At 38.3% G+C, this 60,948-nt stretch overlaps 3 protein-coding genes across 6 annotated transcripts; 2 read left to right on the top strand and 1 right to left on the bottom strand.

The window, feature by feature from the left end:
- The first annotated feature begins 2,276 nt into the window (after positions 1-2,276).
- Positions 2,277-5,327, top strand: LOC120309045 (vomeronasal type-2 receptor 26-like). Its single transcript, XM_039345841.1, has one exon. The coding sequence runs from the start codon at positions 2,428-2,430 to the stop codon at positions 3,322-3,324; it is 897 nt and encodes a 298-aa protein (XP_039201775.1). The 5' UTR covers positions 2,277-2,427; the 3' UTR covers positions 3,325-5,327.
- Positions 5,328-16,957: 11,630 nt separating this feature from the next.
- On the top strand, positions 16,958-27,808 carry LOC120309042 (serine protease 27-like). Its single transcript, XM_039345836.1, has 6 exons — positions 16,958-19,183; positions 21,564-21,590; positions 22,321-22,483; positions 23,836-24,107; positions 24,544-24,713; positions 25,991-27,808. The coding sequence occupies exons 1-6, from the start codon at positions 19,072-19,074 to the stop codon at positions 26,288-26,290; spliced, it is 1,044 nt and encodes a 347-aa protein (XP_039201770.1). The 5' UTR covers positions 16,958-19,071; the 3' UTR covers positions 26,291-27,808.
- Positions 27,809-31,837: 4,029 nt separating this feature from the next.
- LOC120309043 (serine protease 27-like) lies at positions 31,838-53,256 on the bottom strand. 4 transcript variants are annotated; one of them, XM_039345838.1, is made up of 7 exons: positions 52,971-53,256; positions 40,979-41,033; positions 37,914-37,940; positions 36,330-36,492; positions 35,538-35,809; positions 33,896-34,065; positions 31,838-33,386 (listed from the first exon to the last, which is right to left on the bottom strand). In XM_039345838.1, exons 2-7 carry the CDS (start codon positions 41,031-41,033, stop codon positions 33,105-33,107), a joined length of 969 nt encoding a protein of 322 aa, XP_039201772.1. In that variant the 5' UTR covers positions 52,971-53,256; the 3' UTR covers positions 31,838-33,104. The 4 variants fall into 4 exon arrangements, with proteins under 4 accessions (XP_039201772.1, XP_039201771.1, XP_039201774.1 ...); XM_039345837.1 differs by having other exon boundaries at positions 40,979-41,005; positions 52,971-53,254; XM_039345840.1 differs by lacking the exon at positions 52,971-53,256 and adding an exon at positions 52,541-52,959 and having other exon boundaries at positions 40,979-41,005.
- Positions 53,257-60,948: the final 7,692 nt, after the last annotated feature.

Here is a 60,948-nt window from a genome sequence, read left to right as displayed (position 1 = left end):
CTTCTCTTTTATTTCAGACTCGACCTTTATCCCTATGTAGTGAACACTGCTATCCTGGCTCTAGCAAAAAAGTGAGGGAAGGGGAGCAATTTTGCTGTTATGACTGTATCCGGTGTCCTGAAGGGAAGATTTCAGACAAGGAAGGTAAAAAACAACAACAGTAGTTTACAGATAGAAGAAAGGTGACTTCATTTTGAGAGCCAAGTTCGATTGCATGAAATGGTCAGATCTGCTCCAAGCTTACCTTGGACTATTTGAACTTAACAGATAGTTCTCAACATATCACTTAGCAACTGTTGAGAATTATGCTGGACTTCCCTGAGGGTACTTACAACCCAGTTACAAAATTTTGAAAAACCTCCCTGTGGTACTTATGACTCAGTTTTGAAGTTCCAATAAACAGCTTTCCCCACCACCATCCCATGGTCACATGACTGCATTTGAGGTGCTCAGCAACTGGCCAAAATTTATGGCTGTTCACATGACCATGTTTTACAATGTTTTTTTTTTTTGCTGAAAACTGGCATTTACTTCTAGTTATCCACAAAAATGTCCCATTGGTTTGCTTAACAACTGAAATATTCACTTAATGACCACTGCAAAAAAAGTAATTGAAATGGATCTGGTCATGTGATGATCCATTTTAAAACCACCATGACCATTATGGGCAGGCTCCATTATTGTAGAAACTTGAGGACTAGATCTGGGATTAATAGTTATGTGCCAACAAGTCAATTTTAGAACATAGAATAACAGAGTTGGAAGGGATCTTGGATGCCTTCTAGTCCAACCCCCTGCTCAAGCAGGAGACCCTATACCATTTCAGACAAGTGGCTGTCCAGTGTCTTCTTAAAAGCTTCCAGCGATGGAGCACTTATGGCAAGGCATTCCATTGTTTAATTGTTCTCACCATTTCAAAATTTCTTATTCCTAATCCTATAAAAAAAATTGCTTTGGAAAATAGGTTGACCCCCTCATCTTTGTGGTAGCCTCTCAAGTATTGTGTTCTGTGTTGACCCTTAGCAATCTCATAGGTACATTTTCTCCAAGATTTTCTGTCCATGCAGTTTTCTTGGAGTGGTTTACCATTTCCTTCTCCAGTGCAGTATGAAATGATCGGTTTGCCACCTCCAGCATTTTCCTTTATTGCTGTTGCCCAATGTAGGTCCCTGAATATTTTGTCTGAGCAGCTGGGATGACCTTCACACCTTGGGTGACCCTTCTGGGAGTATATACATTTGACATGTACTCCCAGCTTTCTTCACTCATCCCTTCCAGAAACATCTGTCTTTCCCTCCCTTGTCATGATGAGGCAGCGCAGCAGGACTTCATGGAGAGATCTGAGATATGATTCATAAAAAAAGAGTTGGTCTCTTATGGAAAAAAAAATCCAAACTGCTGTAACATTTATATTTTCAGCTCAAATGAATGAAGTTTGCAAGGTATGCTATAGCTTTCTAAGGACATAAAGGCCACTGTCACAGAATTGCTTCCAGCCTTGCTTCAGAAAACAGAAAGCTTTTCTTATTTCTTAAAAAGTATGGTCACTTTTTCAAGTAGATCTAATGAAATAGTCAGTGCAATTTATACTGCTGCCAAATGTCAAAGGAATTTGCAGAGAAAGATTTCTGCAAAAGGATAATTAAATGCCTCTTTCAGAAATATATTAGCAGACTGATGAAACTATGGTGGAAGTATATGTGTGGTATAGTATATATGCTATATTCAACCAAAGTAACTAGGTAATATGCTAATCCAAAATCAAAGGAAATGCATCAAGACTTAGTGGGGTTAATAATCTTAGCTGCCTGAAAGGAATACAATAATTCTTGACACAACAGTTCACTTAGTGACCATTCAAAGTTACAACAGCGCTGAAAAAAGTGACTTATGACCGTTTCTCACAGTTACAACCTTTGCAGCATCCCCATGGTCAGATGATCAAAATTCAGATGCTTAGCAATTGGTTCATATTTATGACCGTTGCAGCGTCCCAGGGTCATGTGATCACCTTTTGTAAACTTCTGACAAGCAAAGTCAGTGGGGAAGCCAGATTCACTTGACAATCGTGTTACTCAGTGGTGGGATTCAGCCGGTTCACACTACTTCGGCAGAACCGGTAGCTAATTTTTTGTTGCCCAGGCCAGAACGGACTTCCGAAAGCAGCATCCACACAGAGAACCAGTTGTTCACATATTTGAATCCCACTACTGGTGTTACTAACTTAGCAAGTGCAATGATTCTCTTAACAACTGTGGGAAGAAAGGTCCTAAAATGGGGCAAAACTCACTTAACAAATGTTTCATTTAACAACATAAATTTTAGTCTCATTGTGGTCGTAACTGGAGGAGTACCTGTAATTAAGGCAGAGAATTATGACAACTGCAAGAGTTAAAAGCTGTCTTTTCTTTTTCTTTTTTTTCAGATATGAATGAGTGTAAGAAATGTTCAGACAAAGATTATGCAAATGAGAATCAAGATTTCTGTTACCCTAAGATTATAACTTTTTTATCTTACAAAGAACCTTTGGGAATTACTTTTACCTTCCTGGCTTTTCTCTTTTTTTCAATGACAGCTCTAGTGCTTGGCATATTTATGACACATCACCATACTCCCATTGTCAGAGCCAACAATCAGAGTCTTACCTACACTCTCCTCATCTCCCTCCTGCTCAGCTTCCTTTGCACATTGCTATTCATTGGGAAACCAGGAAAAGTGGTCTGTCTTCTCCAACAAACAGCCTTGGGAATCATCTTTTCAGTGGCTGTTTCTTGTGTACTGGCCAAAACCATCACAGTGGTTCTGGCTTTCATGGCCACCAAACCAGGATCCAGGATGAGGAAATGGCTGGGGAAAAGACTGGCCAGCTCCATTGTTCTTTCCTGCTTCCTTATTCAAGCAGGCCTCTGCATTGGATGGTTGACAATTTCTCCCCCATTTCCAGATATGGATATGCATTCAGTGGCTGAAGAAATTGTACTGCATTGCAGTACAGGTTCTATGATTATGTTTTACTCTGTGTTGGGCTATCTGGGTTTCCTGGCCATTATCAGTTTTGCTGTGGCTTTTTTTGCCAGGAAGTTACCAGATACTTTTAATGAAGCCAAGTTCATCACTTTCAGTATGTTGGTCTTTTGTAGTGTTTGGCTTTCTTTTATTCCAACCTACCTGAGTTCCAAGGGAAAATATACAGTTGCTGTGGAGATCTTTTCTATCTTAGCCTCCAGTGCTGGACTGCTAGGTTGTATCTTTTTTCCAAAATGTTATATCATTGTGTTAAGGCCTAAATTGAACAAGGTGCAAATAATGAGAAAAAAATATTGAAGAATTTAATCCTATTCCTTATCAGAAGCTACCCTTCTTTTTAATCTTGAACTGTCTCAATAGTTTCTTAAGATATTCTCAAGTAGACTTTCTGGAAATCTCAATATCTTCCCTAGTCAAAAAACTGAATAAAGATTTGCCAAAATAAAAACAAGAAAGGATTTTTCCCCTGCTTATTTTCAGAATCTCTTAATAAATCTCATATGCTACTGTTCTTTTAATTTTGGGCATTGAATTCTTCAAGTTGCATTACTGTTGACAAAGAAAGATTAATTATTTGAACATGTATGTGATAGCACAATCTCATCTAAAGACAAGCAGCAGCAATAAACTGTCTTTATTCAGAACAAACATGGATATAACAAGTTCATTGTATGCTACTCTCTATCCACATAATAAAGAGAATGACTTCTTGAACTATTAATTTAAAGTCATGACATTTCTTTCAAACAGCACCTGTCCCAAATCTAGGTCACAAAACAATTGGCCAAAGTAACAGACATATTCTGTAGCTGATAATAGACATAAACCTACATCTCCCTGATTTTAGACATATGTGTTTATCATTAAGGTTCTGATCAGTTTCAATGGGTGATCTAGTTTGACAAAGTTTCAGCCTCTTTCTGTCTCTCTCTCTCACACACGCATGCGCGATAGAAATATAGAGATATAAAATATAGACATGTAGAAATATAGAGCTATAGAGATGTATATCAGTTCCATATATAAAGAAAACTGGAGGGACCTGAGTGATGGGCATTCTAACATTGACATGAGCAGTCCACCAGTGAGAGTTCTCATCTTGTTAAACTTTCCTAACAGACTTGTTTGGGTCAAGCAAGACTAAGATAAATTTGGGTTTTATTTATTGTTATTTCTAAAAAGTGTAAATGTGGCCAACTATGAGCTTACCTTTGCTTTCTCTTATATGACAATTCTACATTGGAGTAGCCTACACAGCCGTGAGAACAACTTAGCTCTTAACATTCTATATATCTAGTCAACATCAAATGACTATTTCCTAGAACATCATAACTTTAGGATATTGCAAAGACATATAATTTAACACAGTGTTACTTTGGTTGCATATCCAACAACACAATGATTTACTCATTCCTTTTCTTTATAAACAACTTCGCAAAAGTACTCTGCTAAAAGTATTAGTGAAGCAAAACTTTTCACAGCCGTAGTTCACCTAATTTGAGGATCCTTTCACTGCAATGCCTTTGGGCCACTCAGTAGAATAATTCTGGGGTTCTACCAGCCTAAATTGAAACTAATGTGCACTTAGGGGAAAGAATACATTTGTTCTTTATTATTGTTGCAATATGAACTATCCAGAACTAAAAATGTTATTTATTTCCCAGACCATATTAAAGGGGGAAGGGGAGAAAAGAATACAGTCCTATCTGATGACCTTCAGTGACATCAATCAACTAAAATAGTGCTTATAAGTTACTGAGAAGCAATGCAAGACTTGTGGAACTTCAGTTTTACACATTTTTTAAAAACTGCATTTAAACAACATGCTTGGCTTTACAGTGCAACATGATTATTCTTCTAAAATAAATTTTTCCTTCTTAGTTCCAAATACTTATGGTAAATTTTTATAGATAGCCTCTTTTTACTGACATTAATTTGGAATTTCTTCCAACTCATGAATTTACAGACAGGCCATAACACGTTGGTTTTATGTCTGCATGATTTACAGAGTATTGCTATAATGACAGGGTGCAACTGCATGTGTAATGGTATACAGTGGTACCTCTTTACACATTAATTGGTTCCAGGAAGTGCGATGAATATTTAAAAGGACAAGTCCCAAACAAACTATGTGAATTACCATGTGACCCTTTGTTTTGGCTGGAAATAACTTCTGTCTCTCCCTTTTTTTATATCAGCAACCTTCCCAGCATGGCCAACTTCCTGTCCACCCTCTGAGGCTGTTCCCGGCCTTTTGTAGCAACCTCACAGCTGCCCCTGCCCTCTTCCTATTACAACATGTCAAGTACTAGACCAGTGTTTCTCAACCTTAAAAATTTTAAGGCATGTGGACTTCAACTCACAGAATTCTGGGAGTTGAAGTCCACATGCCTTAAAATTGTCAAGGTTGAGGAACACTGTACTAGACAAATGCTGAGTACTGAGATGATATTTTCATGTCAAAATGGGTCAGTGAAAACTAGTTTTGAAGCAGTGGAGTACTGAGGCATCACTGTACAGGAATAATTTTGGGAGACAGGTTAAAACAGCCACAGCCAGAGGAATGGTGAGATAAGAGGCAGCTTAGCCCAAAGCAGGGATTCTCCCTAGCTTCTTGGGCTGTAAAAGTAACAGAGGAGAAATGTACTTTCAGACTTGCAAGATTCTGTTAATGTAACCTTACAATAAAGTAGAATTAATTCATCTGGGTATGCTTCCTCACTGGACTGCCTCACAGACTGAAAACATGGGACTAAATGATATTAATTTTCTTTAACACGCTCAGAGGATTAGCCTGGCATTGGAAAACCAGGGCAAAGGAGGATGGATAATCATTCTAAAAAAATTTGTGCTCTTCTGTGCGTAGCATATTTTCTGCAGTTTTCTTTGCCACTGATGAATTTGATCTTTGTATTAAAAATGTCACTAACAAAAAATTGTGAGTTACATTCCTCCATGACCTTTGCTAATGGCACGATTGTTTGTGCCACAATTCAGGCAGAAAAAGTCACTCAATGTTTCTTAGCAATTTGTGTCACATTTTTTTTATCCATATGACTTGCCTAACTGTAAGCAATTCAACTGCTAGAAGGCAATGTTTATTTAAAAGTCTGAAGAGAATGCAGTGTTTAATCTAGATAAATACTCAAGATTAAATAAAGAACACATTTTGAATCCCCATTGCCTAATTCAGCAAGGAAAAGCCTGCAGTTCCAAATATAAAAGGAAAATGTAAGATTTCTTCAAAATGTTTACAGTTTTAAAAGTTGGGAAGAAAATCAGATTCTTGAGTTCACACCCTTCACCTTAAATAACCTCCAATTTACATTATTGGCAATAAAAGTGCAACAGTTGCAGTGTGCAGCTATTGGCACACAAATACACCCAGATTCTACTTTCAGGCAGAGTTGTAAAACACAAGTTATTGTTTATTTTTTAAAAAAATGTTTATAAGTCTATTAGCATAGCAAAAGAAATTGTTCATACAGTACATACCTATAGAATAAAATATTCAGTCATGAGGCCATCACACTAGATTAGATTAGATTAGATTAGATTAGATTAGATTAGATAGATAGATAGATAGATAGATAGATAGACACACAAACACATATATATATATACACATACACAAATACACTCACATACAAGCAGAATATAAAGTGTGATGGCCTCATGATTTTGTGTGTGTGTATGTGTGTGCGTGTGTGTGTGTGTGTGTGCATGTGTGTGTGTACTGTAGTGTTGGACAAATCAGTATCACACACTCTGTCCTCTACACTTCCACTGTACACTGCTAGTGTCTAGGTGTGGTGTGCAAGATGAAGGAGTTAAACAAATGCCTGAAGCAAAACCTTCAAATTACCAAGGGCCATCGATTCAGGTAGCCTCCTTAATAGTTTGCCTATGCATTTGAAAATGCTGGCTCATAAGTTATCTTAAACCAGCACCTGTATTTTAAATGGGAACTAGGAAGGGAGAACCACAAAAACCTTCAGTGAAACTTCCTCTTCAGTGGGCAGAACTTTGTGGTCTGTCCCAAGGGCTGTTAAGATAAACTTGTGTGGTTTCCACTAGTAGATTGGTTCACCTTTAAGTCAGATAATAAATCATTCCATAAATGTAATAAATAAAATCCAATTGTCCCAATCATAGAATGGTTCCTTTCATGATGTGGCATGAAGAGATAGCATTTTCGCATGTGCCATGTACAGTTTCTCCTTATTCTACCTGCACAGACAGTACCCATTAACTATTCATTTTCCAGTCATATCCAGGTGATGTGGAAAGCTCAAAAAATCTTTGAAAATGACATTTCCCAGGATTCAACAAAACTTGCTCTGAACATAATAAAACAGAAGACAAAGCAACAAAAGTGCTAGAGAAAATTCAGTTTGGGTGTGGCTGCTTTGTACAAAAAGTCCCTGGTCCAACCCATGTCATTTCTTATTAAATCTAGGTTATTTCCCTGAATAACCAAGAAGCACTGCCAATTCATGCCAAACTAGGTGAGTCACTCTCTAAAAGGCAAGTTTTAGCAATTTTCCTGAACCTGACCTCTCTAAATGCAACAAGTTATAGTGGCAATGTCTAGCCAGTGAATTTTGAGAAGACTGACATTGTCAGTTTAAAGAAGTCTCCATCCAACTCCTTTTTCCCCCACTCTCTATCACTTTCATACAATCCAAAGCTTGCCTTCCTTCCTTCTTTCTTTCCTTTCTTTCCTTCTTTCTTTCTTTCTTTCTTTCTTCCTTCCTTCCTTCCTTCCTTCCTTCCTTCCTTCCTTCCTTTCTTTCTTTTTTTCTTTCTTTCTTTCTTCCTTTCTTTCCTGCCTGTCCTTGTCTTTCTTCCTTTCTTTCTTTTTCTCTTGCTCTTCCACCCATTAATAGATGGAAGCACTGAAGCCTGGCAGCATGGATACTTATTTCAATATTCATGAACTTTTTTCAATAGACAGCAAATGCTTCCCCATCGGTGTTGCTTTGCTGCCTCCCAATGGCCAGGTCATTAAACAACAAGCCTATTTAAGATGCTTTCAGCTGAAAACCCACACTCAAGCTTAGCAAGCAATCATAATTAGGATGCCAATCTGCTGATGTTCAAAGACACCAGCTGAGTTGCAGTATGACCTCAGTGTGATTTGTTGCCACTTCCTTGCCATTTGGCTGCAATTGTCACACAGTATAATTCTGAATAATACTGCAAAATACTTTTTGGTAGTGTAGGAACTCAGCCTCCCCACCCCGAGAATGAAATATTTTGGGGAATATTAAAAGAGGCAGGATAGAATATTTCCTCTGAAGGAGAAAAGGGGAAAAAATCTTAACAAAAGCAGAAAGTAGCCCCAGTTTTCCTGCTATAGACAAAAAGCCTCAAGCAAAAAGGCCATTTGGAGATTTTGAATGGATATTCAGAAAGACTGAACCAATCTATTCATAAACCAAACACCTTTAGCCCCCACGGCTGATGGGATTAAGAATTTACATTTCCCCACCCAGCTCCAATTGCAGGACAGGACATCCCAGCCATAATGGGAGTCAGGCAACAATAATTGTAATACCAAAAGGGCACATTCTTACACAGGTCAAAGTATATTTCACAACAGGCATCTCCAACACAAAATCCTAAAGAATAAAAACCCACCCATTCTCAAATCCATTTTGTCAGCTGTCCCAGAACTACATGCTGTTGTTGGTTCTGTTCATCATTAAACCTTCTTTCCAAACAGCTAGCCTCCATTTTATTTCCAGCGTCTTAGTCTCTATTTTATTTACTCCTGGCTTGGAACTGTACCTGATGATTTTTCTTTCAACAGTAGAATTCACTGGTTGGGTTCAAACAACAAAATAGACAACCCTAACATAAGGTTTGCTGTGTATAATTTAGATGGACTCTATGGTTTCAAAAGGGGAATGTTAGTTTTATTACTACCTATGGTGTACTGTTTCTTAAATCATAGGCAATATTTGTTAAATAATTGCTGCTTGAAAGCAACAGTTGTTACAGTCAATCATCTTCCTGGTTATTCTTTGTAAACTTCCTGAAAACATTTAGTGGCCCATTGTGTGGAACTAAATGAAGGATTAGATGAGCTGTTGACCTGATCCAGCAAGCCTTGCTTATGTTGTTTTTTCTACACAAGACTAAAGGCTATATTCTGCCTGACTGATGTCACCAATTGCAACAAAAAGAACAAAAATTGACCCAAAACATTGACATTGTGGTGATCGTGAATTCATGTAGCTTTGATAATGTTATCTAGTAGATATTGAGACACCAGCAAGACGCAAAACCAGGTCTGAGAACTCCAATAATGCAATTTTGACATCTTTCAAGATAGTTCACCCTATTGCTTACCAGACAGGAAAGTGAGGATTTAGAACAAATAAGGGTGAACAGAACAGTAACAGGAGGGTTTTTCTCGACCTTCTGAAATACAACAAAGTTTAGATAGGGAGCTACATTTGGATTAGGAAACCAAGCTAGAGTGGTGTGGTGGTTAAAGTGTTATAGGATGGCACTGAGGGACCCAGGTTCAAATCTACCATTAACCATGAAAACTCACTGGGTGATCTGGGGTCAATCACTCTGTCTCAGCTCAACCTACCTCACAGGAATGTTGTTATGGGCAAAAAATGGAGCATAGAATGCTATGTATCCTACCTTAGAGGCAGGAAGTATATCTAACAAAGGGGGTCTAGCCACAAAATTATTCAGTATTTGAAAGGTCAATGTTTTTCATTTAAGGAAGTAAACTAATATCTTTCAGTGTAATAGCAAGAGGGGGGAAGAATTCAATATTATGAATTTCCCCACATAGTTCTCTTTTTTAGCTAATTGATTTCAATGAATGAAAGAAACAGAAGAAAAAGAAACATTGGCACACAAAGCAGTAAAAAAATGTACTCTTAGCTCAAAGCCTTTATGAGTTTTGGGGGGCACATAGAGCAGAGGTTCCCAACCCCCAGTCCATGGACTACCATCAGGCTGCAGCATGCCAGAAACCGGTCCGTGCAAAGAAGCAAAGACTCATCTGCGGGATGCAGGCAGTACATGAAACCACACCCCCTCCAGTCCGCAGAAAACCTCTCCAGGGAACCAGTCCCTGGTGCTCAAAAGGTTGGGGACGTCTGACATTGAGGATGTAGAAAGTAAGGAAGATGACCATGAAGAAAAGATACAGAAATAGTTGCTAGGCCAACGGGCAAAAGCATTTTTAAGCCACTCAGGCAGATGCCTTCCTGGTTCAATGGAGTCTGTTCTGAGGGGGAAGGGTCTAGGAGCTGCATAATAATTCTAGTGGGCTACTAGTCCTTTTAGTACTGCCAAAGATATGTAGGATGAGAACCAATGGATCTTCTCATCTCTGGGTTGAGTCTTGAGACATTTTTAAAATTGGACATCTTCTGAAAAAAAAAATCCCAAAATGGGATTCCTCTCCTACAAGAATGTACAGAAATCCCATGTTCATCAGGAGCCTATATTGGGACCTGGAGGGATTTTTCTAACCCCAAAGTCAAAAAACTGTACATGAAGATGGAAGTGAACATTAATCACAAATTGTTTTCTATCACTCAGCAAGTATCTATTTCTGTATTTGTCATTCAGCCAAGACAAGGAAATCCAGGTTAGGAAATCAAGACAGAGAAAATAACAATAAATGACACAATTGGCACACCACAGGAAATGAAAGCAATGAAATGACTAGCCAAATACAATTGTCAGAGATGGAAAATGGATGTGCATGCTCCCACATATCATATATGAACATATGATTTGGAAAAATCTGAAAAAAAGTATTATATTTTATGAATTCTTTGTCTGTGTTACACACAAAGAAATAATGTATTATTCTTTATTGTTTCATTCTGGAAATTACATCCTATCTTTATACAATAAATGGCAGGATTTTGCTAACAGGAATCAGAAACTGTGTTCTTGAGTTCTTCCTTTTCTAATCTAGTTTTACTCTGATCAAGTTATATACAGTAGATGTTTATATGTGTTTCTCCAAGTACATCCTATTTCTAATATATACATTGACTATGAGTAATTTATCTTCAATGTATATTCACTACATTTATTTGCATCAACATTCAGAGATTTTTATACAGTATATACCCAGCAAATAAAAACATGTTTATTGTAATCATGAGGAATACATTGGCTGAGATATAGATTTGAAAATATAAATGAGATAGATCTGAATTAAAAATTCTTCACAAGCAGTAATGTTAACATCATATCAAGAATTAGATGTAGACAGTGTTCTTTAAAACTATAACTTGGTGTTTTTCTTGATAACTGTGAATATAATTACAAATTGGAAAGGACAGAAATATATATTTATTTATGAGAGATATTATCATATAGCAACAGATAACTATTTTAATGTACTATTTTAACTATGTGTCATACTAACTTTTAAGTTTCTTTTAAGAAACCACCCAAAAGCAAATACTGTAAAGGGAAGCCCTGATTTGATGGCATATGAAAAATGCTAGTTTTTTAATTAAAAAATAATTTTTAAGTTTAATTTTCAATTTCAGTGTAGATCAACACAACAGGGAGAATTCCTAAAAATCATTGTATTATTTTTCTCTTCTCAGTAATGCTAGAGTTGAATGGGTTTTTTTCTTCTGAATGCACAACAGAGAAATGAAGCAAGTTGCTTGTGTGTCATCTCTGTTAGTGTAATATAGGTTTTTGACTTCAGTTGCTATGGGTTTTTTCTTTTTTTTTTAAACTATGACAGCATGGTGGCCTACTGGTGAAGACTCTCACCTACCACTCGCAAGGTTGAGAGTTGAATCCTAGGTAGCAGTAGATGATTCTCTCTCAGGATGCAAAGAGAAAATATATCCTGTAAACTCCATATCGGCATCAAGAAGGGCATCCAGTGTGTAAATGCTCAACTCCATTCAGTTACAGTGACACTACCCTGAATTAAGGGATTATAGGGTTGTAAAAAGGGAGTAATTACATAATCAGAACTGACAGTAATATGTTGTGGGGGGGAGGAGAGTGGTTCACAAAATAGTTTTACATTTTACCTTTATTCCAGTTATGTACAAGTAGCTGTATTGTAGTGACAGATGTTTCTTTCTTTGAATCATCCACTATTGCTTACTGGAGGAGAGTCATAAAAATAACATTCTTAATACAGTTCCACACCCAAAGATTCTTGTACACTCATTTCTGTCCATGTACCGTTTCCCAGCTAAGCAGATTAAAATAACCAAAATATGAATGAGTAATCCAAAACTGAGTAATCTGGCTGGCATTATTGTTATTTTAAATTTTTCTTTCTGATAGAAAAACAAAAACTCAAACAAGGTACTGAAAATTTCCTTCAGGTGTTTTTCTTATTATTTTTATCATGTATTGCACAATCTTATGCATGTTTACTTTGAAATGCCCCGTGAAATCTTCCCTAAATTACTGTATTTAGAATGATTGACTGAATGAATGTTAAATGTTAAAACAGCTTCTGCCGTAGCAAAATTCTTAACAATATTATAACAGCTACTATGAGGTAAGAGACATTTCATTGGTCAGTGGAGTTGTTGAATGCCTTTATACAGAGAGATACTGGACTTTTCTATAAAAAATATCTTCCATCCTCTGGAATAGAAGACCCTTAATAGCAGAATAGATGAGCCTTACATATTAATAATGGGCACCGCTTTTTCCAGTTCAAACATCTGAATAACAGAATATGTGTCTGTTACATCTAGATTTTGAATTACATCCTGCCCCTTCCTCCCTATTGTTTTAAATACTTAACTTGTTAGTTGGTTTATTAAAAGCCAGTATGCCCTGCCCTTTCAAATAAATGTTAAGGCTGAGAGTTAAAATTACATGTAGTTGGAAAATCAGGAGTCTCTTTTAAAACCCAATTGCAGGAAATCTGAATAAAGACACATACCTGTACTAAGTCAATCATAAAAAAAAATTAAGGACAAAATCTCACCCTTGTGGCTTCCAACAATAACATTATCTATCACCAAAAGTACAACAATTAAATATTATTATATAGGGGTCTGCATGCTTTAAGAATGATTTGAAAAATGGGCTTTGGATCTTGCAAGAACACAGCCCCTCTCTGCTATTTATTAAAGTAGCTCAGTGTTTTCCAGGCTTCTATACAAGCTTGGAATCCTGAAAGAAAGATAGTGCTGCTGCTTTAAGGAATCCACTCACTAAACCTGATTCTATTGATCTTCCTCCATCTCTCCCTCACAGAACTGCCAATTGCCCTTCCTCTTTCTGATCTATGTAATTCTCATCTAAATCATGGTCTTCCCTCTTTGCTCCACTGCAAAGCATTCTAAACTCCGTCTGGCACTAGCTTTGGAAGCAATGTTCAAAGATGCACTGAACAGGACAATTGTGTTGTTTTAATGATAGACAATTGTTCAATATAGAAGGAAGATGCATTAGATTGTGATCTACTTACTGCATGAAAGACTAGTATAGTTAAATGTTGGATCCACAATTCATATTGTCCATGACTACTATAAAAACATAAAGGCTCTCCTGGATCTATCATCAGCTCATCTACTTCTAACTTTACTGCCACAAAATGGCCAACTTGATTCATCTTGGAAGCTCATAACTGGAAGATAATAGTCTCATTCTATTGCTGCCTCAGAGGAACCACTATTTAAGGCATACCACTGTGGTATGTCTTGGTGGTATGTAATAAAGTAATAAACTGCCATCAATATTAGCAGCAATTGATAACCTGATCCTCCATGACCTAATTGGTCCACTTTTCAAAACTTCTATATCAGTTGCCTTTAGCAGAAGTGCTGGCAGCAATTTCATGGTTTAACTAATTACTGTGTGAAAACCTATTTACTTCTCATCATCTGAATTTCCTTACATTTATTTTATTTGTTATTAAATTTTGCCCCATCCAAGCTGCTTTCAATAAGTGCAAAAAAATAAAATCCATACTATAAAGAAATAAAGGAATAAAATCAGTGTCTTTTAGAATCAAACTCTGATTCAAGGAATAACATAAATTTATTGCATTATTTCTGCCATGCACGTGGGTGTCCTTGGGAGAGGCAAGAGGAACTAATGACAAAGTGTACATCACGGCATCAAGCGCAAACTTCACTCCTTTCATTCTTGTGTCACAATGTTGCAAACAAGTGTATAAGGGAGGAATTTATAGCATGACATCATGTTATATGTTTCCTCATTTTAACATCTAAACTTACCACAGATGCCTCTAATTGTGCATAATTCCTATAATTCCATCATATTTCCCTTCTCCTGTTTCCTATTAACCTACCCTCTAACCTAAACAACATTATTGTAAGAAATTACAAATTATTATTATTACGGATCATCATACAGTCAGCCAGAAGTTCACTGGATTTGGCATTTATATCCTTATTATTATAATATATTCACAACAATATGAAATTACAGCTGCCAATTGTTTACCTGCATATGCCTCAAGTTCTTCTCAAGAACCTAGATTGTTGTAATGTATTGGTGGAGTATTGGTGCAGATCCAAACAGTGTAGTCTTTTGTATTAACAGATGGAAATTTTCTAAATGTGCAGATTTTTAAAGTACTATCCAAGATTTTTTCATCTGGCATCCATGTGCCAGTAACTACTGGGACCAGCATGCCAGTTTATGCCATAATCTTTCAACTTGAATTTTCAAATCTTGATACTTTCTAAACTTTATCTTTTACTATCCCCTGATATTACTATATCAATTATCCACACATTCTTTTTTTCAACTACAATTTAAATCTGATACATGCCAAGATTTTATCAGTTTTTATTCAGAAATCCCACATTATTTTAATCTGTTCATCTTCATCTAGTTTTTCAACTAAATGTTGTCTTGTGCTGTGTTCCTACCAATTTTTTTTTATGTGGCACATCATAATTTTTACAGATATTCCAGTGAATTATTTTGGCAACTGTGTAATATCATTGTGATCTTCTTGCATTAGCCAAGTATATGATCTATTGTTTCTTCTGCTTCTTTGAACAAACTGCACTTTGAATCATTTGGTGATTTTTTAAAATCTGTCCTTAATTCCATTCATTTGAATAGCTTGCTCTTGAGCACCCAAAATCAAGCCTTTCATTTCTTTTTAATGTTCCATTTGTAGGCCATTGTCAGATTTTATCCTTATTCATTTTTCCCTCAATTTTTTGTAGAAATTGAACATATAATGTTTTCCTTGCCAGCATTCTATTTTTCTGATGTTTGTGTTTTGTTTCCTGTACATTCAGTAAATTCTAATTTTTAAACAACATCAATGCTTGTTCTTAACTGCCTTTTATGTAATCAACTAATGCCTGCTTTTCTTCTTTGGCAGTTTGTTTGACAGACGTAAGCCTCTGCCACCATTTCTCTGCGGCAGGTATAATCTATCAATGTCACTATGGAGATGTAATGCATAGTAAACAGTCATAGGTTTTCTTGTTCTTCAACCAAACTCTCCATTTAATAATTCCAGCAGTGTATAATATCACAGGCATATCCCAGATATTGATGGCCTTGATGGTGTCTCCACTGTTCAATTTTGTCTTCTGTAATGTTCCCACTTTTTGGATACCTTCTCTACTAATATTTTTAACTTGTCCTTGCTTGATGTTATCAAACTCTAAAATTCACAGATACTTGTAGGCTTCTTCCTGGTGGCTCCTGATAGTATGGCCATCATTGTATAGGTAATCTACTTTTAGATTCACAGTCTGAGACTGCTACAAATTTAGTAATTCAGGTCCTAACCAAGAAACTAAGAATTATTAAGGCAGTGTTAAAAATATAAGCAATTCCAAGCAGGTGGCTATTTTTTAAAAAAGTAGGGTGTTCTCGTCTGATAAATTCAATATTTCCAAATTCCTTTAGAATTGCTCCAAGAGTTCCAATTATGATTGGTATCACCACTGATTTCTTTTTCTATTCAATTTAATAGAACTGAATAACAGAGTTGGAAGGGACCTTGGAAGAGGAGGAATAATAATAATAATAATAATAATAATAATAATAATAATAATAATAATAATAATAATAATAATAATAATAATGACCTTGGAGGTCATCTAATCCAACCACTTGCTCAGGCAGGAAATCCTATACCATTTCAGACAAATGGCTTTCCAGTCTCTTCTTAAAAAGTTCCAGTGTTGGAGCATTCATAGCTTCTGGAGGCAGGTTGTTCCACTGTTAATTGTTCTAACTGTCAGAAAATTTCTCCTTAATTCTAGGTTGCTTCTCTCTTTGGTTAGTTTCCATCTGTTGCTTCTTGTCCTGCCTTTGGGTGCTTTGGAGAATAGTTTGACTCCCTCTTCTTTGTGGCAGTCTTTTAGTCCAACCCCCTTCTCAAGCAGGAAACACTGTACCATTTCAGACAAATGGTTGTCCAATTTCTTCTTAAAAACCTTCAGTGTTGGAACTTCTGGAGAAAAGCTGTTCCACTGATTAATATTAAGAAATGGTGGATGACCATAAACAAACAAGGAATTTTTATCTGCAAGCCCAGTATTTTGAAATTTCTTTTCAATTATTTTTCCTTAGGACTACCATTATCCAGTATGGCAACATCAATGAAGCAGACATCCTCCTTTTCAATTACTGTTATATCAGGCATGTTATAGACAAGGTGCCTGGCTATATCTTAGTCCCATAAATCCTTAACCTGCTCATTTTCCAAAACCTTCTCAGCTAAACTACCCTTCCGATAGGTTTTACTATATTTGAATGCAAACCTCCAATAGTTTCCAACAAATAATTTTGGCAATTTGATCATGATGCTGCTTATAGTCAGTTTGTGAGATTTTGCTGCAGCTACTGATCATTCTTTTCACTACAAATATGACATTTGCAATTGTTTGCTACATGTTCACCTTCATGCAGGTAGTTGGCAAAGCTTCTTTTTGACCCACTAAAATAAAGCCTTCAGTTTCTTTCTTTAACACTCCATGTGGGATTTATCAGTTTTCCCTTGTACATTGTTCAAGTATTGACCATGCACTGGATTATTCTTCCAATTAAGAAATCAGTTTTGAATTGTTTCTTTTTTATAGTCAGCCTTCAGCCTCTTGTTTTCAAGAGCTTTTCTGGGCTGATTTTTAGCTTTTTTAATGTAGCCATTCAAGTCATGCTTTTCTCCCACCACAGGATTTAAAATCTTTTCCTCCAGAAACTTAGGAGAATGTTGGAGAGAATGCCCATTTTTCATTAGCATATTTGTCACAATCCCTCCTACTCTACTTCTAAACATATCAATTCAGACTTCTTTTCCATGTGAAAAAAGAGAGAGAGAGAAAGCATTCATTCAATATACACCTTTAATACTTTTATTATCTTATCATTCATCAACTCAACTGTTTCTCTAGCTGGCTTCCCAATAATGATATTCAATAATTATTAATTATGTAGACACACATGCACATAAGAATATTACTAATTATGAGTATGCAAAATTGAATAGTAGATATATTTGTATTGTATTTGGGTTGCAAAATATCAGATGACCAACTAAATAACTGTTTTCTAGTGGCTGTTAGGATTTTTTTTTTACATGTATAAAAACCCTAGGAAATGAAATGTGTTTTTCCCAAAAATATTACAACAACTTTTCTCTGAATTCCTAACCAACATAGCTACTAGCCATCTCCATGTGAGTTTTAGCTGCAACACATCTGGGAAGACCAACTTGGGGAACATTATTTTAAAACAGTAGCTAAGTAGGACTAATCCATTTTTTTCTTCCTTCATAATCTACCTCAGTAAAAATATTCTCTCCTTTCCCCAAATTGTAGATCTCAGTCTCTGCATTACAAAAACATAAGCAGTGGGAAAGTCAAGCCACTAAAAGTTTGCTGTAATGCTTATTGTAATTTAAATAAAGATTTGCTTCAAAAACATTTGGAATGCTGACTATTGTTTTATTTTTCAGCCATAGTCCTGGAAAAGATGTTAAATACTTATAGATATTGAGGTGTGTAAACAAAGTAAACTCTTGTTCAAATCATTAATTTGGTTTAGAAAATCAGACCAATACAGATGTTCAGATGAAATCTTCCAAATAGATTTGCTGAAAGACACTAATATTGGGTAAGCACTTATTCCATCTTCAAGGGCTGAGATTGAAAGGGTTCCTTATTCACTAAAGCTCAAGAGAATAGCCACAGATGATACAGTATTGATTAGAGGTGGAACCTGTAAACAAGTAGTCGCTATTTTGTTTTTAAACTACTTTTCCCATCATTTATTCCACATATTGAAAGCAGCTTATAAAGATTTAGTTAACAGGATATTCCTATATATGCTTAGAGTTTTTCTTTGAAGCAAAGTCTACTGAATTGAGTGGGACCTTCTCCAAGATACCTTGATACAAGATTACAAATAATAGTAAAGTCATTATTAAGGCCACAGAATTGTTAAAGAATAGATTTTTCTGTATTGTTTGATTATAGATTGTGTTTATCAATTTCTTAACAAAAAATTGACCACCAAGAACCCATCTCAGCTACTTTTCAAATGACTTGACTTCTACAGGTAATACATGAAAATTTTGGAAGAAAAGGAAGGTTGGACAAGCTGAAAGAATGCCAACTGACTGAGTTAATTATCCTGTAGAAATCAGAAAAAATAGAGGAACTCCTAACTGCAGGCAGGGGAAAAACATACACATACAGGTTGAATATTGATCAGACTTGGGTTTATGAAGGGTCATGTTATGAGTCATGTGGAAGATGATTGGCAAAGAAAAAAATCCCAGTAGTTGGACTGACTTGATGGAACAATAGGCTTAGAATTAGGGAAAGGGGTAGCTTAAAAGGAAGGAAGCAGTCGTCAAGTTAATTTACTCAGCAGGTTTCGTAACTATCCTAGCAGGCAAATACCAAAAAACTGGCAGGATTCCTAGGATGAATACGCCCCTTTGGGGCGTGTGTGTATGTGTGTGTGTGTGCATATATAAGCATCCAAAGTCTGAGTAGCCTAAATTATACTCTTCATTTTGTAAGACTACCACATCTTACCTTTTTGTGTATGAGGAAAACGAAGGAAGGAAACAAAGAAATCAGCCGTGGTGTTATGGGCCACCACCAGCAAAGACTAGGGAGAAGATTGTTGCTACTGATGCTCATGCAAATGATGACAAGTAAGTATTAATGGTCTTCCTGCACTTTCTCACTAATGAAAGATGGGACAGACACAGCAATATCCAATATCCTAGATTAAATGCCAAAATTCCATCAGGGTTCAATATTTGTAGTGGATCTTCTCTTCTTTTCTTTCCTCTCCCCTCCCCTCCCTTTCCTTCCCAGCAAAATGCAGTGCTTCTGAAAGGATTTACTAAATTTTCAACGGCACTAGTATGAAACATGTTTAAAAATTAGGTGCACAATTTCTTTTCTCTGTTTTGGGAAGGTGAGGGAGAAATTTGGCTGGCAGGCTTGGGCAAATGAGGTGAGCTAAATTTGATTTCATTGCAGTTACATTTGTACTCAATGAAAAGGTCGTGTGGAACATATGATTACTCTATGGGCATGTTTTAATCATTTTCTTAATTCATCACAGTCAACACATTAATTAGAATTGACCTCAGGAGCCCCACTTTATAGGGCAATTAGGGTGACTCAGAACTTCCTACTGTCACCATCAAGACTAAATAAGGAGGGAACCTTATTTAGGAAATAGCCATCAGACAGCTGATTATAAGAAGAAGCTCAATGATATCTTAGAAGAAACTTTGTCTGGGAGGAACTGATTTTGGGTCATGCAAAGACAGGCCTAGGGCATGAGTGAGGTATCACTGGGTTATGTTGTCTGTTGGGTTATGTCAATGTTCTAATGTCTGCTGTCCAAAAAGAGAGAACTTTAAAAAGAAGGTGTTTCACCCAGTGAGTCAGCCTGGCTCTCAGTTAATGAGTTTGTGACAGTATGTAACATTTGTGGACCTTCTTATTGTTCTGAACTATTTTATCTTCATTATCATTGAATCCTAAATCTTAAACCTAAACTTCTTGGTAGCTCTGATTTAAGCTTCTGTGTGAAATCATCTATCACTGTGGGATGAAATATGATTTGTATGCTGATGATATCTAATTATACATATCTGCACCTGGAGAACTAAACAATGCTTTTTATATCCTCTCTTAATGCCTGGAATTTATGAGAGTCTGGATAGAGAACAGCAATCTTCAGTTCAACCCTGGCAAGACTGAATAGCTTGTGTTTGGAGGCCTTCCAAATCTGGAATTTTACCATATTTTTTACTGGATGGATTTGCACTGCCCCAAACAAACTCTGAGCAATTGGGGGATATTTCTGGGCTCACGGCTCTTGTTTAAAGAGCAGGTGGCAGGCATGACTTAGAGGGCCTTTGCACAACTTTGTGTTGGTCATCAGTTGTGCCTGTTCCTGGATAGGCTCTACAGGTAGTCCTTGACTAGTCACTTAGCAACTATTTAAAGTTATAATGGACTTCTCCAAGACTACTGTATGTAAGACCCAGATTGAAATTTCCAATGGTTAGAGCCCTCCTCTGATCACATGATTGCATTTTGGGCATTTAGCAATCAACCCACATTAATGACTATTTGTGATTTGCAACATCTTTTGCTGGAAACTGGTGTTTATTTCCGGTTTCCAACAAAAAGCCTGCTTGCAGACAATGGATCCGCTTAATGATCGTGACATTTGCTTAACAAGCAAAAAAGATTGTAATATTGGACATGGTCATGTGGTGTCCCATTGATGACCAGAAAGACTTACAATAATAATTCTAGGCTCAGTTATGATCCTAAGTCAAGGACTACCTGTAATCTCAGTTATTCATGCCCTGGTCACAATACAGGCACCTTACATCTCTGTTCCATGGGCTGCATCAGTTGCTAGTTTGCTTCTGGGTTCAATTCAAGATACTGAGATTGATCTTCAAATCACTGTGTGGCCTGGTTATTTGAGGGATTACTCTCCATAGTTACATATACCCACTGCATCAGTTCCAGAATTATGTTATATATGGTATATTATTATATATTAATATATTATATTATTTATATAATATTATGTTATATTATATTATTTATATAATATTATGTTAAGACCCAAAAGATGAGTCTTTTCTGCCATAGCACTCACTCTCTGGACTCTCTTTGCGCCCCTGGTAGAATTGGCCCTGACCCATTGACTTTCTGGAAATCCCTTAAAACCTGGGGATTTTGTGGAATGGCTATATTGTATCTAAGGCCTTGAATGTATTCTCCCATGGTATTGTTTATATTTATGTTTTAATAAGTTCTTTAAATGGTTTTAATGAGTTCTTTAAACTCTGCTTCTTTGTTTTACTTGTACATCACCAAAATTACATCTGTGAGATGGTCAGCTAGATAAATGTGATAAATAAATGAAATAAATAAAATAAGCAGCTTAAATATAAGTAATACCTATACTGCAGCTTCCAAATTATTTGTATTGTATTAAAATAGTAATCTAAGCTGTAATTCTCATGATTTTATATATTTTTTTCTTTTTAGATGTTGAACCAATCTATGCTACCAGAGGTGAGCATCAGTTATTTCTGCTTGTATATTGACTTGTTAGCATGCTATTGATTAGAAAGTTTATCCTACTAAATACTAAAATATAGGGGATGTGAACAAATACTATTTTCACTCTAATGTTCTGTGAAGTGTAGCAATCTACAAACTATATAATAGAAATTGTGGCAGTGCTGTATCTTATCTCAACTAAAGCTGAAAAAATATTGAATATTGCCTTTACTAGCATCAAAGTCATTTACAGAATATTATTAGTCACATGGTCCATATGCACCCCAGTAGGTCATCACCAGGCTCAAGAGGTACACAAAATGTTTCCAAAAATGCATTAAAAAATTGGAGGAACCTAAAGGATTCTTTGAGAAATGTGAAGGAGGCTGGATCTTTAGAAAGGGAACAAGATTGGAAGAGGACACTTGGTTCTTGGCAACGTGGAATATGAAAAAAGTGGGTGGGTGGACAAATAAAAAACAGACTTGGGATAATGGTCTTGGGCTAATCACAGCCAGAGGAGAGGGGAAATGCAGTCCAAAAGGGAAATAAAAACTAAAAGAGAAAAAATGGAGGCATGGAATAAGGAGAAACAGAGCTTATAGTCAAGAAGAGATTGGCTAACTTAAGAGTTTATAGATTCATATCCTTTAGATTTCAGCTCTTTTTCGAATCTAAATCCAGGTTACCAGAAAATACCCTGTGACCCTACAGGTACAATAAACCTTTCCTTTTTGCTCAGTCTGTGGAAAACAGGGATATCTAGACCGGATTGTAGGGGGTAAAGATTCCCGGGATGGAGAGTGGCCTTGGCAAGTGAGCATCAAATTGAATGGGGAACATCACTGTGGTGGTTCTCTTGTCACAGATCGATGGATCATCACAGCCTCACATTGTTTTAGTCTGTAAGTATGCACTCTACAACCTGACATCTTTCAGTCCTGTTTCTTGGGAAAACAAAATTCTTGGTAGAGTTTCAAAACAGACTTCCAAAGTCTCCCAGTGCCTTCCCAGCCAATGGGGGAATTCACAGACAATCTTCTAAACCAGATTCCTTATTTAATAATGGTTGTCAGCCATATATGGTAGAATAGAAAAGACACCATGTAGACCTGAAGCTATTATTAAAACAACTAAACCTATTATTATTAGAACAATCTAAAGCTATTACTAGAACAATTATTCTAACAGAATATTATGAGTTCTGATTGTGCTCCCCTTCCTGCCTCTTTTACCTTCAGGTAAATTATGGGGGCTATTTGAACCATTTTCATAAAGCACTTTTTTGCCTGGGCTCAAGCCTTGTTTATCTGATCATTTGCTTTGGTAATGGAACTTTTCTCTGTCCTTCAAGACCATCCTTCTTTATATTCACTACGATCACATCTATTAAAGAAAACAAGACTGCATGTCTTCCTATACTTTGCATAGAGGGGGCTTTAAGTCAATCTTCACACTTAGTGATTGCCTGGCCAAGTACTTGCACTTTTCATATTAACTATAAAGATAAAAATGCCCTCAAACTGAACTTGACTCCTGTAGGTTTGCCATTGTTGTCTTCTGATTTTTTTTAGCTTCTCAGAATAACCTGAGATTTCATCTTTCATCCAAGAACCATCAACCAAGCTTCATCCTGCTTAGCTTCAAAGCCCAGAAAAATTCAACCACATGGTGAACTTGCAAAAATAAATGAATTGATTTCAACCTGCATTTGAATCAGTTTGAGATGAAACTGAAAATTTGGTCATGACTAATTTAAATTTCATAGCTGAAGAAACAATAAAGTTTTTTACTTCTTATTTTTGTATTCTTTTGCTTACCTTTCAAAGTTTTTTTTTCATTTCCCCATTGATTTTATTTTAATTATTTTTTCTATAAAACTAGGATTTTTAAAAAATTAAGAAACAAATATTAATTATAAAAACACAAATCCAGTTGATCAATAGTAGAAACTTTCTTTAGGATATTTGAAAGGATATTAAATGTATACTTCAGACAAGAACAGTATTTTTGTTTTGATGGTAGCATGTATTTTCAGGTTTGTGTATTTTTTAACATATAAATTTAATTTTATCTAGATATAATTTTATATGTTCATATGTGCTGAGAGAGAGAGAGAGAGAATGATGTACATTAAAAAAAAGGATTTATTTTGGACTTTGATTCAGCGCTACAGCTCATCTTGTTTGGCACCAAAATTAATTCCATTTGTCATATAAAGACTTTTTTCTCTCTTTCTCATCTGTGTGCCTCTCAGGATCAACAATCCTTCTAATTTTACTGTACTAGTTGGAACACTGAAGCTTTCAGACCCAGGGCCTCATTCAATCATAGCCTCTGTGAAGCGCATTATTCTCAATCCCACCTATGAAGGGGATTCAAGGATTGGAGACATTGCCCTCATCCAGCTGGAGCAGCGACTGCCTCTGGCCCAACATATCAGCCCCATCTGTATCCCCAATGCCAACATCAACTTCCTCCCAGGACAGAAGTGTTGGGTCACTGGCTGGGGGAATATTCGAAGTAAAGGTAGGTGTGGAAAATGAAGTGAACTTATGGAACTTCTACTATATATAATATTCAGATTTGGTCTGTTTGGGCAATTTTTTGATATATGATATGATTTCATCACTTGTAGTCTCCCCAGTGTCCATGGTTCAGAAGTGGTTAAGTCTAACACATTTGGAGGACATCAAAAGAGACTTTTTATCATGATTAACTAGTGGCCTACAACCTTTTGGGCACCAGGGACTGGTTCCATGGAGACAGGTTTTTCTGCAGACTGGAAGGGGCATTATTTTCATGTGCTGCCTACATCCTGCAGATGGGGCTTTGCTTGTTTGTGTGGCCTGGTTTCTGGTATGCCGTGGATGGGCACTGGGTCACAGACTGGGGGTTGGGGCCCCCTGTTTTAGATTTTATTGTGTTCCTTTAAATTAAACCTCTTAATTTACTCTCCTTGCAGAAGGACGACAGAACTCTGATATACTACAAAAGCTAGAAGTTCCTATAATCAGCACAAAAAAATGCAACACTCTCTACCGCCAGGACTCTAGACAGCCCAGGGCCGTAAGAGAAATTAAAGAAGATATGATATGTGCTGGCTTTGCAGCTGGACAACGGGATGCTTGCCAGGTAAGATTTTGCTGGGTTTTACTCAATAAATTAATTAGACTATACATGTACAGTTCATGAGGTTTGGGCACCTTCGTTATTTGTTATTGAGATTTAATTGCAAAACTCTGTATAATAGCCAAGAGTTAGCATTATTTTTGCTGCCTTCAGGTAATTATCCTGATTTTTGAAGCCCAAATATGGTATCTTCACTCCTAGTTAACTGAAAGGCACGTACACATACACAAATATATAAAAAAAATTCTTCTCACTCTTTTGTGTCTTTTTAGTATGATAGTGAAGATGAAAACTGGATTAAGTCTTGGTCCATATCCCTGTCCATATTCCATGCTAATGATCCATGATGGTCCATATTCCATGATAATGATAAGGCATGGACCAATATGGATTGGTATGCATAGTTTGGGCATATAATAGAAATACACAACCAGCAATCACAGATAACACCTCACTTTTCTCCAAGTGCCATGACCTAATAGTTGGGTCACCCTTGGTTTTGATGTACCAAAGCTGCTTTTTCAAAAGGCAACTGGATTTTGTTTTTCTTGAAGATATTTTGCTTCTTCAGTTCTGACTGAATGGTGGAGGATAGAAGGATTTATATTTCTTGCAGTCATCTGGTCATTAGCACTCTTTCTGAGATTTGTTGAGGCCACTAGGAGGTTTATTCATGCCAAAAGGACTGTGTTGTTGAACTATTCAGGTGACCCCAAGGTCACAGATAAACTTCCAAAACTCTCAGAAAGAGTGCTAATGACCCGATGCCTGCAAGAAATATTAATCCTTCCATTCTCAACCATTCAGTCAGAACTGAAGAAGCTTCTTGGATGAGAAGTGAAACATCCTCAAGGAAAAACAAAGTCCAGTTGCCTTCTGAAAAAGCACCTTTGGGACAACCATGACCTGGATGACTGAGAATCTCCATAGAACCTTGATTGAGATGTTTCTGTAGCATGCTTTTGAAGTTGGCATCATGCTTTTTCAGTAGCTACTAGGGCCATTAAAATGGAATTTCTGATTTATTGCCTTTGGGGAAATAGAAATAGGGCCAAATTTGAATTCTTATAGATAAATTGATTTTCTATGGACTTCTTCAACTTCAGGTAACCTATCTCACAGTGCACCTTTCAAAATAACAGAAAACATTTATCTCTGCTATTATTCAGTAACATATCCATCTATATTCTTTATCCTTTGTAACACATGCAGAATTAATAATAAGCATTTGATTCCATCATTGTCCTTGTTTATCCTTAAGATCTGGTCTTTCTGCGCAGGGTGATTCAGGTGGCCCACTGGCCTGCCGGATGGAAGACTTTTGGTTTATTGCAGGAGTAGTGAGCTGGGGAGATGGATGTGCCCAGAAGAATCGTCCTGGAGTTTATGCAAGAGTGTCGTACTATCAGCAATGGATCCAGAGTCAAATACCAGAGCTCGTAGACATGAATAGTAAAGACCATTGGTCAAGGGTGAATTACAATAGTACCAGTAACAGTGCCTCTACTGGAAGTTTCAATTTCATCTTCCTCTCTGCTGCCACCATTGTTTTGCTGCTATTATCTCAGCAGACTCTTTAAAAAAGAGAAGCAGTTATTTCTCCTGGGAAGATGTTTGTGTTGATCTTTTCTACTCTGTTTTGGAAGAAAACAGAACTTATCAGAAATGTCAATAGGGAAACAAAGGATTTCAATTTTTTCCCTTCCTTGCTGTGATGAAGAATTCACTCCAGCATACCATCTTTGGTGCTGATACTCATGAAAGTGATGGATATCCAAAAGCTGAGAGTATTCTCCATTCCAGAAATACTATTTGAACTAGAGGATTGGAATAGAGGAACCCACCATTGGAAACTTTTCCAATTCCTGGAACAGATTCAGTAATAGATATGGCAGCCATTCTATTAGCCTCTAGTTATATTATGGCTCATTTGTTTGATTTATATCCGTCCAAGAACTGCATTTCAAGCTTAGGCAACTTAATAAATGGTGTTGTTATCATCATTGTTGTAATTGCTAGAGGGAAGAAGATCCAGTCTACACCCCCTACTATATGGGTGCTTCAGGGTTGGGTTCTCTCTCCCCTTCTAGTTAATATTTATATGAGGCCACTGGGTGAGGTGGTCCATTGGCATAGGGGGCAGATATCATCATTATACAGATGACATCCAGCTTTATATCTCTACCTCAAGCTCTTTGAGTGATGTATGGGCATCCTATCTCAGTGTCTGGAAGTTTTGGGGAAATAGATGAGGGTTGCCATAGCCCAGACAGATCTGAAACATAGTGCTCTTCCTAAACTCAAGGCTCCTGTTCAAAGAGCAGGTGGTAGCCATGGTTAGAAGAGCTTTTGCACACCTTCAGGTTGTGTACCAGTTGCACCCATTCCTAAACCCTGCTCACAATTACTCATGTCTTTGTAACCTTTTGTTTAGACTACTCCAATGCACTCTACATGGGGTTGTCCCAAAGATCATTTAGAAACTTCAACTGATGCAGAATATGTTTGTGCAAGAACTAAATGGTACCAGGTATAAAGCATACATAACATAACATCATTACTGTATGAGCTGCATTGGTTACCAGTATTTTTCTCGGTGCAATTGAAGGTGCTAGTTGTCACCTTTAAAGCCCTATATGGCTTGGAACCAGGTTATCTGAGGGACCGCCTTTTTCAAAGGGTCTCTACCCATCCAATTCGATCTAGTAGATTGGGCATGCTGCATATCCTGTCAATCAGAAAATGTCAGCTCATGGGATTAGAAGATGGGCCTTTTCTGCAGTAGTGTCTGCCCTTGGAAGTTAGAATTGTCCCAACCCTGTTATTCTTTTGTAAGGCTTTAAAAACCTGGTTATTTTCCCAAGCCTGAATGGGAAAGGCACTGAATGTGTTAAGGACCCCATTTCTTGGCTTAATTGTTAACTGGCCAAGTATCTTAGCTGCTGCACATATTTATTTTGGGTGTTTTTTATTGTTTTTATTGTTTTAGAATGCTTTTATTGTTTCAACTGTAGTAATTTTTTTAATTGTAAACCACCCAGAGTCATTGACTGAGATGGACAACTAAATAAATTGAATAAATAAATAAATGAATTAATTAATGAATGAATGAATATTACTAGGCAGACTGATCAATGGGGTATCACAGTTAAAAACAGATGACAAAATGCATGCGTATATATTGCAACTCAAGAGGATCTGATAGCTGAAGCAAGAAAAGTAATCATCTCTTCCTCCATTGTTCTTTGCACACCTTTTTCCTTATGTCAAGAGTTCTACCTGGTTACCCTTCAACAGGTTAGATGACCAGATGACCAGTCAAACTATGAGCATCACATTAATTGTGGACCTTCTTGTGAGAGGCCCATAGCAGGTGCCTATGCAGCAGTGTACCTAACATGTAATAAAGGAACTAATAAAGGAGAATATTTGTTGCTCAGGATTGAAATGAGGAATCTTTGATGCTCTCTGAGCTTGGTTGTTTTCTTGCAGACATTTCATTAACCAAACTAGGTAACATCATCAGTGCTAGTGATAGCACTGGTTAGGAGGTTAGGAGAGCCTTTGCACACCTTCAGGTGGTGTGCCAATTGCGCAATTCCTGGACCAGGAGGCCCTGCTTACAGTAACTTGTGGCCTTGTAACCTCTTGTTTGTTTAGACAACTGTAATGCACTCTACATGTCCAAAGAGCATTCAAGAGGAGCAACTTCATTTCTCCTACTGGTAGAGCTGGTTTTACTTAGCACTTGTGGCAGTGAAATCTTATTGCTAAAGACCACTAGGATGCGATGCTGCAGTACTTTTGCTTTCCTGTGAGGGTCACCCAACATTTTGGGGAGGAAATTTAGATCAGAAAGTCAGTGTAGAAGAAAAGGACAATTCCAAGCAACTTTGAGAAAAGGAGAAATCCAACAGAAAATTCCATTCAGAAATTTCTCAACATTGTTAGTGATTTAAAACCATAGTCGGTAGAAGATTGATCAGCATCTACTAGTAGCACATTGGTCGTTTCCCTTTTTTTAAAAAATATATTAATTTATGCTAAATTATATTGCTGGAATCAAGAAAGTTCAGAGTGAAACGGAAGCAGAATTTAATGTGGAAAAGGTTGATGTAAATGTGCTCAGGAAATTTTTATTCCAGCAGTTATGCCAGGTATGGCCATTCATTGTCCACCTAGCTTATGTTTGCATTTCCCAGAATGCCTAGGATTTTTCCATTAAAATGTGTTATTAAAAAAATACTGGATTCTAAATTTTCTGAAGGCGTGTTTTTTGTGGTGTTTCTTGGAGCCATGGTGGCACAGTGGTTAGAATGCAATACTGCAGGCTAACTCACTGCTCACTCCAGGAGTTTGATTCTGAACACTCAAGGTTGACTCGGCCTTCCATCCTTCCAAGGTTACTAAAATGAGGACCCAGATTTTTGGGTGCAATATTCTGACTCTATAAACCTCTTAGTGAGGGCTGTAAGGCACTGTGAAGTGGCATATAACTCTTACGTGCTATTGCTATTGTGTATTAAATTAGAGGAAAAAAGCAAGAAGTGCTTAGACAATGTTTCTCAACCTAGAAGATGTGTGGATTTCAACTCCCAGAATTCCAAACACTCAGCAAGGAAGGTTGTGGAATTCTGGGAGTTGAGGTCTTCATGTATTCAAGCTGCCGAGGTTGAGAAATACTGCCTTAGAACATAAAAACAGAAAGAGCATCTTGCTGGATCGAACTCCTGGTCCATTCAATCCAGCAGTCTGTTCTTACAGAGGCTATGCAATTGCATAAAGAAGCTCAGTAGTCTTCCAGCAGATAATCTTCAAAGCAGTTCCACTGCCATCAAGGCTAATAGCCACTGATCCCCATGACTCTCATGAATTCATGAAACCCTTTTTGAAGCAGCCAAGTTCATAGTCAGCATCACATCTTACTCTTGCTTACTACAGGACAAGATAAATTGGGAATGGAGTTTGGGTGGCTAGACAAAAAAAAATAAAAAATAATATTCTGAACAACTCCATCCCTTATCTTGAACCTCCAAGCTACAGCTAAGCATTACAATTTACACTTTGCTTGAATGACAGTTTACTTAGTCCTCCTTTAAATATGTATTTACTGTTCTCTTCTCTGCCTTTGAAAATTGAGAGGGAACAGATGCTTCTTCCAAAGCTAAATTGCTGCTGGCACAAACATTCTTAGCAGGGTTGTTTTATGAAATGACTTGAAGGTTTACTGAATCCACAGCATGGTGCTACATATTTAAGACTTATGCATTGTTTGCAGTATAGCGAGTACATGGTTTTTCTAAGATGTATGTTATTTCTCAGCCATGTTTTTCCATGTTTAATAGCACTGCTTCTGAAATGCAACTCCCATACATCTTTCAATGGTCTCCCTCCCTCCTTTCCTTCCTTCCTTCCTTCCTTCCTTCCTTCCTTCCTTCCTTCCTTCCTCCCTTCCTTCCCCATAAACTCCTTGAACTTGGACACCCAGATGGCACATAATTTCTCTCTGATTTGAGACAGCTCTCCCTTGGGGTGAACCAAAGATGTTGGAATGGGAATAATGCCACTTTGTTAGCTGTTATTACCTAATAGCTTCAAATGGTGAGAGTTGAAAACAGACTTGTGACAACCTCCTGGAAAATATTGTGTTTTTTATTCTGTGTTTGAATACACAGAAAGTTAAGCTCATCACCCATCCACATTGCTTCAATACCCGCCCCTTTTCACTTCCTCACTCTTTCTTTCTTTCAATCCAACCAATGTACTTTACAGTCTTAAAATAGGAGTCATTAATCTTCAGATTTGGGTCTGATGGCAGCTTCTGGGTGTAAAATTGAAACTCGTCTAACAGGATGAAACTCAATCACTGTGCATGACTTTTCTGTCGTTTTCAAGACAAAACTACTCATCTGAAGCTAGACTGACTTATGAATAATATCTATCACTCTGCCATAAGTTGTGGTCCTTGGGAAATGGCACAAAATTTAAATCACCAATCTTTTCTCTTAACGACAGGCAATATTTCAGCTAGGGTTATTTCTTTCAGTCTCTGAGTGGTGGAAAGATGATAATGATGGTATCGTATATCATCTAAAGTAACAAGGCTGGAATTTTTGGTTCTTCTTCTTCTGGACTCTGAACTTGGTTGTTTTTTTGCAGATGTTTCATTACCAGACTAAGTAACACTTTCAGTGCACTGAAGAATGAAAGATGTTACCTAGTCTAGTAACAAGACATCTACAAGCAACACCAAAGCTCAATTAACACCAAGGACTCCACAGTTCAACCATGAGATACATATATTCTCTTCTCTTGATACTGTATGCCTTTTTTATTATTTTTATTTTGGGATTCAAGGAACATTTGTAAAATATCTATCAGAACCTTATATTTTCCTGCTGGATTGGAGGGATTAAGTTGTACTATCAAAATGTAGCGCTCTATCACAAATTTCAACATTCCACTTTCAGGATTATGACTCCAAACAAAGGGACTGATCTACATTCATTATGTGGACTGCTGACTTACCCATCCCAGCCTTATATAGACATTGAATTGATTTTGTTATCATTCCAAACATTTTTAAAAACAAAGATAACTTCAATGCTTTCTGTTTTAACCCTCTTCTTTCATAGGGTGTGTCTGCATGAAACACTAAACCCAAACATCTAGTGAACAAATGTCCCTTTAGCCAAAAACTGAGGCTTATGTTATCATTTCATTCACAAATCATATTCTGGATTTGAAAATGCTATAGTTTGTATCCTACAAATAAGTTTAGTTACCTTGTTTGGCTTGAATCTACTCGCACTTCAAATGACTTAAAATAGTAAACTTAAACTATGGTTTAAAAACCTGTACATGATAGGGGGAATAAAATCTCAGTGCACTTTTATTCATTCATCAGATTGTGGAATTGGCATGTCTTGTTCACTCAAAAACTTGTTTTGGAAGCTTTCCCATTTCCAGCTTTGTGGAGGGAAATACTTCATTGATCTGAAAAGCCAGCCAGGCTTTTACTTGGAATTAGGGCTTCCAGGAAGTCCAAAATTTGTTATCTAAAGTGAGAAGTTAAAAAGAAAATAGCTAACAATTTTCATAAGTCTGCAAAGAAAATTGCACACATCTAATTACAAAGTAATTATTTATTTTCTTCACCAAAAAATTGAAAACATGAATTTACCATGAATATACCAAGAACCTGGCAAAATTTCTGTTCATCTGTACTTTCTTCTTAAAAGCATATTTTCTCATTATAAAAACATATTTTTCCCATAAAACACAACCAGTGCTAAGAAAACATAGCAGAAATATTTAGCCAAATGTGTTGCTCAAAAGTCCAATAAGATTTGGTTCTGTGTTTCTTTGTAGTACTTTCTCCAGTTATTATTTAAATTATTCCTAACAAGGATGCAATATAAAGAGGAGATGAGGGAACATCTGTTCCAATCACAGGCATAGATTTTAAAAAATAAAATCAATTGGGAAGAAGGCCCAGCCTTCTTCCCGATTGATACACACACTTATTTGCCAATATTTCTAATACTCCCAGAGAAATGTCAATAAGTTGTCAACTACTGTAAAAACCATTGCGGATCTATTTCATTTTTTCCCTTCTTAATGTATTATTTTGGGGAAAATGTGGGAAGATAACCAAAAGCACTTCCCTGCCTGCACGTTCAAGTGGTATGATCTACCTACCATTCTACAACATCAGGATCCTATAATTTCATTCAACTGTATGGGTCGATCAAGTCTAAGGCTAAGTCAGAGGTAGACACTATGGCAAAATGATATTCCTCAGATGATGAGTTCTAGTCTGAAACAGAGTTTTAATTTAGTTGTTTTACTACATCACTTCCCCTACCATTTCAAATTTAGAACAGAACAGAACTGTTGGGTTAGAGCAGTGCCAGCCAAATACTACCCAGAAACCTTTATGAAAATTCAATATGACTTGAATAGAGTGGCTCTTCCATATTTCCATATATATATTCATGAAATTATATGAATGGCACCTTTAAGGAACAAATATGAGAGCCCTTGTTCTCCTTCAGAGAGTTAGATGAACAGAACAAAATGAAGAAATTTCACTCTCTCACCAATAAAATATTCCTCCACATCTCTAATGCCCTAGAAATCCATAATATTCTATAGTCGAACTTGATGGAAGATTAAAAAAAACTCCACATTTCATAATCCATTCATTTGGGAGAAATGGACTTCTAATGCCGCATCAAGGATAGAAGCTGCTGGTGTTTCCATAAATCTCCATAAATGTCTTTTTTAGTGGAAGATGCTGCTGTTGCAAGAAGACTTTGGTTAAGACTTATTTTCCCATAAAATCTGAGTTTGGTAAATAAAAGCACCAGAACATCCTATTCCCAATCTGTCTCAGAAAATGATGATTAAACAGGAGATCAGAAGCAGGACAAAACTGAAATTTTTGAGGACTTGGCTTGAGGCAGATTGAGATGAAGTAACTTGGTAATAAGTGACATTCACAAGACCAAATTGCACCTGAGGGAAGTGAGTCTGAATCCAGTCTTGATAAAAACTAACACGGGTATAAACTCCTGGGTGGTTGGAGAGGCCACACAGATCACCCCAGCTTACAATGCCTGCAACAAACCAGGCACCATCCTCTTGGCAGACTAATGGACCTCCAGAGTCACCCTGATTGAGAAAAGTAAGCAATAAGAGTTTATGTTATCCCTCTGTCCATAACAAAGATTATTTGTTCTCTTTTATGCACAGCCTGGACAGCATAAAAACACTATAATGCTACAATTTTACCAAGACAATCCATCACTTTTCTGGTGGAATAGGCTGAGCTAAAATTCATATTGGAGAACACAATCAGCAAATTCTTGTTTTACTCTAAATACATTTGCTAAAATGCCATTTCTGATACTTCCTGGAATAGTCATGTGTCTCACAGCATCACAGAGCCACACAGGCATTCCAAGAAGTGCAGAAAAGAAACAGCAATCTCTGTTGAGAATGCCATAGTGCTATGAGAAAAGAAAGAAAAATCCAAGAGCCTCAACCACTTCAAAGGAAGGTGCATCATGACTAATAGGACAAGTTGGTTAGGCATTTTAGCACACTCTTATGATTTTTCCATCCTTGAGTGTTCTTTGAAAATGCCATTCCATACTATGTCCATCAACATCCTCTCTTACCAAGCAAGCATCTTTTTTTCCCTCAGCATAGCCAGCACAGAACATGTCATCCTGGATCTCTCTGATGGTGGGACTAATATTCGTACCAATGTGAAAGAGAGCATCACAGGTCATGGTGTCTATCAGTGGCAACTGGACCTCCTGCAATGTTTTAGGACCTCCCAGAGTGGCTTGAAGAAAAAAATACATCATTATTGTTAAGGTTATTACTATTATTTTCCCCTGCTCAATTGCATCCAATTCTCAGAGACAGCCTGGACAAATCCCTGTAGTTATCTTGCAAAGATTTGCCAAAAGTAGTTTGCCATTGTCTCCTTCCTCAGGCTGTGAGAAAATGACTGGCGCAAGATAATCCAGCTGGCTTTGTGCCTAAGGCAGGACTAGAATGCACAGTGTTCCCTTTTCTTTTCAGATACCTTAATTAATTGCTCTGGTTCTTAGTACAATATAGGAAGGTTGGTAGCAATGGCTCTGAGTGGAAACAGGGTACAATATAGCTGACAAGATTTCTTTAGTGAAAGATACATTTTCCACAGGATAGCAAGTAATCAAAAATAAGTATGAGAAATTAAGCAGTTTACAATAAATGACATACTGCCAAGAAAGGATATATTTCCATTTCAAAGAATGGCCACACTTTGTTTTAGTCTCCCCAACCCAGGTCCTAGCCATCACCTCACCAGACTGCCACCTTTCAGAGCAAAAGCATCTACAGGATCCACCACCTTTATCAAAATGACAAAAGCCATGTTGCTCATCATGTTGAAAGCTCTACCCCTTTTATATATGTAGATGATATCATAACACTCTCTATTGTTGCAATGTTACTTTTGTCATTTGCCCTCCTGCAGCTGTTGTTTCAAATTCTTGAAATTTTCATATGTAAGGAGCACAGGATCCCACTTGGTCTTTGAGCATCATAACAAGGGCATCACCTTGGCATTGAGCCATTAAAAAAAACCTCACTCAATTTAATGTAAAGTAGTTGCATTCTCGCTAGGGAATTCTGAGAATTGAAGTCCACAATCTTAAAGTTGCCAAGGTTGAAAATGTTGAATTTGACTAAGAAACTTCTATTGCTGCTGTGAAAGGGACATGGACAGGGCCATCTATTTTTTTTTTTATTTTAGTTCATTGCTTAATATAGAGAAAAAGAAAAAGATATCCTAATCAAAACAAACAGAAACAAGTAAACAAAATGTAAGATCAATGCAAATATCTGTGTATGTATTTCCAAATTCCACTAATATTAATGATGGGGTTATTATTGAAAAAAACATGTCTACATAAGCTTTGTGCCAATTTCCACTTCCAAATATTGAAATCCCATTAAATTCTTCTAAACCAAAAACCTTCCTCTTAACCACTTGCTGCTTATGATCTTATTTAATTACAATATTTATTTCTTGTAGGAATCCTTATTTTATGCCATCCTTTGAAATGCTGAGTGGTCTTGGTATAAAGGAAACACAAACAACATCAAATTTTAAAAAGACTTTTAGCTAGTTCCCAAATACCATGCAACATATTCATTTTGTTCACACTTCCTGTCTTGGTTCATCTCATTAGAGTCCAAGAGCTCTCTGTGCTGAAGAACAACCACTCTCTCTTTTTCAGGTCTTTATCCCACAACTTTCCTCACCTCCATATGCAGGTGATCCCCACCCTGTCACCCAGCAAAGGGTGTCCTTTGGAAACTGGACTTTGGCATCAGGGAGACAGGCTGGAAGGATACTTTGGGTGAAACGGACAGGTTGCTCTAGCTGAGCCAGAGCTATGTCCCCGCTGGATCCCTCTCTGACATAGTTCTCATGCACAGCCACTTGGGACAATCTCAGCCATGCAGCATTTGGGTCTGGATGCGAAAGCTGGTAGTTTCCCAGGTTGGCTTGGTAATTAGAGAGTTTTGCATTCCTGTTGGGAACCACAATTAAGAATTAGACCTTTCAGGAAAATTTTGTAGCATTTGTCTTCAATTATCCATTTCAGTTATCTGGCTCAATATTTGAGGGTGGAGAATTTCTACTTGAGAAATCCAGCCATTCCACCCATTTCACATCCCTCCTGGTTATCCAAGGTTTCCCAGAGACAGTCATTATTCCAATAGAAGAGAATATATGTAGCTCAAGGTTGAATTGTGGAATCCTTTCTACTCTGAGCTGGGTTGTTTGTTTACTGTACTTCAGACATTCCTAATCAGGCTCTTTACTAAATATGTCGGTCTACAATTTTCAGATTTTCCTGGAATTGTGTCCAATACTTCTGGCTGAAGCAAGATGACATACACAATGAGCAGATCTCACAGAACCAGCAGCTTTCTTTCTGAACAAAATGAAGAACCTTATATGCTGCTTTTATTTGCCTCCAGTAGATGGCTGCTTATGCAGCTAGAGCTGAAGCCAGTGCAATTCCACACCTTCTCTCACTTACTCACTTAGGGAAGCAATGGGCTGCTGTCAGTAACCATTCAGAGCTGATGAGGGTCGCTCCACAGACATGCTTCCCTTCGTACTGGAGGCTGGCTTGCCATGGCCAAGCATTCAGAGGGGCATCTTCTCCCCCTACAATACGATTCTGATTCACTACCTGCCCACAGACTGGCAAAAAAGGCATGTGAGCAAAAGAGAGAGAGAAAAAAAAACTTAAAAGTTGTAGAAAATGGAAGATGGCCTCACAATTATAGGGCTTTCTGGATGTAAATTATCAGAATAATAAAGATCAAGAGATACCCAAATTCTTCTTGTTCACCAAACTATAACTTGAAAATGGAAAACCTTTTGGCCACTTATTTACCATTTGGGGGCGATGATGATGATTACATCACAGGAAGTCCTCAACTTACAACCATAATTGAGTCCAGAATGATGGTCATAATAATTACTGTTGTACATCAAGGCATCACAAGACAGTTGTGATGTTGTGATAGTTGTTAGCTTAGTGCTATGGTCCTTAAGTGAACACTTGGTTATTAAATGAACGCCATGGTTGTTAAGCAAATATATTTCATAGAATGGCTGATTTATTTTGCCAGAAACCAGAAGTAAACACCAGAAACTGGCATAATTATATGTTTTCTTTTTTCTTAATTCTCTTTTTCTTACTTTCTTTTATTTTGTTTTTATTAAAAAAAATCTAATAAACAATATGTTACAAATTAAAAAGAGATGGTGTTGATTTATTCCACTTTGTCAGGTTTGACCTCTGATAAATCCCCCTTTCCTTATCAGCTCTCCCACCTCTTCTGCCAGCATCCAGTCCATGTCAGGATTGGAGTATGAGCCCCTAATCTCAATTTTGGGGTCCCCACACGACATTCACAAAGTATACAAAATAATTAATTTTCAGTGCTATGACTCTGAGACACCCTCCCCTCAAGGTGTTTGGAGCCTTCCTTATCTATTTGTTCCCAAGAATAGGCTACCAGATTGAGAAGATTCCTATGTTATAGGCAGAACACAATAAAGTAGTTAGTTTGAACTCTAGACATGTGCGCTTGGTTGTTCCCACCTGACAAATCCTGACAACAAAGAAGTGTTTAATTTTTTTTCAGCACTAATCCCCCTATGATGTAATCACGTCACTAGCCTCTCTCTCTCCGAGCTTTAGAAGCTGCAAAATGTTGAAGGTTAACATATGACTGCATAGCTGGACAAAACACCATCTACCCACTCTTGAAACAAAAGATACAACTTTAATGAAGAAGATATGCAGACAGTTGTTCGTTTGTTGGGCAGAAAAGAGCACAAGTCTTTTGATAACACAAAACAGCAGTTTATACTTGGCAAAAACAGGAACAATGAGCAGAAGGGAAGCAAGCACAGATGTTAAACCTGAGAGAGCCCACGTGTGTTAATTCAGGAAGATTTCTATATTAAATTGTTTTCAGTGAAGTTGTTCTTACAATGCCTTCCTTGTAGAGCTGCTATATCTTCCCTGCCTTTTATAGAGTTCAATTATAGGAAACCCGTGTACAATTGAGGAAGTCCCTCCCCTTGTTACCTTTTTGCGTGCCACTTACCTGTTTGAGTACCATTTTCATCATCTCCTACAAAGAAATGAGGAAGCAAAAGAAATGGGCATGTAATTTTCTGACTAAGTAAATCTGAGATTAAAATTAACAAAAAAACCCAAAATAAACAAGCCTGTCTTTTAATCTGAAACTGAAGGCTGTGACTTTGATTGTAAAACTTATGTAACCAATTACAAATCTGTCAAACTTTTCAATGTGATTATTTATTTGTTAATCACGGAAGTGTCTGTGGGAGGAGTCGAAAAATACAGGATTGTGAGTACATAACACAAGCTTTTGGGGGGGGTTGTTACATGGGCTGCATGTATGATCTATATGGAAAAAAAAACAGAGCTCCAATCATGCAGTCATCACTGCCACCCAAGTATTTTAACCTTTCAGTGAGTGCCCCTAGTTAATTACTTTGTAAGTAAGGTGCCAAATTAAATAGAAGTGGGAAGCCCACGGGGCTGAATACAGACCTCATAAATTTGTGGTATAGTTCCAAAACTTCTCAAATCTCTGCATTAAAACTGAGCAGCAAGAGACAATTTTGAACCCTCTACCAAAATAGGATCATTCGAGCCCCGTTTAAACTAGCACACCTCCTTTGCTATTTGAAAATTCTATACATGGAAGACAGCAAAAAAGCTTGGCTGTAACCCTCGGTTGACAATGCTGTGTCACCACTATGCCCCACCACAAATAGTTCCCTGTCCCTGATGCAGAGGCAGAGGCAAGGAGGTATTTTCACATTCCAATCCCAATTATACTGTATATAAAGTGGGTAGTGGGAATAATATGCAAATAAAAGGGAAGGCTCAAGACTGTTAGCCCATTTTAGGGGTATTTGGAGGCTGGGGGGTTGAAATACGTTAAAGAATGAAATGTCCTCCAGGGGCTTAAAGTATCTCTTCCATATTTTTAAAGAAAAGGATACATTTCCATTGGTGGGTATGAGAGCAAACATAATGGATTATTTAGGCTTTACATCCATCTACCCAAAATAGGTTGAATGAATTGCCCTGATACTAATCATGATATCAATGGCTCCATTCCTTGCAATTCTTTGGGACCAAAAAATACCCAAAATGATGTAAATGACGTAAAACTTAACTGCCACTTTTTTGTGTGTGCCTCCAAGTCAGTATTGATTGCAAATAGTTTCTCACTTCTACTCTGCAGTAGCAGTAGTCAACAGTAGTATTAGAAGTAGCAAATAAATATGAGAAAACCTGCTGGACCTGCTTCGTGTTTTATCAGTCTTGCATCTGGAAGCCAATAGGCACTTCCTAGCAAAAGATGTTTATGGCATGCTACGGGAAAGCTTTAAAAAAATTAAAATAGTGCGTCATAAGGCAACCATGCTGTATGGTTTTTTTTCCTAATTCCAGTCAAAAAAAAATTGAAGCATTTCTCTTTTTTTTTTTTTGTCGTTTTTGGTACCATGGCAGGCAAGAAGCATATTTCTAAATGGTCCTAGGTAACTTACATAATAAAGATCATATAGATAGATAGATAGATAGATAGATAGATAGATAGATAGAGAGAGAGAGAGAGAGAGAGAGACAGACAGACAGACAGACAGACAGACAGACAGACAGACACATACACATACACATACACATACACATACACATACACAGAGCAACAAAAAGCTCTAAACTTTCAAAGGATTCCAAGAAAGATTTAAACTTTAACATTGTCTAAACTGTATTAAAGAAAAGCGCCTCTAAGATTGGCCTCTATGGGTTGAGAAGTTTCCCTGGTGTTCTAGCTAAAGTTTCAAGCAGTTTGTTAAGTATTAAATGTAACTTATATTCCAATGTAGTATATTATGTCTATCATAATATTTTACCATCAAATTTCAGCAACAGTATTTGGGGGCCTTATAAGGGGGCACAAAAAGGACCCTCCAGCTCTTGGCTGCTCATCCCTGGTATATTAGTGGCCACCTTAACACTGCTTTCATCTCATTGACTTTGTCATGACAGGTTGGTGAAAGATCAATATACAGACTTCAATCCCACCTCAGAAAATGTAAATGAGCTCCTTACTTCATTTGCTTTCAGAAGGCCAGAAAATCTATACTTCTGTACTTTTAATGCTCCATGTTTAGCTATGTCTTTTCCTATTTCATGCTATTCTGAACTTTGCACCTATTTTGTTCCTCTATTGCTTAAGTTAGCAAAAGCTAGTTGAGATTAAGTTTCAGTATTGTAGATATGAGAAAGTGAGGAAGGTGATCTTGATGGGGACCATTACCTAGACAAAGGGGGCCGAAAGATTTGTTTTAAGCCCTGAGAAAAAAAGGTAATGTTAGGAATCACTCATACAAGCATCTCTTTGATTCCCTGAGATATAACAAAGGGGAATACAGCAAAATCAGAGTTGCAAGGTTATGTTATTATAACCAATTTCAATAAAAATTGTTCTTTTATGCCTGTAGAATAGATTTCCTGGCATTGTCTACAAAGAGGGGCTGGCATTGTCTACAAAGAGGGGCTGGCATTGTCTACAAAGAGGGGCTGCACCTTAGGTAAGCTGCAAAGTAGAATATGTAAAATCTTTCTTGATTCAAATCACACATCCATGTCATTTTCTTGGCAATGACACAAAGTAGACGAATTTTCTTCTTCTAGGATGCATTTTGCCCTTCTTCTATGTCCATCCTATAGTTCTATATTTTGTGGTGGTTCCCAAACCAAGCTCAAAGAAGGTCCTGGTTTACCTTTTTAAGATTAGCTAAGTGCTGTCTATGAGTAAGTAACAGCCTTACAATTATCTCTCCATGATCTCTTTCAACATTTTTGAATGATTTCTCTGAAATTATCTACCCTCATCCCAATAGCTAATAGACTTCATAATAAAGTTTGGCTATGCCAATAGTTATCTGTAAAATATTTTGGCACTGATTAGATCAATTTGATCTTCCCCAAACACTTAATTATAGCAACAGAAGCATTCATATCACAGAGAAAGCAAGTTATTTTCATAGCATTTACAACCAAAAAAGTGCATATTTGCTGCAGAGTGAACACATAAGCAGCTATTTAGGTTAAATTGATACTCACTGTTTGGCATTCCATTTTTCAGAGCACCTGTACAAAGAAGGAAAACAAAAAACATCTGTAAAGTTGAAGAACCAGACAGTTAGGTAAAAGAACCAGGAAGAAAAACTAAACTGTTGTAAAAAATAACATGCCAATACTTTACAAAGTAACTTTTAGGTGGTAACAGGCTGAGGAATTGCAGTTAACACCAATCTGCCTGAGATATGACATCAAACAAAGGGGTGGGGGAAGAATCATTCATCTAGCTTGTTATCATTGATGATGATGCTAACTGGGTACCACTGATTGTGTATTCTGGAAATTAAGAACAAAACAACAACCCAAAAGGAGTTGGCAACTTTAGAAGCTGGAATGTTTGCAATATTTATTGCAGCTGGCTAGAAAGATATATGTTATATATAATTCAGAGTGGTCTCATACATTTATGGAGCAATGTTGGCTTTTCTTTCCAGAAGAATTAGTGATAGGAAAGAGATTGATGGAGGCCAATGTCACTTGTCTTCTCCCAGAAAAAAGGATAGCACTGAATGAGGGTACTTATGACCGGTCCTCATTCCAGGTGTTGCAGCATCCCTCTCATAATCCAGATGCTCAACAATCAGCTCATAATTACAATGGTCGCAGTATCCCACAATCATGTGATTACTATTTGTGACCTTCCCAGCTTCTGACAATCAAGGTCAATGGGGAAGCCAGCGGGAAGTCAGAAATGATGATCATGTGACATCACACTTAATGACATTATGGCAGTCACTTAAGGCAGCAGCCAGAAATTTCCAAATTTCCTTCATTGTGGTATTGCCATGTCAAATTGCACTTTACAACTGCATCTCTTAGTTATGGAAACTCTTGTCCCAATTGCCACTATTAATCAAGGATTACTTGTACACCCAGAAATGTCCTGGGCGGAGGGGGGGCAGGTTCCTGGTCCCAATTGCCAACCCCTATATTGCCTATTGAGAACTTCACCAAGTTTTGTTTCTGCTCCAATTGATCAGAGCTATGGTGGTGCAGTGGTTAGAAAGGGGGGTTGTCTTACCTGAACGCCTTTTCTCAGCATGATGATGGAGAATCCACGGATGGGTTGTCTTAATCTATCTGCTCCAATTAGACTAAGTCTGAAATTTAGTACCGCCCCCTCTGTGCCAACTGCATCCCAGTTTTAGGCTAAGGCGATACTCAGACTTTAGTCCGACGCATCTGAACAATATGGGAACCAGGCCAACTGACCTAATGGGAGGAAGTGGATTCTCCATCATCATGCTGAGAAAAGGCGTTCAGGTAAGACAACGCCCCTTTCTCCAGCATGATTGGATGAAGAACCCACGGATGGGACATACCAAAGCCCTATGTCCCTAGGGTGGAGAATTAGATTGGGTCTGGGTCCCATCCAACGTTAATGCGTGTTCTAGAACCTTACGGCCAAATGAAGCCATAGAAGATGCATATACATCCCTCTTGTAGTGACAGACAAAGGAAGAGGGCGATGCCCATGTTGCTGCTCTACAAATTCCCTCTACGGAGGCCTGAGTAGACCAGGCAGCTGTAGTAGCTGCGCCCCGGTTGAATGGGCCGTGATATGCCTGGGATCTCGCAGTGACTGAGACTGGTATGCCAGAGAAATACAAACTCTAATCCACTTGCGTATTGTGGTTGAAGAAACCTTCTGACCTAGTGATGAAGGGTGATAGGACACAAACAGAGCCTCTGTTCTGTGGAAAGATGGGGTTCTCTGTATATAACAATATAAGCCCTGCGCACATCCAATTTGTTCCACTGAACCTCTATGTCATTAGATGGGTTAGGACACAAGTCCGGCAAAACTATTTCCTGAGATCTAGGATACAAGGACTTGACCTTAGGCACGAAGGAGGGGCCTAGCCTAAGGGTTACCCTGTCCTTATGGAACGTACACAGGTCCTTCCTCACTGAAGAGTAGCCAGTTCAGATATCCTTCTCGCTGAAGTTACAGCAACAAGAAATTCCACCTTCATCGATAACTGTTTAAACAAACCAGTGTCAATAGTTCAAAGGGTGCGAAACAAGAGCCTATAAACCTGATGAAGATCCCACGAGGGGTATCTATGTACAGTTGATGGTCTGACGTTGTTAGCTCCTTTTAGGAAGGAGCGTATCATAGGGTAATGTGTTAAGGATTCATTGCCACAGGAAATAACTGTGGCAAGTGCTGCTACCTGCCTGCGGATGGTGCTTGTGGAAAGCCCTTTGTCTAGACCATCCCTCAGGAACTCCAAGATAACTGGCATTGAAACCGCCAAAAGGTCAATTTTTCGAACTGAACACCAATTACAGGAGTCTCTCCATGTGGCATCGTATATTCTATTCGTCGAGGGTCGCCTGGATTGCTGAATCATAGCTATGACCCTTGACGAATATGAGTCTCAGCCTAAGGCCTGCCTCTCAAGTGCCAGACAGTTAACTGGAGTCATTGAGGGTCTGGATGGCGTAGTTCCCCCTGAATGTGGGAGATGCGATTTGCTGGGATCCTCCATGGAGATGATGTGGAGAGCTCCATCAGGTCGGCGACCAAGAGCATCTCGGCCAATGCGGCGCAACCAGGAGGACCTTGAAGGATCTTCCTGATCGTGGCAGGAAGAAACGGCAGTGGAGGGAAGGCATAGAGCAGTTCCCTGGGCCAGGGACTGCAGAGCGCATCTGTTCCCTCCGCTGATGGAGGTGGGAACCCGGAAAGGAATCTGGGAAGTTGTGAGTTGGTGGGGGAGGCAAAAGGTCTAAGGTTGGGGAACCAAACCTGTCCACGATCTCTCTGAACACCTTCGGATCCAGCTGCCATTTGGAATGGTCCATGGTTGCTCAGTTCAGTGAGTCCGCCTGCTGGTTGGTCACTCCGGATATGTGCTCCGCCCTGATGGAGGCAAGATTCAGTTCCGCCCAGGACCCCAGCAATTTGGCCTCCTGCATGAGAGGCCTGGACCTTGTCCCCCCTTGTCTGTTGACGTGGGCCTTGACTGTAATGTTGTCGGTTAAAATCAGGACATGTTGGCCCTGTACTATATCGGTGAATCCCTTTAGGGCCATATGTATGGCTCTGAGTTCCAGCCAGTTTATATTGTTCTTTAGGTCCTGTTTGGACCACCGACCTTGAGCCCAGTGCGTGTGGAGGTGTGCCCCCCACCCAAACAGGCTTGCATCTGTGGTAATGGTAATCCTGTCTGGTTCTAATACTGCTCCCCGTGACAGCGCCGGGGAGTCCCACCATTGAAGGGAGTTCAAGTCTCTGAAATGGAAGGAGAAGCCATGTAATTCTCTGGCATGGAGGCGTGCCCATGGCACAATTTGCACGCAGGACACCGTCTTCCCCAGTAGCTGTGATAGGGAGGCCAATGTGACTACTCTGGCCCTTTGGATCCGACGTACAAGAGTCTGAATAGAGTTCCTTCGGTCCTGAAATAGGTAGACTGTACAATTGTCCATGTCTATAACAGTGCCCAAATGGAGGAGCCGGGTTGTTGTATGACTTTTCTGGAAATTAACAGAAAACCCGTGCTCCTGAAAGACCTTGATGGCTAGGGCGAGGTCTGACTGAGCGTTTCGGAATGATGATGACTGAATTAGTATGTCATCTAAATAGCATTGAATTCTGATTGGAATTTGTCTAAGGTGGGCTGCGAGCACTGCCAGTACCTTGTAAATACCCGCGGTGTCGATGAGAGGCCAAATGGTAGGGTTCTGTACTGGTAGTGGGCATAGCTGAATCTGAAGAATTTGCGGTGGTTAGGAAACATGTCTCAGTTAGGTCTATTGAGGTAAGAAAGTCACCTTGCCTGATGCTGACCAGGATTGATTGAAGTGGTTGCATCTTAAACTTCTTATACCTCAAGTAAGGTTTAGATCTTTCAAGTCTAAGATTGCCCTCCAGCCCCCCAAGTCTTAGGGATGACGAAGAGGTTTGAGTAAAACCTTCGTCCTTCTTGGTCTTGTGTATTGGTTCAATTGCTCGTATTTGTAATAAATGAGCTATGGCCTTAGACATAAAGTCAGCCCTGGACCTGCTCGTTGGGATAGGGCAAGAGCGGAATTTGTCAGGTGATTGAGAACAAAATTCTAGTCTCAAACCTTGCGTGACAGTGTCTAACACCCATGCATCTGTAGTGATGGCTGTCCAAGTGCTGGAATAAGGGGCCAGCCAGCATCTGTAGTGGTGACTGCCCAAGTTCTGGAATAAGGGGCCAGCTGGCTTCCTATGGGAAGTGAGACTGTGAGATCACTTGCCTCGTTTAGAGGAACGGCCCCTCGGCCTTGAAGGGGCCGCTTGGCCTGGATCTGTGGTCTGCTTCTGCATGCTGAATGATCCTGCTGTCGTTCTTGTCTCTGAAAGGAATAGAGGGATGCCTGGGCCCAGTCCCAGGATGAAGCTGGTCGAAAGGCAGCCTCCTGTAACTGCTCTGTGACATGAGTTAACCAGAGTTTTACATTTGTCCTTACCTTCAGTTAAGTATGGTTCTAGTGCCTTACCAAAGAGATGTCCACTTGTGTAAGGTTTAGAGGCCAGACGCCACTTAGTCTTGGTGTCTGCTTGCCAATTCCTGGGCCAAAGGAGCCTTCGTGCTGAGATGTCTGCAGCGATGGTCTGGCAGTGTATCTAGCCATGTGCAGAGAAGCGTCGGCTAGGTACTGGGATGTAGCCACTAACTTACCCAGATTTTGGTGAGCTCTGAGCTGGTCCGGAGGGATCCTGTCCTGGAGCTCACGTAACCCAAGGGCTGAAGCCCTGGCGAAGAAGGCCATGGACGTTGCCGCCTTTGTTGCCCAGGCTGATGCCAGATGGGAACTACGCAATGCGGAGTCAATCTTTTTATCCTCCACCCTAAGTGCCTCATTTATGTCCCCAGAGATGTTAGCATTGGGAAACAATGAGTTCAAGGCTCATCAGTCTCAGGAATCTCCAATAGGGAGGCCAGAGAACGGGCAACATTGAATAATGTTCCCTCTACTGCACCGGGGCTTAAGAAGGATCCTAAGTTCTCCCATTGTTCTTGAACTATATTCAGAAAAAGGGGAGGGCAGGGAATATTGTTCTGCGAGACTGAGGGCTCTGTGTATATGGCGTGGGGACCCTTGAACGTTGTAGGTGGGGTCTCCTGTTCTTGGGGGAAGTTTGCAGTAGTGCAGGCCCTGAGTAGCAGGGAATTAAAGAATGAATAGTCAAAGAGACCAACAGGAGGGGTGGGGTCAGAGGGAGTGATGCCCTCGTCCTCAAACAAAATCAGGCCAGATTGTTCAGCCCCTGTAGATTCCAAATCCGATGAGGGATCCTCCATCAAATCTGGAGATTGTGGATGATACGTGGCCTGGGGGGGTGGCTGTGGGGTGTTGGAGGCCATAAACTGAGCCACAGCCTGGGCTATCGTGGACTAAAGGAGGTCCGGGTTCAAGACCTGGTTCTCAGGAGGGCGAAGCCCTGCTGCAGTGGGGGTGAACGTGGCCTGGGGTCCTGGGGTGTCCTGGTTGGTTGTGCCCCTCCCTGGGTCCACTCTTTTGGTTAAATCTAATTGGGGAATTCCCCTGGGGGAAAACCAGGCCCCTGGGGCTGAGGCACAATGTGAGGAAAGGGGTTCAAAAATGGACCTTCCCATCATGCCTGTCAGATCTGGGGAGGCCGCTCTCAGTCTTTGGGACTCCTCCTCCCTCTGTGGCTCCCTGCTTGGCCAGGCTCGCTTGGTGGTGTTCTTTCCACTTGCCTCTGTTGGCGTTTCCTCTTGGCCGACTCGCTGATTTTCTCTGCCATGATGAGTTGCTCTGGGCTCAACCTTGGCAAAACGCCCCCCCTCGGCGCTGTAACTCACCAAGGGAGCCTGCAGAGATGATTCAGCCCTTGAGGGGGGTGGGCGGGGAATTAATGGGCACCGCGTCCCTTGGGAGCGAACAGGCCCTCCCCGGTTCAACGTTGTAGTCTCGAAGCCTCTGTCACCGGTGATGAACACTGCCTTCAGGAGAAACTCCAGGCAGTCTGGGCCTCAGTCACACACAAAATGGCCGCCATGAGTCAATTCAAAATGGCGGCCGCAGAGTTCGCGCCAAAAAAACGGCAGTTAGAAGAAGGCCTTGAGGCCTGAGGCCTAAGCTGCGATGAGCCCTCGTTCCAAGGAATCGCTTGGGCTCCTAACGCAGCGAATGGATTCCAAAAAAAAAGGCCATTGGAAGAAGAAGGCCTTGAGGCCTGTGGCCTAAGCTGCGATGAGCCCTCGTTCTGAGGAATCGCTTGGGCTCCTAACGCAGTGAATGGATTACAATTAGGTGAGCTGAGAGAGGCTGAGGCAGGCCGAGGCCTAGTAAGGCCTCCAGGCTCTGAAAATTGGATCAGTGCCAAAAACTTTCTCCTGCTGCTGGGGCGGTCTGCTGAGGCCGAGGGACCTAGAAAAGGCTCCCTCCAGGCCTGATGAGCCTCGTCGTCCCTTGCGGAGCCCCCCAGTCAATTGGCAAGCTTACCCCTGCCTCTAAGGCCTCCAGGCTCTGGTTAGAAGAATGGAGCCTCTGATGCAGAGGAACGGCCCCTGGTAGGAGATTTCTCTTGCTTCTGGGAATCCAATTTTCAAGATGATTGTGAAGCTGAAAGGCTCTCAAAGGGAGAAAGGGAAAGTTCCCCCCCCCCAAAGGGAGGTTTTGTCAGCCTGTCAGCCTGCTAGGCTACAGGTTGGGATGAAATAAAATAGGAATACACAGTCTTCTGCTCCAGGAGCGAAGAAAAACGTGTCTTAGAGCAAAGAGACTAAGTCTAAAACTGGGGTGCAGTTGGCACAGAGGGGGCGGTACTAAATTTCAGACTTAGTCTAATTGGAGCAGATAGATTAAGACAACCCATCCGTGGGTTCTCCATCCAATCATGCTGGAGAATGCAGTACTGCAGGCTAATTCTGCTGACTGCTGACTGCCAGTAGTTCAGCAGTTCAATATTCACCAGGTCGAGGTTGACTCAGCCTTCCATCTTTCCGAGGTCAGTAAAATGAGGACCCAGATTATTGGGGGCAATATGCTGACTCTGTAAACCACTTACAGAGGGCTGTAAAGCACTGTGAAGCAGTATATAAATCTAAGTGCTATTGCTATCATCAGGAGGAGAGAATAAGTCCTAATTGTTCTCCCTAGTGTACAGTGAGATTGGCATAGAGAAGATTAAATGCCAGAACAGCCATTTTAGCTATTACTTTTACTACAAGTTGCACAATTAACATGTTACAGGGACAACAGCAATCTGAATCAAGTATCTGACAATCACCTTGTCCGAATACAGATGTAGCACTTTTCTGGGAAGAGCAGTGGTGGTGCAATGGTTAGAAAATAATATTGCAGGCTAACTCTGCATTCCACTGCCAGGAGTTCGATCCTGACCAGCTCAAGGTTGACTAAGCTTTCCATCCTTCTGAGGTCAGTAAAATGATGACCCAGATTGTTATGGGCAATATGCTCACTCTGTAAACCATAAACCACTTAGAGAGAGCTGTAAATCACTATGAAGTGGTATATAAGTCTAAGTGCTATTGGTATTAAAGCCTTGTCCCAAAATAGCCTGGCTGACAGCCACAGGCATGGAGGTGGAGCATAGGGTGAAGCAGGAAGAGAAACATTAAAAACTGAGCTTTGTCCTCAGCTTGTGCTGAAAGGGAACAACAGTGTTGGCAGCAAGTGGCTGTGGTAGACACACCCAGAAGTACAGTAGCTGGTGGAGTAGGGAAATAGTGCTGCCTATTTAACCAGACAAAACAGCTTTATCTGTAGAAGTAATGAAAAACCTGCAGTTGCACACATTGTTAACCAAACCAGTTACATGCAGTTAGGAATAATAGAATAACAGTATTGGAAGGGACCTTGGAGGTCTTCTAGTGCAACAACTTGCTCAAGCAGGAAACCCTATACCTGCTATCACTATTTGGTATGGTGGTAGCAATGTCTCATATAGAAGGTCTATACAGAGAATGGTAAGGACAGCTGAGAAGATTATAGGAAGATCGCTTGCCGTTACTCAGGATACTGTTTATAAGCACTATGTGCTTAGAGCTCGGAGCATTATTAGAGACCCCACATACTCACTTCATGGTCTGTTCCTGTTGCTCCCCTCTGGGAGGAAGTTTCAAAGTATTTATAGCAGAACTACTAGATTCTGTAACAGCTTTGTTCCTTATGCCATCCATTTTCTAAATTCGCAGGATTCTTTTTTTTTCCCGTCATGTATATTACATTCTAACTAGACAGTGATGTTTCTCTGTGTCATATATATGTGTGTATATAGGTATATGCATACTAGTATTTTTTTGAGAGCTGAATGCAACAAAATTTCATTTTAGTGTATGCTGATTAGTGTAAATTTAAAGTGACAATAAAGATTCTGTTCTGTTCTGTTCTATTCCAGACTTTCAAAGTCTCTTCTTAAATCCTCTAGTGATGGAGCATCCACAACCTCTCAAGGCAAGCCGTTCCACTAGTTAATTGTTCTCACTGTTAGGAAATTTCTTTGACAGATCCTGATTCTCCTTCCTGGTTAAGATCAAACACAGCACAGATCTACCACTTTTAAGAGTCCCTTTTTATGCAGATCTCATCCTCTCTTTAAATTCATGTATGTAAGAAGCATGAATAATATCTAGCAAATGAAAACAGTGTGAAGTCTCTCCTGGAACCAAAGGCAAAATGGGGACACTCATCAACCAGAGTGTAGAAGGAATCCTTGAAACAGCAAAGTGACCAAATGAAACTGAGCAAAACCCAGCCTTGACTGTATCCTCAACCAGACTGTCAACCAAGCATACTAAATCACTTCTATGTCAAAAAGTATTTCAGGAGAGGAAGGGATATATTCTACATTCTGCAGACACATATGGTTATATCCTGACTGGAAAGAAAAGAGAAATAACTCCCAAATCTAATGGTTCAACAGCAGCAACTTTTTTAAGGATCAGACCTGCTGCTACATCAGAAAAGAAGCTGCCACTTTACTCTCTTCCTTTTCTCCTGACCTTCCTCGGTTGTCTCACTTGACATGAAAAGAGTCAGACCTGAATTCTTTCACCACTGGGCACCCCATCTGGGAGATTCGTCTTGGGGCTCAGAAAGTTCCATTTCTTTTAATCTTTGGTTTAACCATAGAAGGCTAGAATGAAGAAGAGCGATTAAATAGCAGCTTATCTACTAACCACTAAGGAATGGTTCATCAATCCTTTGGAAGAGGATTGTGGAATTCCTTGTTATTTTGCTCTGCAGACATGCCTCCACTCTTTATTAATTCTGCCCCATTTGTCCTGAAGAGCTTGTCTGTACTTTTGATGGAATATTTGCATTGTTGTCGTTGTTGTTAGTTGCGAAGTTGTGTCCGATCCATCGTGACCCCATGGACAACATTCCTCCAGGCATTGTAAATATACAATTAATTCTTTTGGATTCCCTGTTCTTCTTCCTCAGCCTTTCCAACTTACATTTCTAGCCTGGAGCATTTCTACGTATCTATAATTCTCCCAAATAGCAGGAAAGATTAGCAAAATCTTTCTCCTTCCAAACCAGTAAGATTCTTCTTCTACAAATAGCTCTTGATCTGGAATTGAATGGGCTTGAGCACTTTTTAAATACACTGAAAACAAAGCATGCATTCACCTGGCAGCTGCTAAGTCAGCATTTTAGAACCAGCCTTGCTGGTATGTGGAATAAGAGTATGAAGTAAATGCTTACTTCAAAAACATGTACCCATTTGTTCAAATGTGCATTGGAATCAAAATATACTTATATACAGGGCTTTTTTTTGTCATAGAATGCCCAGAACAGAGTTCCGGCACCTTTTTTTGGATGGAAACTTGCAGGGTAGGCAAAGTGGGTTGCATAACATGTGTGTGTTCCGGCACCTTTTTATTTATTTATTTTTTTACAAAAAAAGCATTGCTTATATACATGCAAATATGAACACACACAATTTTGATCTGGACTCATATCTAATAATTATGAACAGGTGGGGAATTTGAACTTCTTGCTTCTGCTTTCATCTTTATCTATATGCATCCCTTGCTCACTGACCCCCGAAATTTTATTCAAAAACCCCAGGGAAGGGGTTTTTATCAATTCAATAAAAAAAAACCTAGCAAACAAGTTGCCCTCAGGCAAAAATACCCAAATATAGGAACAAATGAAAATTAGAATTAATTTTAATAAATTAATTCAGTTCTATAAGTTAATGATAATTTAATCATCAATCCTATGGATTTCAATGAAATTAATAACATAGTTCTGTACAGGGATGTGTAGAAGTAAATCTCATTAATATCTATGATATTAGTTTTGGTAAGATGGTAACATTGGTGGTAAACTACATCTCAACCCAAGCCATTTTTTTCAGGGATAAATAAATGGTTTCCCTAATAAATTGTGATATCTGGAAAATAACAATGTGCACTTCTATGTCTTACATTCCAAAAAATTCTTAACTAAGGCACAGTATTAGAGAAAAAACTGACGTGCAATCATTTTCACTAAGATACTACCTTTCTATGGGATATATCTTTATCTAAACATGGTAGCACATTCAGTCATGTGAACTCTCACATCCAGAAGTACCATGCCTACAATTTGTGATAAACCTGATTTATTCTAAGTTTTATACAGCATCTTTGGCTGATAGATTTTGCAAGAATAAGGGGAGTTGTTGCTTTTTTCTTGTAGCTGAAATAGAGAAGCAAGAGCATATAAAGGAATGCAACATATTTAAAAAATAAATCAATCTGAGTAAATGGCCAGGATCCAATAAACTTTCCATGAAGCTTTTTTTTTTTTTTTTTTTTGCAAAAAGTGGGTATGGCTCAGTTCAGTTGTGGAACATGACACGAAGGAATAAAAAACACCCCTAAACTGCACTAGTCACAGATACTCATTAACTTCTCACTGTTGAAGGCCAGAGTAGTCAATTCAATCAGAGCTGAGGACCTCATAAAAGTCATGGGATCATTTGATTTAACTGAGAAATGAAAGGTCAACATGAAACCTGTTGAAATGGAAGGTAGCCTCACCTTTTCTGCATTAGAAGTTTTATAAACAAAACTATATAACAGAGTCTTATAACAAAAAAGGCAATTATTTTGTACACATGCTTATAAACCTAGATGTCCTTGCCTGAAATGTACAGGGTGAAAGAGAAACCAAAGAGCTGGCTGTTCTCATTTTAAAACAAACTTCTTTTCAGTATGCAAGGCAAGGCAACCATTGAAAGGACAACTGGCAACCATTATACCAAGCCTGCTGTGCCAGTCTGTTTGTGGAGATAAAAATCCTAGATCAAGAGCTTAGGGATTGTAACCCAAGAAGTTTCAGTTTCTTCCTCAATCTTACCTTTTTCAATATATAGGCATAAATGTACCTTATTTCAGATCAAAGAAACCCACACTGCTCTGAAACCTTGGTTACACACCCTGGTGGAACAGGCTTTGCAAACAGTGAGACACCTCCATTGCCTGCTTTTGTTTCTCTCCCATGCCAAATAAAAATGCAAAAGGATAAAAATTTTAGACTTTGTTATGTCAATCTTCCTTAAAATATTCCTGGACCTACCTCTGGAAAAGAGCAAAGAAAGGCCATGGATATCCTTGTCTTTTTCTTTCAACTGTTAGACCACAGTTCTGAGCTGGTTTGCAATCATCTTAATAATATATGTGCAAGTTCAAAGTGTTCCTAAAGAAATACTGCCTGATGTGGAAGAAATGATCTGATCACTAGCTCTTACTCCATCTTCTTAGTTCTAAGAATAAAATTCAAGTATAGGAATTGCACTGTTATAATCCGAGTCCCTTCTCAGGAGGAGGCCTGTTCTGAGATATCCACTATAAATCAGCATCCTCCTTGCTTTAATTCAGAGAGACAGGATCTTATACACATACACATACTGAGAGTTTATGCACCGGATACAAATTCATTGTTTGTCTAATCATTCTTGGCCAATAGAGAATATTCCAGTAAACAAACACACCTAGGGCCAACTTACCCTGTGTTAGAGAAAGCACGATAAAGCAACAGAACACAGAAGCAGCTCTTCTCATACTGAAGCAGGGCCCCTGCCTCAACTCCAAGGAAGAAGGTGGTTTTCAATCTGTAATGCTCCAGTTTTGCTTCAGTGAAAATCTAGGAGCATGCAAAATAAATTTTTAACAAGGCAGCCACTTCCTGGAAGAATGTGATCCAACCTGTCTGCCCACCTGATCTGTTCCCTGCCGTGGCCTCCAATAGCCACACCTTACTGGCCTTCTGTCCCTTGCTAGTCTGGTCAGTCTTTGGAGTCACACTCATCTAAGATTGAGCAAGTCCAGTTTCAACAATTATGTATCATTTCTTAGAACAAGGTGCTGTTTCCAAGGAGGCGAGAAAAAATAAACTAGTACTAGTCTGGATGCAGAAATATGATGCCTGCATCATCAACCTTCCCCTATCAGGTGCTCTCAGATGCCAGACAAGAAAAGGCATAGAATAGCCGTATATGATGTTTGCAGTGCCATTCAGTTTGTAATCAGTGGAAAACTTTGTATAACTACCACAAACAATGAATATGTTTGTTTTATATTTGTCTAGTTTATAATGGGGAATTTACTTTTCTTCAGCAGCACTACCAGAATAGAGCAGATTTCAGCAGTTATTCCAGTTTACTTTCTCAGTTCAACAGTTTATTTTCTGAGAATTACCTAAGGAGGCATTTGTTCTATTTTTTAATGTCTACATTTTTTTCCTACTCAGATTCCAAAGCCACTAATGTGTCACATTCTAAGGTAATTAGAATGGCTGCATTTAAATCATCAAGTTTGACTTCCACTGCAGAAATCAGAAGAATGTTGGGGATATATAGAGCAAAGGAAGTTCTCAAAAGAAACACGAATAACAAAAAGAAACCCAATGAAAGTATGATATGGTAAATTAATTGAAGAAATTCATTACTCCTTCCTACAAATTCTGTCCCCTTGTTCAGCATTCCCAATCTGGTATTCTCTAAAGGCACTGGAAACTCCCACAATTCACAGCTGTGCTCCAATACATTTGGAGGCACCAAGCTGGATAAGGGTGCCCCAATTGCCACATGCCTTTCAATGAGATGCAGAATTCCCAAGCACTCATGAGCTGTGTCCTTCTACCATAAAGCACAGATAAATCAACAAATAAAAATGGCAATGTGCCCTGTCAGTAGCAGTACTGCAATATTCAAATTTTAAGCATTTAATTTAAAAAAAAAAAACTCTCTCAGATCTCATGAGATTTCATTCTTATATGAAACCCTACATGTAAAGATTACTAAAATCTTATATAACTTGGTAACTTTATGAGATTTCTGATGGTTTTCATCTATTATTATTATTATTATTATTATTATTATTATTATTATAGTTGGTTATACAATTGGCCTGATATTTAATTGGATTTGGCATATTTTTCCACGTTGAATCCTTCCCAAGGATCTGGGATAGGCAGATGTTCTTGTTTGAATTGTTATTAGTAGTATTAGTATTTCCATTTCATTTGTACATTCCGTTTCATTGTTCAAAGCAGAATCCAGAGCCAATGCATTGGAGGGTTTTTGTATAAATGGCATGATTAGACTTGGACTGAGTAGAAGCTGGGAGCTGCCAGCTCATTAAAGGAATTCACGATCTTACTGTTGAGGTTTAAATACAGTAACTTGTTTTGCATCTGCCAGTTGATCAAAGCTGGGTTTTTTTTAATGATTTTTATCCTTTCATGGTTCTGGATTTAATTTGCAGCCAGATTCTGTATACTAATTAGCTGTTTTGCAGCTCAAAGCTGATAAACATATGAATGGGACCATATCCACATTTATTTATGCATCTGTATGGAAGTTTTGTGTGTGTGTGTCTGTGTGTGTGTGTGTGTGATTTTATTAAAACTTTAAGCCAGAAGATAAAGTTAACACAAACTAATAGAAAATAAGAAAGGAATCAGAGAAAATGCAAGAGATGCAAGAAAAGGAGAAAAGGTTAAAGAAAAATGGAAAAGAAAGGAAAAAAATAAAAAGCTTCTGGTATTTTTCACAGCAGTGAAAAATACAGCAGTTATAAATTCAAATATATTTTAACCTCTCTACTTATATTACCTTTCTTTCTATAATCTATCCCACCTAATCATCATCAGAGACTGGATAGCCATCTGTCCGAAATGGTGTAGGGTTTCCTGCTTAAGCAGGGAGTTGGACTCGGTGACCTCCAAGGTCCCTTCCAACTTTATTATTATTATTAATTATTAATTATTATTATTATTATTATTATTATTATTATTATCTTCCTAACGTTATTCCCCCAGGTGCAGGGTCTACCTTTTGGGTTGACGAACACCATCTTGCACGATCAAATGCAGGATCTGGATCCAACTGGACAATTTGCATGTTTGCATTTATTGTGTCTTGCCATCTTTACTTCAGTCTTCAACTGGCGCTTGCAATCTGTGTTAAAGTGGAAAGAAAGGAAGGCAATGGTGTGTAGGAAATGGTGCTGCTCATTGGATATAGCCATATCACTGTAGGTGTTTCTTCCACATTTTCTCAAGTATTGGCCAGTCCAAAAGCTCAGATGACTAAATCTCTGGTCCCAGTGACCAACCCAGATTGAATCCTACAACATTATCCTGGGATGTGTATATTTGCTTCCGTATTGGCATAATGCCTGTTTGCTGCCATAGTGTGTCATTGCTGACATGGTCAAGAATAGAAACACCTAATGACCAACAAAACATGTGCATCTATCCTGCCCAATCATCACACTTCACAACGAAGTCCCAACAGTTGGGTTTTTTCCCCATTTTGGGGCATATCCACATTTCCATATGTATGTACATAAATGCATTTGTAATCCACTTCATTTTATGGGATTGTCACATTTATGTAATGACAAGAACATGATTCTTCAGCAGGGCACTGTTTCCTACCTTTCCTACTGTTTTCAACATATAAATGTCCTTTGTATGTCAGTGGCAGCTAATTGATAAGAGATCCTACAGAAGGATCTCTACATTTAGTTCAAATGTCAACCACAATCATTTCCAGTCCTAATCATGCAATGTTTAAGGAACATTTGGGTGTTCCTTTGACTGAATTGCCTTCCTTGCATGGCTAAATTTTAGCTCAGACTTTAGGTGGAAACAACAAAGCCTGTTGTTTTCTGAGCAGTCCAAACAACTGATATAAGTTATACACATTTACATTGCCAAGATGGCCAAATTAACTGCTTGAATCATTGAAATCAATGAAAAGAATATATCTAGTTTTGTTTGTATTTGAAAATACTTCTTGAGTTTGTGCTCAAGACGGAAAAAAATAAAAGTTTAACAGGATTTGCTGATTAGGTAAGTCTATTGTTATAGAAATGGCTTATATACTAAGTATGTAAAAGTGAAAAGTTGAGGCTGTGCTTTTCTCTTGCACTGAAAAAATTTGAAAGTTAATACTTTTTCCCTTACTTACACTTTTCTTTTCTCCTTTTCCCTTCCCCATCTTCTTCCTGTGTTTATCTTCATTTGTATTTTATATTATGAAATGCAATTTTAAAAATGATGTAAAAAAAGAGAGAGAAACACTGAGATAGAATATACTCTTCCACACCACTATTCTGGCTCACTCAAGAACAGATAAAGGCACTTTACTGCCCCCAGATCTTTAAATGATGTATTAATTCTGCTGTGGTATTTTTTAATATTATACTACTTTTTTATTCTCTGTTATGTTTCTTCCTATTTATTTTATTATTTTATCTCATATGTTTTATACAGTGTGGAGGTATATGCTTTCATTGATGCTTTTAATTTTCCATTTGAATTGTTTGAAATTGGTTGTTTAAGAGAAGGGATCCCCAACCTCCAGTCCATGGACCAGTACCCAGCCGCGGCATACCAGCAACCATTCTGCACAAACAAGCAAAGCCCTATTCGTGGGATGCAGGCAGCACACAAAACCACACTCCCTCCAGTCTGTGGAAAAACCTGTCTCCACGGAACTGGTCCCTGGTGCCCAAAAGGTTGGGGACCCCTGGTTTAAGAAATAAAAAATAAAACAGATTGTAGAACCTCGTACCTTTCAGCATCCTCTCTGCTTTTGAGGTAGCCAGCATGCAGTATATCACATTGGCGTGGTTTAAATTATGAAGGGAGCTTTCACTTAGCACATTTTTCAAGTAGGTGTTGCATGTGACATTGTCTCAGAGTAGCATTTGTGATTCCTGATGGGAAGGTGAAAATGGCATGATTTTTGTTAAAGAGCGATTGGAGAGCATTTCACTCATGCAGAGGCAGGGGCATGTTGGCTGGGGGATTTTGAGAGTTGAACTCCATTCATCCTAAAGGTGCTAAAGTTGAGAAACCCTGCTCCAGAAGGCCAATTAGAAGCGGTACCTACATGGGAGTCCTCATTAGCTAAATGTCCAATCAGAGTTCTGGGCAGAACCTCTCCATATTCACATGCATATAGACACAGAATTAAGGAATATTCAGATAATACAATTTCCTTTCAGGTTTACCAATTTAATCCCCAAAGTGATTTGAAATCAAACACCTCCAAATATATTATTTTTTTAAAAAAAAAAAACCTCTGAGTTAAGTCCTGCGTTAAGTTCCTGAATTAGTTCTGAACTCAGTTCAATATTGGATTGGACTTTGTCAGGGGTTTGTTTGTTTGTTTGTTTGTTTGTTTGGTAGTGATTCACATTCAAATTAGATTAAGGTAAATCTGAATATTCTACAATGTATACAAAAATGCATATAAACAAAATGTAGTTCCAGTAGGAAGTACCAACAATGACCCTAGAAATCTGTTGAAAACCTCCAGGAAGTTCCAAAAATATCTAGATCCTAGCCTTAGTGAAAAAAAGAGAATCCCACATTTATTGCCAGTGAATCCAACAGTTACCAATCTCACCCATGACATACAGTACTTAACTAATCTTGAAAGTGCCTAACCACCTTTACTCTGATACATGTCATGCCCTCCCCTTGAAGGCTGATATAGGAAAATTCTATATCACACAATGCACCTGTGACTCTGAACAAAAGAAATATCAGACTCCTCCAGTGCTTGTATTACCAACACATCCATCCTAGCGTCATCTCACCATTATTGCATAAATACAGTTTGCACGGGACAATTCTACACCTTCCTGTGGCCTGCACATATTAATCCTACACTTAAAATCCATCAGATGATGACCTGTGCCATAAACTAGTCTTAACAAGCATCTAGCTCATTATTCAAGAGTATTTTGTATTGTGACAAATTTAGTTTGCCATATATTAACTTTTCAGCTGCCCTATTACTATCTAAGGTTCCTACTCATATATACTCAAATATCTTTCAGGTTTTTGAAAATTACATTGTGATGTATCTTTTATAGATACTTCTTATATCTTTATGTTTAGCTTTTAAAAAATTAGTAATAGTTAAAAAGAAACCCTCCTTATGGTGGTTTATGACTGCAATAAGTATTTGATTAGCGAGTTCTTCATAACTGCACTGAAGTGAAAAAACCAACAGCAGTTCAATCAGAAAATCCTTTATAGTCCATCTGTTTGGCCCTAATTTTGCCCTTTCTATAAAGTATAACTCAATATATCTTTCTAAATCAGAAATTAACATAACCATTTCAGGAGCCAGCAGGGAGATTAGTTATTAGTTATTTAAGTGCTATAGTGCCGTCAATCCAACCCTTAGATATATTATTAGCATATATTTCTTTAATTTATTTTAACTCTTTGCTTCCATGAAGGAGTATACAGTCATTTATAATTTTTTTTAAAAAAGATATCAAGATGGAATTCAAGATTAATTCTAAAGCCATTTTGTGAGCTTTGCAGGTTAATGGGAATTTGAACTGTTGTCTCCTTGAATCAGGTCCAACACTAAGGAAGCCAGGCATTTACTACCTGATAAGGAAACGTAGCATAGGCAATTTTGCATGTATTTCCTTGTAAAAATTGAGCAATAACAAAGTCCTGACCTAACGTCCAGTACATATTAATAAGATAAATGTTATGGCTTCTGCAGTGTAGAAAACACTGTTTTAGCATGCTTGCTTCCAGAGAAATCTCAGACTTACCCCTTCTTAATTAAGTGATCAATTGCTATGGAATTGATCATGTAGAATCAACAACAATATGCTTTTCTCATAACAAAACACAATGTGTCATGTATTTTACACATTACAATGATCATAGATTTGAAGGGACTGGATTGAGGTTAATGACTGGAATTAGAAAATAAATTAAACAATAGAGCCTAAGTCTAAGCTATTGAGACCATCAATGGATTAGGGAAAGGAAAAAAGCAGACAATTTACGTAGTCACAATATACAAAAGTTTGAATGACTACAAGCCAAACAATATTTGATTTTGAGGATATACCTGCTGGAGAGAGGACATGAGGACAAAAAAGAATGGTATTCCTCCTTTTGTTGGACATCTGGTAACCTTAGCCCTTATGTCAAGTTCCTGTAATAAATAACAAGAGATATGCTGTACTACTGTATGTGAAATGCAAAATACTTCTTTTCTGAAGCATGATCAGCTTTAGTATGTGTTTATACATGTAAAGTAAAACTGTAAAGCAAAATCTATGTTAAAGCTAAATGCAATCTTCATGTATAAAATGGCAAATGGGATTTTATACATGCGTAGAAGCCTACACCGCAACCCAATTTTATTCATTGTATGAGGAATGCACTAAACTACAGTTGTTTAAATTGAGACTTACTGTATAAAATATGTACATAGATATATTTTAAATTAATAAACTATTATATTCCAATCATACATTACCAGAATGAAGCCTATAGACAAATATCCGAGGGGGAAATTATTTTATGGTGTAAGCAATGTAGAGTCACTTTGTGACTGAGGTAGCATACAGGTTGACAAATAAATAATAAATAAATGTGGAATTTAATCTTTTTCCACAACTGGGACTTCTTCAACTCTGGCAGTTATTCTCCCAAACCATCTGTTAGTATCTCAGAAATACAAATCCAAGTGGATTTATCTAAAAATGTGTCACTAGATATGTTGACAATGGCAGCAATACCTTAGCTGATCCTCATCCATTCCCAAAGGTACCCTCCTCATATAGATCCATCCGCATAGAGTTCATCATGAGATGCTACTGGACTTGAGCTATCAGCTGAGTGTCATTAAATGTTCACTCTTTTTATACTTTTTGTATATCACAGGATTGAATGATGTTAGCTACAGATTAGGAATCAGATCATGGCCAGACAATTTTAATACAGAAATATCTATTCTAAAAAGGTTTTAATCATTTTAATTCACTAAAGTCTAGTTTTTATTTAGTTTCTAATTTGATTTTAAACTGGTTTGGTTTACTGAATTGTGTTTATTTTGGAAGTGCTATTACATTACATACCACCAAAGTCAATATGTTATAAAGCAAACAAATAATGTACATATATGAGTGTGTTTCCTAGACTATAAAAATATAAATTTGAGTTTGACACAATTCAAACTGAATTGCAGTCACTGACCTAGAATATTTGTAGATGAGAACAATATTAAAATATTGTTAAAGTACATTTCCCATGGCACTGTAATAATTTCCCTAATCCCAAGTGCAAGACAAGAAATAAGAAACAGAAGAAACAGAAGTTAAGGATTATAGACAGAATAAATTATAAAGGTAAAGTGGTTTCTCAGCAAGAGTTGATTAAAAATCATTTTTAGATTTTTATACAAAATTATATACTGGTGAAAAGGTTCAAATTTTGGATATAGATAAGTATTTACAAGAAGCTCATTTTCCCAATTTTATAAATGCTCAACGAGATGAGATTAATGGTTTAATTACCTCTGAGGAAATTATTATGGCAATTAAACAATTAAAGGTTGGCAAAGCATCTGGTACAGATGGATTGACGGCAATCTATTATAAAACATTATCTGAAGAGATGATAGAACCATTAAAGGAACTTTTTAA

Source organism: Crotalus tigris, unplaced genomic scaffold, assembly GCF_016545835.1.
Source record: "Crotalus tigris isolate CLP2741 ecotype Arizona unplaced genomic scaffold, ASM1654583v1 scf7180000017977.1317863, whole genome shotgun sequence".
NCBI lineage: Eukaryota > Metazoa > Chordata > Lepidosauria > Squamata > Viperidae > Crotalus > Crotalus tigris.
This window is presented reverse-complemented; position numbering and strand designations above follow the sequence as displayed.

Excerpts from the sequence above, each read along its gene's own strand:
- LOC120309043 (XM_039345837.1), bottom strand. The coding sequence starts at position 53,025 with ATGAGAAGAGCTGCTTCTGTGTTCTGTTGCTTTATCGTGCTTTCTCTA. Across the intron at positions 37,941-40,978 it reads GAAAAATGGAATGCCAAACA|GAGATGATGAAAATGGTACT; the intron begins GTGAGTATCAAT and ends ATTTCTTTGTAG. Across the intron at positions 33,387-33,895 it reads GAAAAAAAGATGCTTGCTTG|GGTGACTCTGGAGGTCCATT; the intron begins GTAAGAGAGGAT and ends TTTCTCAATCAG.
- LOC120309042 (XM_039345836.1), top strand. The coding sequence starts at position 19,072 with ATGAGGAAAACGAAGGAAGGAAACAAAGAAATCAGCCGTGGTGTTATG. Across the intron at positions 19,184-21,563 it reads GCTCATGCAAATGATGACAA|ATGTTGAACCAATCTATGCT; the intron begins GTAAGTATTAAT and ends TTTTCTTTTTAG. Across the intron at positions 24,108-24,543 it reads GGGGAATATTCGAAGTAAAG|AAGGACGACAGAACTCTGAT; the intron begins GTAGGTGTGGAA and ends CTCTCCTTGCAG.
- LOC120309045 (XM_039345841.1), top strand. The coding sequence starts at position 2,428 with ATGAATGAGTGTAAGAAATGTTCAGACAAAGATTATGCAAATGAGAAT.